The sequence below is a fragment of the Amphiura filiformis genome, unplaced genomic scaffold (genome assembly GCF_039555335.1).
Source record: "Amphiura filiformis unplaced genomic scaffold, Afil_fr2py scaffold_25, whole genome shotgun sequence".
NCBI lineage: Eukaryota > Metazoa > Echinodermata > Ophiuroidea > Amphilepidida > Amphiuridae > Amphiura > Amphiura filiformis.
Genome location: NW_027305489.1, coordinates 1,650,599 through 1,705,000, shown reverse-complemented (window position 1 = coordinate 1,705,000; position 54,402 = coordinate 1,650,599). Strand labels below are relative to the sequence as shown.

At 39.3% G+C, this 54,402-nt stretch overlaps 3 long non-coding RNA genes across 3 annotated transcripts; 1 reads left to right on the top strand and 2 right to left on the bottom strand.

Annotated features, from left to right (window-relative positions):
* Nucleotides 1-19,563: 19,563 nt before the first annotated feature.
* LOC140143697 (uncharacterized) lies at nucleotides 19,564-22,913 on the bottom strand. Its single transcript, XR_011857787.1, has 3 exons — nucleotides 22,322-22,913; nucleotides 20,930-20,992; nucleotides 19,564-20,143 (listed from the first exon to the last, which is right to left on the bottom strand). It is a non-coding gene; the product is annotated as an uncharacterized lncRNA (long non-coding RNA).
* Nucleotides 22,914-31,139: 8,226 nt separating this feature from the next.
* On the bottom strand, nucleotides 31,140-35,946 carry LOC140143687 (uncharacterized). The gene is made up of 4 exons (XR_011857784.1): nucleotides 35,492-35,946; nucleotides 33,604-33,726; nucleotides 32,674-32,801; nucleotides 31,140-31,587 (listed from the first exon to the last, which is right to left on the bottom strand). It is a non-coding gene; the product is annotated as an uncharacterized lncRNA (long non-coding RNA).
* Nucleotides 35,947-36,218: 272 nt separating this feature from the next.
* On the top strand, nucleotides 36,219-39,533 carry LOC140143695 (uncharacterized). The gene is made up of 3 exons (XR_011857786.1): nucleotides 36,219-36,638; nucleotides 38,184-38,251; nucleotides 39,043-39,533. It is a non-coding gene; the product is annotated as an uncharacterized lncRNA (long non-coding RNA).
* Nucleotides 39,534-54,402: the final 14,869 nt, after the last annotated feature.

Below are 54,402 nucleotides of genomic sequence, written 5' to 3'. Positions count from 1 at the left end.
AGGTGTGTCCACATAGGCTTAGGAACCGAGGAAGGGACTTGTGGGGGCTTAGCCCCCTCAATAATTTTGGTCTAGGGGCTCAGGGCTACAAAAAGAAGAAAAGTTATGTAAGAATAGGCCTACATATTATAAGCCTATAATATACTGCGGATGATAAGTTTTAATTTTGCATGTAGGCTAAGCATGACAATTATTGCATTTAATTACTGTACAACACATATTGTAAGTTTGATACATAAGACAATATTTTTACAATGTTGTGCACATAATATTTGACGGGTTTTTCGAATGTATAGTGCACGGTCCTTATCTGAGAGGCTGGGACAAAATTAGTGTCTGATACTGCTGATTATGTCTGATAACCTGTCTGCCGTTCTCAAACAGCGGCACTTTCATTGGGCGAAAACGTGGACAAAAATCTGGCAATTGTACTGCCCGTTGTCATGGTTGTACTGTGCAAATATTACGGCCATAATATTTCTCTGCAAGATCCGGTATGGATCAAAAGTGATTCTAGTATTTCCAATAATTATTACTTCTATCAAAAGATCACCGCGAGGTACGTGTCTAGCTTGTATGTAATGGATCGTTAATGTTATAGTGAGTAATTAGTATACAAATACTCCATCGGAACTGCATCGCACAATCGTCGTTTCAGACTTCAAAAATTGTGACGAAAGTTTCATCTCATACTAAACGCCATTAAAGGCCAAAAGTGACAATATAATGAGTGCGTACTCGCTGCGGCGAGTACGCCCAAAAAAAAAAAAAAAACGACCTCCTCCCCGCCATGCCCACTGTTAGGTGAACACAGTAAAACAAATTAAATATCTCCCCTGTAGGACTCCACATTACAACAACAAAAGAAACGAAAAGAAAACCTCCACATGTGGTTTATAAATAAGCATTAAATAAGCACGCAATATTATTGTCATCATTGTGTAAATAAAATAATGGACACTTAATAGGCTCAAGATGTGTGTCCAACAAACACCATAAAATTGAATAAACAATATTTTGATTACCTGTGAGCTACTCCTGCGTAATGATTTGAGTGTCCGGGTATCAGACAAAAAATGACGTGCAAGTAAAAAATATGGCAAGCTTATTGGAGGTGAATTAATCAACAAGGTGTTTTAAGCGCTTTTGAAACCAATAAATATAATTTATCCCTCTTAACGTAAAAAACAATTGACGTTTTATTGGAGTGCGGACGACCCTATTCTTCACATCGCAAAAAAAAGGGGAAAAAATCCCGAAATAATGTAGCCTTACAAATTCGTCACACTGCCTAATTTATAATAGATGATTGTCCATTTGAAACATCTGTCCAACGACGTGGAAATTGTATGGGGCTGCCCACTGTACTGGATGCCACATGGAGCCGGCCAACAAAATACAATATTAGTGACATAATATCTTTATGCGGACCTCTATTGTAGAGTTATTCAGGTTTTGTGCTCGCTTTTTTCTTTGCATTACAGACTGCTGATGAGACTGCTCCGCTTCTGACGCAATCATCTAGTAGCGAGTCACCAACTCCCAGAGAGCGTCACAACAATGTCATTGGCACTACGCGCTACTCTCCTCGTCACGATCACCGCGATGAACCTGAGATTGATACAGGTGAAAGTCACGAAAGTTACAATGCCTCCTTATGATCATATTCCTCCTAGGAAGCTGTGGAGCTGCCGTGTCTCTTCTCCCCTATAATGGTATCATGCACACATAACTCGCAACGGTTTGTCAACCATATCTATAACTTATCTTACGTGTTTAAGGGAATCTATGTATGTATGGCTACCGCGTTTTGTACATTTGGCTTGTTTAAAAGGAAACGTTGGATCCGAGAGGGACGCATTCGTGTTTCTTCTAATACAGCACTTATTGGTATTTCAGATAACATGAATAATTCAGATATTTCTCGGTGTTCATCCCATGAAGATGACAATTCGATTGCAGAGTCACAAGACACCATCCAAGAACTTGATAAGCGTCCACGTTCTCATCAGGCACATGTTTCCTATGCAGTCGTAGGTTTTGGCATTGGCGGGATTGTGTACCTGATTTGTAAACCAACCAGTACTCTCTATACTCATCTTAAACAAGGAGACCCATTTCTAAACAGTTCTTTTGGCATTTATGCCATAATACTTGATGTATTATACGTAGCCTCGTTTTCTGTTCAGATCGTGTTTTACGCCAGGTTTAAAGGTGTTGCGTTACAAGGTTGTGCTATGTTCCATTGTTTCATCGCTTTGATGATTACTGGAGAACTCTGGGCTTGGTTTACTCTAACACTCTTTCCGATCTATCACTTTACTGAAGACTGTTCTAACAAATCGACACCTTCGGGCTCTTCATCAAACTTAACAAACAAAAATACCACCGACGACATAGTCCTTGTATTGCTCGAAAACTTCGAAAGTCTTCTCAAGCCATTCCTTGGTGAGTTTCTAATTATCAGTTTAGGTATTCTATTCAATCTTTGGGGCACGATGGATAAGATCAATCGCGCAAATTTGAGGTGCTGCAATAGCGTTGACCAACTTGATGGAGACGTCAATGGTCAGAGCCCAGAAACCGTTGGAAAGACTGATGTTACGAAGACACGAGTTATAAATTTTGTCATAGCTGGGTCGTTACTTGTTTGTGTTGTATACATCGCCATGTTCACCATATTAAGTGGTCACTTTAAATTATTGGAGAATGCAAATGTATACATCTGGAATAGCATTCACTTAGTGCTTCATATCCCTATGGTTCTGTTCTTCATACTTACTCACAAGACCATGAAACGACTAAAAATGCGCTTGACGATATTGTCCCTCACCTGTTCCGAATTGTTTCTGATTACCACAAACATTGCCAATTATATTTATTGGTTTTTGCGTTTCTTCGCTCCCCTTGCTCTTTTGACATCTTTTGAAACGTCATCTCAGCCATTAAGGACAGAAGAGCTTTCTTTTCTGTTAGGTTTTACTCTTTTGGTTGTAGTTTACCATTGGTTTGAGGTCTATTATCTCATTGCAAGGAGTTGTCTTCAGAGAACAGGAATAGAAATGTCCAACTTTGAACGCTACGGGTTAGTATATAACGGGGTACTGAATGTGGCATCTTGGGTACTGGCAAGTTTAAGTAGCGAGTGGTTTTCCACTTCTCCTAATAATTATTTACTTCTGCCGGCGATGTCTCAAGTATTTGGAGATGTGAACACGCAGCTGTTCGCATTTGTCATGTGTCCAATGCTCGAATTTTATTTCTTCCACGCTGCAATTATCTCCTTTGAAATTGTAAAAAAGATATGATTAATCATAAACATTCAAAGCTCTTTGTTAACTACTCCCCAGCAAACACAAAACGTTTTCGACATCATTCGCAAAAGGTTATAAAAGGTTGTCAGAAAACGTTTAAATGTCGGGTTATATTAAGAGTATAAAACGTTTTCATAACCTTAAACAACATTTTTTGATAATCTACTGCTCAGCATACAAAAATGTTTTACAGGAAACGTTTAAATGTCGGGTTATATAAAGGGTATAAAAACGTTTTAATAACAAAAAAAAAACATTCTTGAAAACTTGATGCAAAACATTCTAAACAGAATGTTATTTTGGGGTTGAAAAAATATTTTACGAACAATGTTTGCCCAAAATATTTTCAATAACGTTTTAAAAACGTTTTCATGACCTTTATATAACCCGACATTTAAATGTTATTAAAAGGTTTTGAAAAAACATTTTAAGAACATTTTGTGTTTGCTGGGTTCAAATATTTTAACATAATGTTATTTAAGTATTGACACAATATTTGGCAAAAATGTTTGCAAAAATAGTTTACAATAACATTTTTGAAAACATTTAAAAATATTGTTGTAGTGTGTTTTCATACAAAACGTTTTAAAACGTTATCATGACCTTTATATAACCCGACATTTTAATGTTATTAAAACGTTTTTACCTAAACCAAAAGCCAAAATATAACTTATTTAAAACGTTTTTAAAACGTTTTTGTGTTTGCTGGGTCAGCTGAGACTATATGGTGAACGTGGTGAAAGACTAAAGATTTTTGGTATGCTAAACAAACATATAGCTTATCATTTTAGGGACATTAACCAAGATAACGTGTTATATGTTATTTAGAAACAAAGCTTCAAATATATCAAATGAAAATAACTGTATATAACAAAAAGGAGTCACATACCTATTTTTTCATCATTATTTAGTACCATAAACTGAAAACGTTTAGAGTGTTGGGTTAGGGTTGGTGTCATTTAGGATGCGGAGGGTATTATATATTATATATATTATTGATTGCATAACTTAGAGAAGTCGGATGTGTGTGTGCCCCGATTGACAACGGGGATTGACAATGCCTCATCCCCTACTATATACCCACATAAGAAATCAACTCATACATACAGCTTCTCATTAACTCGGTGCAATTTTAGGCTTCAAATACATGATGTCATTGTGGTACACATTTTTGATTCAAGATTATCAAGAATCCAAACTGCTAGAGAAATTTAGCTTTAGAATTTGGTTAAAAATGTTTGGGTGATAGGCCTCAATGTGAAGTAGAAAACATTTGTTACAATCGGACCAACCCCCTTTAAATGTTAAACTGGGATGTCCTTGAAAAAGTTGTGGCCTGACGGTAAAAAAATCATGGGACAGCAAATCTAGCAATCTGTCAATGTTACCCTCACAGTAGAAGTAGACTTTGTGGTTATAATATAGTGATTATAGAGTATTGTGGGCCAATGATAGTGTGTTATGCCCCGATTAATTTAATTTAATCATTTAAGGAATTGGATATTAACCTTTGCACAGTATTTTTGTGGGAGCTGAGAGTACACCAGACATATCGAATTGCATTCTGAATATAAGTCTGATGTGGTATCTCATGTCCCACAAAAATACTGTCCAAACGAAGCTACCAGAGCCCTTAACTTTGTTTATATTCAAAGCTTCATGAAAGATGGGAACTCCTCTCATGTAATCACAATAACAAAGTCAGTCAGACCTATTTATGGATCAGGAATTCCCAGATTACTCAATGTTGCAGTCATTCCATTGCAACATGTGAATAAATATGTTGCTTTTATATGCCATGTACATTTATGTTGGGTGTGAATTAGTAGTTAGCTAGTAATAGAATGGGGATTTTTTCTAGTGTTTAGTATATAAGAAAATGTAAACTTGATTTCGTGGCAGACTTATGAAACTTCTGTTGTTTCAATTTTTGTTGGAGTGTATGTGCCGCCAAGGAATGGTAGTTATGAGCCAGGCAATATTTGTTTTGTGTAAGCAATGTGCTATAAATGATTCAGTTTATAACGAAGAAAATCTAGACAGCGTACGGCAAGGATGAGCCTTGTGGCGTTATTTTCGCCGAGTGATTGAGGTTAATTGTTTGGGTGAAGGAAACTTTAAGGCATATGCCGTTCTCTAAAGTTGAAGTAAGTAACGAAGTTGTGGGAAAATCGCCGCCAGGGAAATTTATCAAATATTGGCTGCAAACTAAAAGTGCGTGAGCTAACATCAAATATTCAAGTATTTACATAATTTCCTAAGACCTTACACAAGTGATCATGCTAAAATATGAAACTATATAGAGTTTGGTCATTGATATGCACCATCAATTTTGAACCAGTGATCAATATTTCTAGGCAAAAATTCCTCGACCCCTTAATACAAACAGAACCAATTTAAACCATTCTTAATGATTCTGATCACTTAAAATGAAAAAGATAAATCATTCTCACTTATTACTTGGGACAATGGCCGAGGTCCAATGCCCTTTATGCCCTAACCTTTTCCCATCGCTCCAACTTGATATGGAATCAATTATATAGTTGCGACGAAAGCTCAAAGCCAATTTATTATAGGAAGAGGAACTGGAATAAGATAAAATGTAACACCTTCTTTCTAATTCTGGTCACTTCCGATCAAGTTTTATGGCCGTCATTCAATTATGGATTCGATTAATTATAGAAACGGAAAGTGTATCGTAAAACTACAGCTAGGAAGAGGAACTGAAATATAATAAAATGTAATACACTATATTTTTTATAAGATATCATATGGGACATCCAGGGCCAATAAAAAACCTCTCAGATTTGCAATTGAACTTCGTGGTACTGGGTGTCCCGGAAAAAGCAAAATGGTCGTGATATTTTATATTTATCTTTACTGTAACAAACAATTCAAAAATAAGTGAATGTTATGGCAGTAAAATATTTTCATAATAATAATACAACACGGCATTCTAATTAAGTGTCAATGCGATTTTTGTGTCATATATTGAGGATAGCTTATTCTTCGATAGTGGGTGTTTATTTGTCGGACAGGGTTATTACTGGTGAATTTAGATCTCAGATTTGGAATTGAACTTCGCGGTACAGAATGTCCCAGAAAAAGCAAAATGGTCGTGATATTTTATATTTATTGGAAAGAACAAAACAAAAATAAGTTAATTGTACACTCAGAACTTTAGTCACCAGCATCTATTGTTATGCATAGTCGCGCTAAAAGTCGATCGATGCGTGTTGAAATCGGCACAATTCAGAGATACCCCTTTTTGCAATGAAATGAATTTTCTCGGTCAAACATAAAGCAATATATTTTTTCCTTCTGAAATGTCAGTTAAAAACATAGTGCTTGGATATACATTAAAAAAACTGGTGTTAAAATTAGGCATGCAATTATGTCTTTTAGTGTAAGATTTTTAATTTTTATAGGCCTTAACTTCGCCCGCGAGCTTTTTTCGGAATTCATTTCTAGCGTTTCAAACCAATATAGTTTGCTAAAGAAAGATGTTCCCACCTCTGTAAGGCACATCGTTTGTGTCTATTGGTCAGAATATTGCAACTGCCAAAATGTCCAACCAGTACTTCATTTCTAATATAACCAGCAGAAATAATCGACATTTCTATTGTATCTTGCAAAGTCATCCATCCACGGGTACATTCGCGAGTTGATTTTGTTGGTAGTCAGAATTGAAAAATGGTGCAATCAAAACCGAAATTCTGACATAACTATGACATATGGCTTTATATGATGTGCTTTAGATTTCACACCACCAAATAGAATTATATGGTTGTGCGTCCTTAATTTCAATTCTCAGAAAAACCCATGGACAGCTAAATAAGCATTAAAATGAGCATAAATTTGCATAATTTTGGCAAAATTTGGATTGGTCATGATTAGTATTGTTAAATCCTGCAAGTGTACCACAGATGGGAGAGCTCAAATATTGTTTAGCGATTTTAAGCAGCCTTTTCTTTACAGAAACACGTGCCTCCCCCCCCCCATCGATTGCAAAATTTAGAAAATCCCATAGGAAAATTGCCAAAAAACGGCTTGTACCCCCCCATCAGACCCGGTGCGCCCCCCACCCCCCTCCCCCAACGGATAACCCACACTACGCCACTGACATTAAGGGCTCGGATATAGCAACGTTTACACTGTATTTTTATGGGACATGAAAGCACATCATACATGTCGAATTGCATTCTGAATACGAGAAATGTCCTTCTGATATCAAATAATTGTGATTTTTGGCATTCGCGATATAACATAAATTTTATGGCAAGTTATTAAGATTTGATATTTTTCCAATAAATTACATTTTTATTTTTTTGATATTTAACAATCTTCGAAATAAACTTTTTTGGGGAAATATGTATCTTCAATACCACAATACAAAAGGTCAAAACTTCTAAATGATCGTCGGCTTGTCCTCCCATCAACTACATACACTTTAAGTACATAATCATTAGATTTATAAGTTAACTTCGAGGACTGAAGGACATCCCTCGTATTCAGAATGCAATTCTATATGTCTGATGTGTTCTCATGTCCCAGAAAAAATACTGTGCAAACGTTGCTACCCGAGGCCCTAAATATAAAAACTATAAATTATTATTGATTCGGTGAAACAGCAAGTGATGCACAAAACAAGAAAATTATCAATCATCACACCCACCTGTATCTACCTACTCTCCGAAAGTCTGGTTATACCACCTTGATAGAACGAGTTGGCTCTCGCATTTCGCTTTGGTAGCAATTTCGTCGCATTTTCAATATATTTGTTTTTAAAAACCAGACAATTATATTTTCATGCGTTGAGCAATTATATTTCTATAGATCTCAGTTGTTTACAAGCTAGATAAAATTAATATAAACCCATGTAAAATAGTATCCATATTCTACCTACATTGCAATAAGTTTGACAATAATGGGGCTTTAACTTTTATAATTTTATAAGTTTAATATAATGTGACAATAAGTACAAAATAGCAAAATTGAACAGAAACAGTAATCAACATTATCAAACATCAAAGTTAACAATCCATATGACGGCATCTTTCGATTTTTAATCTTAAAAGTCGATTCTCAGAAAAACAAAATAGTGTTATGAAATGTTTTAACACATTTTCAAAAACCAATAGAATAATTTAATACTTTACTGTCTCGATACACGTCGAAAAAACGATCTCAACAAATGTTTATGTTTTTTTAGATTTTTAAAACATCTTTTACCAACACTTAATTAAACATATTGTTACGTTACAATGTTATTAACATGGTTCTTTTAACAATTCCGGGAAAAAATGTTGCTGTTTACTCACATTTTTAGTGACATTTCACCACTACACTAATGGTTTCATCAGACTGGCAACTCATCACATCTGACTGTTCTTTTTCCGTTAACATCTGTCCTTTTATAAGCGACATGCAGGGATCGCCTTTGAGGGAGTGATGAGGTTGTCAAAGATATTAACCCCTCAACCTTATTCTGAGTGTCTTTTCCTTTTTGGCGTACCCAGATGGCTTCTTTTAGCCATCCAGTGGTCTTGTCAGCTTCTCTGACTTCCCTTTGTCAATGACTGCTAAGCCCCCCTCTCCCCCAATTGATAGAATGATCAGGGATCGGGAAGCCATCTGGATATGCCGAAAATGAAAAGACAGTCTGAATAAACCTTATTCACTCAATAATATCTTTGACCAGCTCATCACACCCTCAACGGTGGTTCCTGTCGCCTATAAAAGGAAACGAGTCAGATGTGATGAGTTGCCAATCTGATGAAACCACTAGTGTAGTTGTGAAACATTACTAAAAATGCGAGTAAACAACATTTTTACCTGAATTGTTTAAAAGAACGATGTTAAGATGTTTAAAGTGCTATATATTAATAGTCATATACATACAGGAGTAGGGCAGTTTAAGAAACAATTTAGGTTCTACCCTTTTTCTAACAGTGTACAGAGAGAAATGTTAACTATATTTGACAAGTCCAAAAAATACCTTTAATCCAGTGATTGAGTTAACATTTAACTGAATGAGTTGATTTAATTTTTGAAGTAAAGTTAGGTACATCTCCCAAAGATAGTCGAACCAACATGACCAAATATATTTCAAGATTTCTTCTTTTTTTAATTAAATATTTAAAGATCCCATACCTATACGTTCAGAAGTCTGTATAATATAATGTAATACAATATACCTTTTGACTTTTACCCTTCCACTGTGGTAAAAGGTTTAATATTTCAAGGCTGGCTAAGAATTGATCTGGGACAAAATTGTAGGCAACTAAAACTGATAACTGATTCGTCTTTTGCAATCCAAAACTGATCTATTTTCACATGGTTCCCTTTACTAACCATATAACTGAAGGGTTGTGCATGTCTCCAGATTCGTTGTTAGTACCCGCATACCTAACGTTCATGTCCTCACCACGGATTACTCTTTGATTGATTGGCGCCAAATTCAAAATGTTCGTGTTACTTCCCAAAACAGGTCGATCATAAGGATACTGTAGTCCGGTATTATACTGAAGAGATTCACAACCAGAAAGTAAAGAAATATTCCCTGTATGTATATTTTGCTCATGGTTAGTCCTTCCAGTCCTTGACCTGAAGCATTTCCCGCAGAATTTACAGGAAAACGGTGTCTGATCAGTATGAGTTATTTCGTGTGATTGCATGTCTCTTCTAGTGATGAATCTCCTGCCACAAATTGAGCAGCCAAAATTCTTTTCTTGTTTATGTCTTCGTTCGTGGACATTTTTCTGAGAGCTGCTGGTGAAAGTTTTTGAACAATGCGTGCATGCGTACGGTTTTTCATTGCGATGAATACGCTCGTGGACAATCTTTTGAGTGGAAGCGGTAAACTTTTTATTGCAGTAGTCGCAACTATATGGCTTTTCTTTCGTGTGTATTCTTTCATGTTGAACTTTTGTTTGCATGGTCGAGAACTTCTTATTGCAATAAGAACATTCAAATGGCTTTTCTTTGATTAAACTATGTACTTTTTCGTGGCCATTCTTGAGGTATATTGTCCGGAATGACTTATCACAGAAGTTGCAAGTGAATGGTTTCAACTTGGAATGAGTTTTTTCATGCGCTGTTTTTTGAGTGAGTGTGGCCCACCATTTGCCGCAATAGATACAACCATACATTTTTTCTTTAATTGGCTGTCCATGTCTAGCTTGTTCATGTTTGGTCTTTTCAGACCCACCACTGAACCGATTACTACAAAATTTACACTTATAAGGTGTTTCCTTAGTGTGAAGAGCTCGTTCGTGCAATCGTTTGTTGGCTGCAACGCTGAAATCCTTGGGGCAAAAACTGCATCTGAAAGGTCTTTCTTTTGTGTGAATACGTTCATGTTGGCTCAATCGACTGGGATGTCGAAATCTCTTGTCGCAAAACCTGCAAACATGCGGCTTCGTTTTTAGATCTTCCTCTTCATGTTCCAGCAAGTCACTCAGTTTGGAGAACCTCAGGGTGCAGTAGCTGCAGTCGTATTGCTTGATATCTGGTCGAAAACGCCGAGTTCTGCTGTCTCCACCAGGGTCTTTTGGAGCAACTGGACACTTCTGAGAAGGTCTACCACTATACCAGTACGGTGTAATGAGCTTTTTGTGTCTTTGCTGATGTGACAACCATCGAGAGGTATTGTCAAACCATCGACTACAGTACTTGCAGTAATGAGAAACCAACGTCAGTGGTAGCCCTCCACCAGATATCCAATAATGGTTCTTGTTAACCATGTTCTGAAAAGAGAAATTAAGAAAGAATTGGTTACCAAAATTTCATAAAACATTTCAAGATGACTATTCTTTCATAATCAATGTTGGCACTCTTTGATCTATGGAGTGATAACCAAGTGACAGAATTCTTAGATAATTGATTATGAACTTGAACTAAGTATACATGTACATTTATCACTCAGGGTTCAGTTGTTGCCGGCAAAAATCTCTTTCTACCAGTTTCTCGTCAAGTCGTAAAAATTAAAACGTTTTGAATTTGATATGACATATTTCAGTTAAGGGACCGTTCACAAACACTTGTAAGGGGGGCTTGATGCAAAAAGGGGGGCCCTGAAATTTTTTGACCCTCCTAAGGGGGGCCCTGAAAAAAATGACCACGATTTTTCCTGGGAAAATTGAGTTTATATGCTTTTCTATGGGGTTGACCGATAATTTTCATGTCGAAAAAGGGGGGCCCTGAAATTTTCGAGGTCTGTAAAGGGGGGGGGGGGGGCGAAAAATGTTCGTGATAAAAATTTTTTGACGGTCCCTAAGTGCAGTGAGGTGAGCAATGACAACCCGTATTTTTTAAAACATTTGGTTTATTCCTGTTTTTGCCAAGTGGAAAAAGCCGTGGTTTTCCCACCTGTGGTAAAAACTTCAAAACCCTGCCATTTGTAGGTTTTGATCATGTATAGGCCCCTACAGCCTGTCTCAAAAAAATTGTGCAAGTGAAAAGCGCCCTCTGTGGCAATTAGAAAATACCGTTGTGACATGATGCTTACATCAACGTCTAGGACACAGTCTTAGCTCTCAAATGCCGTTTAGTCTGTTCAATTTGCTCTTTTTAATCTCGAGATATGTTTAGTTAAGTACAAAGAGGTAAAATCGCAATTGTGCCACTTTTACTAGGGAATAGGGCTGTACATGTAAATCAATGATAGCTGACTGTTGATGCGTCTAATGCACTCCCCCCTTCGGGGCTCGTGCATTAGACCCATCAACACGCGCGTGTGCATTATTTTGTCTAATTTCATTAATTTGTCAAATTTCATGAACTTGTCAAAGTTCATTAACCCATAAGTGTGTAATATTTGTTTGTCTTTTAACATGTCTTGAATGAGAAAAAGAACAGCATTTACCATGGTAAAATCATTGACATGCACATGTATTTAATTTTACAGCAGAATATGAAATATTTATTTATCGTTTAATTTGTCGTAAGTGGAAAGAGAGAATCATTATACCTTTATCATGATAAAACATTAAAAACAATTTTGTATTGTTGTGTAATTGATGCATTCTTTTGATTTCAGGAAGGAACTCTTGATAAACTTGATGCTATCATTGATTTACATGTACAACCCTCTTCCCTAGTAAAAGTGGCACAATTGTGATTTTACCCTTTTGTTGTTAAGTAAGCATATCTCGAGATTAAAACAAGCAAATTGAACAGACTAAACGGCATTTGAGAGCTAAGACTATGCCCTTGACGATGATGTAAGCAATATGTCACAACGGTATTTTCTAATTGCCACAGAGGGCGCTTTTCACTTGCACTATTTTTTTTGAGACAGGCTGTATGTATCATAAAATACAATTTCTGCTGTTCAGTTCCATATTGCACACTTAATTTTAAAAGCCTAGATGTTTTTCTTGCATTTAGTTTCCTGTTCTTGTTGCTTGGCTGCAATTAATAATAGTTTAATGTTCAACTTGAAATGTCAAATTTTAAGAGTGGTTTCCGTGTTTCCTTTTCTTGAGACCAGACTTTCCAATTTCTTGTTTCGTAGATTACATTTTCCGTTAACATGTGCTAGTGCTCCCCGCCACTCATGACCCCACCCCATCCCATCGGCACTGGTGGGGTCTGGGGATTGTAAATGAAAGCTGGGATTACAAAGTTTGAAATTTTGACCTTCAGAAAACAATATTATTTTGTAGGACTAGGCTTACTACTTATAAGCCTACACCACAGTAAAAAGTGAATCCTGATTTAACTTTAAACCTATGCCGTGCGACGCAAACAAAATTGCCATACCAGCCAAGCCTAGCCTAGTCTAGCATATATGCACTTGAATGGTAGGAAACCAAAAGGCAGCAGCCAGTGGAGGAAACTTAATGCAAGAAATTTGAAAAGGGGTATAATCCTTCTTGTCTTCCATGAGCAACCGCGTCACATCGGGTATAATCTTCCTTCCAGGAGCAACCACTGTACGGGACAATGCTGGATGGTGCACGCGCGCGTGCACGATGTGCAAGGCAGACTTTCGCCAAGTCTTGGCATGTGGTTGTTGGTGTAGGGGTGTGGGGGTGTGTGTGTTGGGGGAGGGGGACGTGTTGTCCGAGATGTTGGGAATTATTTAATAATAGTAATCACGTTTTAAACTTTAATTCAAGGCATCATATACGATTTTATACTATTTTAGATTTTCAATTAATAACAAAATAATAAAATAGCATTTAAAAATTATATTAATAGGCCTATTTATTATCGCACGCCATGGTAACAATTTAAAAAAATGGCACACTTTCCGATAGAAATTTGGGAAACAAATTAATTTAAAAAAAATAAAAATAAAAACAATCTTTCTTAAACCAAATTTTCATGAAATTGAGGGCCATCAATAAACCAAAATGCACCCCGAATCTATCGCACATCCCCGTAGTAGGGTGTAGGCCTACCCTCCTTTCCACCCCCGTTGCCCTAAACTAGACGTAAGACGTGTAATATAACCGCCACGAGTATTTTTTTTTACCTGTAGGCAAGCTCACCCCTACAGTCGCAATAGTTCTAGCCAATATAGCTTTTAACTCACGCCCACTAATAACGTACTTTCATCAAGTGATGGCGCTACAAGGTTTACCACGGAAGCTGTTTGGTTTACCGTGGAAGAAGATTATACCCTATATGAGAAATTTTGACCCTCAGAGTCAGAAAACGGTAATTATTTTGTAGGCCATAGGCTTAAGCATGTACGTAAGCCCCACAGTCATGACAGTAAAAACTGGGTTTTTTTTAGTTTTAAAAAAGGCATATATTGGAATGTCATCTTTCCATGGGTAAGATCTGACACCAGGCCAGCCCATGGCCAGAGGGTAATGACTTGGGCTAATGAAAGTCAATTCCCAGTTTCCCGTTACATTATTTTTCATGACTGTGTAGGTGACCATTTCATTATTCATTATTCATTATTTTATACCATTTCATTATTGCATCTGTTACAGGTGTAAACCAATAACTACCCATGTATACATGTGATAAATCACAGTTTGTAGTTTACAGATGTAGTGTACAACGACATGAAGGTGATTCTACAACTATTATCAAAAGTTTCACAATATTTTTTACGGGATGAGATCAGAGCAGATCAAAAAGTGCGGGACAGACAATTTAGTAGGTATTCATTAATAATTCATTATTAACCATATACCATGCTCCTACTGCAAAGAAAATCCCTGAAAATCAACATAAATAGATTTATGATCTATTTAAAACCACGATTATTTATTTGTATGTTAAAGTTGGTTAGAAATCAACATTTTATTCAAAATAATGAAATATTTGGCCAGCAAATTGTTTTGAGCGGAGTAGGGTACGGTAACGGGAAACTGGGAATCGACTTTCAATGACATTAGCCTTGTCATGAGTAGGTTTGTTTCACCATGAAGGCAAGGATAGTCTTGCTAATGTGGACTTTCCCTAGGCCATCCAATATACCATAAATATTGTATTAGACACGTTCTGGCTTTTGAATAGCAGATGAAAAAAGGTGTAGGCCTACGCCCACCTACCCAACTTTATGAAAACAAGTGCATGCATGCATGCATCATGATGATGCTACTAGCCTAGGCCTAGCCTGAATCCTTCCAGGCCCAGAATTGCGGCGTCTTTATATTACCCACAATCCTTCACGTTGCCTTATTCAGGGCCTGAATTCGTAACATGAAAAATTTTGGTGCACTTTTTTCGTCTGGAGCCAGAATTCTGGCTCCACGAGCGTGCGCAGTAGGAAACTTTTTCTCATAGTCTCCAACACCGCCAGTTTTGTTCCGCTCAAACCATTGTAGCCTATCTCCGTCAGGCCCTATCGCGGCGGCGCCCTACTTTACCCACAATCCTGTTCGTTTTTACCCATAATCCTGTTCGGCCGCGAATAGGGCCTGACAAAACTTGTGTGTTAAAAAGTGTAGCACTTTCTGGCAGGATTCCTGCCATTTGAGCGTGCGCAGTAGTGTCCTGTTTTGTCATAAATATCAGCGGTACAGGTTTATTGTGCCGGGATCGTGTCATCACACACGTGAAGTTGTTTACATAAACTGTGTCGTTGGTGATCGTAATTTAACCATTTAATCATGTATTTCATGATTATTTTGGCGGAATCGCTACATTTATTTGTTCAGAATAGCTTCATCATCAGGAAAAGGGCATGCAGAACCCCGGTGCAGAACCGGCCGGGTAAGGGCTTGTGTTTTCAGACACAGACATGATCATGTAGGCCCGGGCATGTAGGCCGAATGCAAGTTTTCATCTACCGTCAACTTAGTCAGGTATTAATTATGGATGATTATCCGAGAAATATCTTTGTCAAACGACCTGCATAGTTATGCATTGTATGCATGCCTGATCTGCAAGAAAGCATGCAATATTATCGGGTTTCTGATGCCTGGCCCTGAGAATACTGACTGCTGAGACTGATCATGCCGAGGCCGCAGTGCAGTGTGTAAAAATCTTTACTCACAAAACTGAGTATAAGCTTCAGCTTATAATAAATTACTTTAAAAGGGAAAGGATTAGGGCCTATGAATATGATGTCATCCCGGATGTTTAATATGTGTTTGTCCAGACCGACTTGTTTTCAACAAAAATATTATTGCCATATTGGTGTCCATAGTTCTACCATTTTGCAACCTGTGATGTGGCAGTGAGTAGATGTCAGTGACATGACTGCGCATTTCATTGCATTTGGGCGCAGCTTCAAGTTCAAATAGCTAGCGTACCATGAAATTGCTGGTGTACACCTGCACACGAGTAAGACACCACATAGATTGCTGATGTGTAAGTGAAAATAGCCTCCACAATGCGTTGACATCACTGACACATGGGTGAAAAATATAGCCTAGGAGTACAGGACTCTTTTAAATGATACTAGGCCCCTATAGTGTCTGTGACTACTATATGGCCTAGGCCTAGTAGGCCTATATACATGATTTAATGTTAAAACTATGATATGTGATGTACGACTGCACAGCTAGGCCCGACATTTAGGCCTGCGACCGAAGGCTACTGAAATTCAAATGATTTTTGGAGTTCTTGTAGTTGTACATGTATGCCCTAATATGAAAGTAAAACTTGTGTCACAATCGTTGATTGTCGGCACCACACCGCATCGCAAAGCAACACATCGCAAATGCGGTGGTGGTTCATTCATACTACGCCGCAATTGCGTTGCGATGCATTGCGATGCGGTGCGATGCCGCATCGCATTGTACTGAAAATACTGCATTGCGATATCGCAATAAAGTTAAATACATTTTAACTTGGAAATGCGACGAGTTGCGGCAAAAGTAATCGATATATCGGCGCCATAAAACAGCGCGTCGCATATGCGGTGGTAGTATGAACGAACCTTTAAGGTCCGTTCATACTACCACCGCGACGGCGATTCGTTGTTTTGCGATGCGATGCGATACCGCACTGCATCGTACTGCAAACTAAAGGTCTGTTCATACTACCACCGTATTTGCGCGCGTTGTTTTGCGATGCGGTGCATTGTCGCACTGCATCGTACTGCAAGAACTGCATTGCGATATCGCAATACAGTTAAATACATTTTGACTTTGAGTGCGACGAGTTGCGGTAAAAAGTAATCGATATATCGGCATCGCAAAGCAACGCATCTCAAATGCGATGCGGTGCGTTGTCGCAATGCATCGTACTGCAAAATACTGCATTGCGATATCGCAATGAAGTTAAATACATTTTAACTTGGAAATGTGACGAGTTACGTTGAGTTGCGGTAAAAAGTAATCGATATATCGGCATCGCAAAGCAACGCATCGCAAATGCGGTGGTGGTATGAACGGACCTTTAGTGTGTGAGTACTGTGGATCTGGTCACAAGGATTTCTTCATTTCCCTTGGAACTAATACCCAAAAAGTGAGCGCTCTAAAGGTTCGTTCATACTACCACCGCATTTGCGATGCGTTGCTTTGCGATGCCGATATATCGATTACTTTTGCCGCAACTCAACGCAACTCGTCAAAGATTTCCAAGTTAAATGTATTTAACTTTATTGCGATATCGCAATGCAGTTCTTGCAGTACGATGCAGTGCGACAACGCACCGCATCGCATCGCAAATGCGATGGTAGTATGAACGGACCTTAAGTCTAATACTAGAGCTAGCCTCAGCTAGGGCTAGGCCTATGTCACACCTTTTTATGGTACGGTACATCATGATCTTATCATGAAGGTCCGTTCATACTACCACCGCAAATTTGCGATGCGTTGCTTTTGCGATGCGGTGCGGTGTCAAGACTGCATCGTACTGCAAACGATATCGCAGTAAAGTTAAATACATTTTAATGTGATGTAGTATCAGGTAATTCATGTTTCTGATGGTATAAAAATCTCAACTTGGGGATGAGGCTGTCAATCGGGTCACAGACCTTGAATATATCAATTGCACAAGATACGGTATGTGTTTTAAGGGTTTAAAATGGAACTTCTAGCACTACACTATGCACTAGTGGTCAACTTGCATAAGTTGGTGGTGGTGCAATTCCACCCTTAGTAGCTTAGGTTCCGTCTTCTATCCTTTTACGTGCCTGATGGATGGTCATATGTCTACGGAGCCCCCGAAGTGACATGAAAGAAAATAAAAATCTCGGACCCTGGGTTACTAAGCCGGGCCCCGAGTTAGTAAGTCGGGCCCCGAGTTACTAAGTGGGGCCCTGAGTTACTATCGCGGGCCCGCGTTACTAAGTCGGGGCCCCGGGTTACTATCTCGGACCCCGGGTTAATAAGTCGGGCCCCAAGTTACTTACTCGGACCCCGAGTTACTAAGTCAGGGCCCCAAGTTACTAAGTAACTTGGGGCCCGACTTAGTAACCCAGCGTCGAGATAGTAACTCGGGCCCTGACTTACTATCTCGGACCCGAGTTACTGAGTCAAGGCCCCGAAGTTACTAAGTTGTAGCCCCGAGTGACTAAGTCGGGCCCCGAGTTACTAAGTCATGGCCCGAGTTACTAAGTTGGGGCTCATAGTAGCAGCTGCCTCTTCATAAGTATGTATTCAGGACTCATTGTGTGACTGGTTCTGTGGTGCGAGCACTGAACTAAAATCTTGGTAGGGGTGTGCAGTGCAGAGTAGTCCCATTACATAACTTTTATTTAGGAACTGAATTCAGACAAAAAAGGAGCATCTGAAGGGGTTGGAGTGTTGTTGCTTTTGTCACTTTGTATGATCAGGGAAGTGATGATGTATTGTAAGAGAAGAGTCAATCTGGTCACAACATTAATGATTTCTTGCATGTTTTTAATAATAAAATGCTACTTTTTCTTTGTTATTATTAGTGGTGCAGTTTGATCCGGTTGTGAAGTGTGCACTTTTTTTATTGTTTATTTCTTAATCATAAAACTTAGAAAAGATAAAAACAGGTGTTTTAATTCTTTTTTCCTTTTTTATTCCCTGTACTTGGGACTGGTGGGGGGAAAAGACACACGACAGAGATGTAAGCCACGAAAAAACTCCTGTGAAAGGCATGAAAATTCCACGAAAAAAAGAACCAAACCAAAACAAACCCAGGAAATTTCCAAAACTTACATCTCTGGTACAAAGAGAATAACCACCAGCCCCCTGCTCTTAATCAACTACTGCTCATACAATCAAATCACACATTATGAAAGTTATTTTAAAATTAAATACGGTACATGGAGATGATCTGAGTCCAGAAGAAAGTGAATGCACATGGCAAGAAGCACGGACAGCCAAAAAGCTGGGTATAAATGATAAACACAGATCAACCCAATAGGTGCATTGACATAATAATAAGGCTGGCATTTTTGAGCGGGCTCATGGGTACCCGCCGAGATTACACTGCCCGGTACCGAATTTTTTTTTTTTTTTTGGTTTTGCAGTGTCCCTGGACCTAGACCTAAATGCTAGGATCATTCATGGTTGACCCAAAAAAAAATTTGCACAATGTTTTGTGCATTTTTCAAATTCAATGCATTTTGATATCATTAATAGAGTATGACATGAAAACAAAGTATAAATTTTCATATTAAAAACACAAAACATCGTCAACCATGAATGATCCTAGCATTTAGGTCTAGGTCCAGGGACACTACAAAACCGAAAAAAATAAATAACTTTTTTTTTGCAATTTTGGGTACCGATTACCCGCCAAAAATTGCGCTGGGTACCGGGCAGTAAATTACCCAAAATGACACCCTACATAATAAACAACAAAATCATGAAGAGTAATCATTATTCATAAGAAAACAACACCGCCCTAAGGTGTTTTAATTCTTGTGACTCTACATGAATTGCGATTGCGATTCACAATGTATGGATGTAGAGTTACAAGAAATATAACACCTGTTTTTGTGACTGAACATCTACAATGGGATTGGTGGCAATTTTTTTGGAATCTTTAATATAAAATCTGTAACTTCCGATTATGAGCATGAAATCTGCCATAGTCTTGTTGGACTTGGATTCGAGTCTAGACTCAGACACAAATGAATTCGGAAGTGGCTGACTGACCTGGATACAAATGGAATCGCTCTGACTCAGATGACTGAGATGAGGTGGACTTGGATAAAAATTTGACCCAATCTTTTATTTCATTTATTTTTGTTGAACCCTGCAGGATACTGTTACTGTTAACATCAGTAAGGAAAACTACGGTATGAATTTCACTCCTGGAGGAATGTGAATTAAGAGTTACAAAATCGCTCTCTTAAAATGATTGTGAATGTTACAATTGGTCTTTTTATTTTTTCAGTTCAGCAAAATGCCCGCACCCATTGCTTGCTAATCATTCATCTATTGTTGCTGTAGGCAAAACTTGTTATAGTTGAAATCCATCTTCTTGATCTGCAAAATAACAACAAAAAAGAACGCTAAATCAATAAAAGTAAAGAATATTGATATGCAATCATGTACGGTATTACAGCATGTTGGCTTTCAAAATCGTAACACATTCCAATTTCAAAAGTTGTTGAAATAGGCATAAAAAATTGCTTGATTGGCGTAACCAGATGACCCATTTAGCTGAACTTTTTTTCTTAAAAAAAAATTGAATTCATTTATTTTTCATTTTGCAAAAAAAAAAAAAAAAAGTCAGGGTCGGGACTCTTTTGGGGTCGGTCTGGCTACGCCGATCAAACATTTTTTAGGCCTCATCGGAAGTGGTACGATGAGGCCTCATGAAGGCCCCTCATTTGAACAGTTAAAATGTTGTTGTTTTTCCACATGTAACAACACCATTCATGCATTTTACACTATTTTTGCCCATGATCAGGGTGAATATTGGTGGAAAGGAGCTCCTTGCCCCTTTTCTTTTTCTTTTCCTTTGCCCTCCAGATTTTCTCTTTCATTTTTTGTCAGAGGGTCAGTTTTTTCTTTCATTTTTTGTCAGAAAGGTAGTTTTTTCTTCCATTTTTAGTCAGGGGAAAAGCCTGGGGCAATCTGCCCCCCTGCGGGCATACTCGGCCTACATTGGTTATTTGGTTTACATTTTTGTCTTAATAAACACAAAATATTTTGGTCTAAATAACACAAAACTTATGACCTGTATGCATGACTTCCAGTTCAAAATTCAATATGGAAGTGATCATATCTTTCTCTCACAATGTTTTTTGTTGTTTAATTTGTACATACCTCAGATTGTCATCTGAGTTGTGAAACTTCAAGTTGCTGAACACTATACAGTCATGTTGTGTACTGAAAAAACAAACAATACAAAACATTTAGTAGTCTTGGTTTATTTACATTTAGGCCTATTTTTAGAATTCATAAACATTGACCATAGTATTTTTTTTTACTTGCTTCAAGTGTGATAGTTAACATCAGTTGGGCCTACTTTCAGTGTGCCACCTCCAACAGACCACCATTGTATGTGTACGCTCTGTGGCTGAAGGATTAGGTTGGCGTACCGTACCGTATTTGTTCCATTAACCGCCCACCTACATAATTTGTAGTGACTTTACATCAAGCAAACTGATAATATTACATTATTAGTTCTGCCCATGCAAATCTGAAACATATGACACACCACGATGATAGATGAATATTTTGGACCTTTATTTACATCTTCTTGGCCTAAGAAATGTAAAAATCAGCGCCCACCCAAAATGATTTTAAATGATTTTGTTAAGCGCCCTGGGCAATGGAACGAATCACGGTACCTGTGATTTGATAATTATCAATCACCAAAATGCGCACACTATTAAGACCCTACACCTTGAGTTTGGTGACCTGGTTTCAAAGAGTTCCAAATCAATTCAGAGTGGTGCCACTCTGACGTATGAGAACAAAATACAATTGTTGGAGTGGTGCTGTGTGGAAAGAGTGCCATTCGGAGTCATGCCATTGCCGCTCAGTGGTGTGCCGCTTGACTTGCAGACAAGTACAAACGGCACGGTGAAGCGTCATGCCGCTGAGCGGCAAAAAGTATGAAACCAGCATTAGGCGGCAAAAATAAGACTCATCTAGCTAGCATCCTGTTGGGCGCAGTGCTTACGCTAGTTGTGTAAATGCAATGCGTGACTGGCGCACGCTTAATATTAAATGTAAATTTACGCAAGCGTGAGTTGGGACTTTATTGATGCACGCAGTAACAAAACCCGAATAATTTCCGCCTTATATATAACTAGATTTCGCGGTTCTCAGGTTGGGTGGTTCTTGTGACTATCTCTCATTACCCAACACCCGTTACCCATATAGGCCTACTTGCCCTGACCTTTTAAACTACTAATAGGCTCTCTGCGTGTGCCGCTTTTGGAATCTGATGAGATGCACCTGCACGATTAACCACACTGTAATGCTTTCCGATGCTACTTTTACGCCCATGACGCCCGTGGGTATACTCGCGATAGCTTCAGACGCGACACGCACCATGAAAGCACGCGCGTCAGCAAGCCAGGGCGCGCGGACAGAGGGCCATGATTAGTATTATGATGCCAGTATTAAACAAACCAGCAGTACAACCATACAACGTACGCTCAACAGTTGAAGTTGTGACAGTTCAGACTTCTGTCCGAGTAAACTTACCACAAACGGCACAAATCTCAGACTCAGTATTCACCCATTCATCTCTGGTATGTCAGGTTACAGATGCCATTAATGTGCAGGGCGGTGGAGAAGTATTTTGACGATCAGGCTCATGTCATTTCACATTTTCAGGAGCACCTGCAGTTTCCAATACACATTATGTGCATGTGTGTATACTGTAACTGTATAGCATGCATTGCCATTGCATTGCATGCATCCCCGGTTACGATATTTGTCCTTATCAAATATACGTAAAATTGAGCACTGTATATGCCCAAGTGGAGTCCAGGTGTGCCCACTTACTCAAAGTTTCTACATGCTTCATTGAAAGTCAAGAAAGATTAGTAAAAGTTATCTTTTAAGGGAAATTACATTCGAAATTTACATCTAAGCGACAGTAAAAATAAACTGAGCCAGCGCAGCACCGACGTGAATTTCGATCTTATATGCTTGAAAAATCCATATTCATGAAGTGACGTTTCATGACGTAGGGACAAATTTAACCGCTACACTCTATGCGCTATATTTTTGTCAGTCTCCGAACCGGCACAGAGAAGCGGCCGTGCGCATAGGTTAGGAGACTGACGGATTTAGTCTAAAACCATTGAACTTTTTAAAGTTAAATTCGCCCATCGACGGATATATTTAGCTCTACGGATCACTAGGATTTATTTTCGTGATTCCTGAAGTCCACTGGAGTGATTTTTATGGACTTTAATTTTCGCGCCACTTGGATTTGGAAGCCTTGGCCCTGGATACGTGTATCAACAACAGCATTGCAACCGGACCGGAGTTAGCCAACGCCCACAGCGGTTTTTCTACCTACTGCTCTTCCAAGTGCCTACATTTTAGAAGATTTTTGATGTCACAGATAAACCGCAAGTTTTGATAGTTTTTAACGTGTGTACTTTTCTAAAAATTTTAACTGTATAAACTTTAGCTAAATTGTTGTTCGAGGAGGACGAGGCTGACCTTTTAACCTTACGTTGCCACCATGTTTTTAACCAGAGGGAAAACACGGAAGACGAAGACTTGCATGACAACAAATTTACGTATTATTATCTGCATTGCCACATGTTTTTATCAGTATACCAGCCGAGATTATTCTAATCATCACTGCATGAATGGTAGGATTATTCCATTTTTCGATGCTACTTTTGATCCGATTTCCCCAACTTCATGTAACTTCAGTTTTAACCCGTTTGCTCCAACCTTGCCAAATTTTGAAACCAATGTTGTGAACTCGCGTACGATGTATGTTATCTCAAACTCATGTGCAAGTAAACCCTATCCTGGGTGTGGCCTCAAGACAAACTCAACTCCTTTTTGGGTTACCCTAGAGGTAGCCTTCCGCTGCTGATTGTGACAAACCTTCTGGCTGGCGACATCAGCCTGAACCCAGGCCCTCCAACAACGGGTAGTAGTAGTGGTGGTACCCACCACGATAGACTTGATCAACCCACCATCGTAGACCCCATTCGACGTCGACGAAAAGGTAGGAAACCAAAATGGCCATGCGGCATCTGTAACTATGCTGTCAAGACAGATTGTATTCAGTGTTCATACTGTGAAAGTTGGTTCCATAACAACTGCTCGGAAGTTTCAGATGATACTTTGAATTTCCACACAAACCATCCTGATGCAGTGTGGATATGCCCAGCCTGTAGTGTTGTGAACATTACAAATTCCACTTTTTTCAACTCATCTGTTGAATCCATTGACTTGAGTAATCCTTTTAGTAGCCTGTCGGACCTCGGCGAGGCAAATGAGGTGAGATTACCTGATTTACGGGCCTCAAGACCAAGCCCTATTGACACTTCCAGTCCAAATAAGACATTTACTGCTCCTACATGTAAAGTACGTCCGCTTAAACTCTTGAAGCTGGACACTGAGATATGGAAATGTGTGACCAAATCTGACTGCCCAGATGTCCAGCACCCAAATCACACAATTCATTCGCCGACCAAGAACTCGGTCCCTGTAGTTACACCGACTAGAATCAGAAAGACATCTGATGGCTGGAATGTTGTGCGGAAAAATGGCAAACATGTGTCCCATAACAACCCTGTCCCTGTAGTCACTCCTACTAGGATCAGAAAGACATCCGAGGGCTGGAATGTTGTGCGTAAAAATGGAAAGCATGTGGGTCAGAACTCGCATGATGGTCGGCTGAAATCATCCATACCAGAGACTATGTGTCCTAGCCTACCACCTTTTGCAAACAAAGACCAACCTAGAAAACTTTTTGGTGAAATGAATCAAAGCAAATCTAACTCTAGTACCAAGAAATCTAGGTGTGCTAAACCGAGATCTGCAACACCTGGAAAATCACTTGGTAGCCTAAATGTGACTATTGTTAACTGCCGAAGTGTCAAAGGTAAGACTGCCGTCCTTGAAACTCTTGCCCTGAATGAGAAATCTGACATCTTAATTGGATCTGAATCCTGGTTAGAAGATAGTATTGCCTCTGCTGAGATCTTCCCGGGTCACCTTCAAGTCTTCAGAAAGGACAGAAATACACATGGAGGTGGAGTCTTTATTGCGGTCAATAAAGATATCCCTTGCTTCGAACGAAAGGACCTCTCCCATGCTGATATTGAATCTTTGTGGTGTGAAGCTTCGTTGAATGACCAAACATTCCTTATTGGTGCCTTTTATCGCCCACCGAGCGAAAAAACTGCTACCAGTATTGTGAACCTGAATGAAAGCTTGACTAAGATCAACAGCACGGTTAAGTCACCCCACATTATCCTTGGCGGTGATTTTAACGTACCTGGTCTTACCTGGGAACTTGGAGAGACCACCGAAACTGGAGGCTGCTTACAGAGATCGCTAATGCACTTCATAAATGACAACCACCTGACGCAAATGGTAACCTTCCCTACTCGACGTGATGCGAACGGTACTGAAAATACCCTGGATCTGCTGATAACGACACATCCTTCACTGATCTCTGATGTTAAACCATTGGCAGGAATCAGCGATCACAGCATCGTCCAGGCAAGAGTTGCCACTAAGACGAGACTCTCCCAAAAACCACCCCGTAATATTCTTCTGTGGAGGAATGTTGAGCCGGAGGACTTTAAATCAAAGGTGAATGAGATGCAGAATGACTACTTTGAACGCACACCTGAATCTAAGACTGTGGAGGAGAACTGGAGTTGGTTCCGTGATTCACTTTGCAGTATAGTTTCTGAGATTGTTCCCCACAAATTGGTCAAGGGAAATTCAAGGCCACCGTGGTTTTCTTCAAAGTTAAAAAGACTCTGCAGTAAGAAAGAAAAGCATTACAACAAGGCAAAGAACTCTGGTAAAAAAGGTGACTGGGCCAAGTTTAACACCACCATGAAACAAGTTGACAGGGCTATTAGAAAAGCCCATAGAGACTATGTAAATGACATTATGGAGTCGGACAACTCAAAAACTTTTTGGCGTTACATCCGAGCCCGCAGGAAAGACAACACTGGTATCCAGCCGCTGAAAGTTAATAACAAACTACTTACAGACGACCAGGATAAGGCTCAAGCATTAGCTGATCAGTTCGAGAGCGTCTTCACCAAGGAAAACTTGGACCCACACTCCATGCCTTCAATGTCTGGCGAAAGTTACCCTGAGATGCCTCCAATTGCTGTTGATCTAGAGGGCGTCACAAAGCTCCTACTGAACATTGATGTGTCCAAAGCCATCGGACCAGATATGATCCCAAACCAAGCGCTGAAAATGGCAGCAGTTGACCTGGCACCAATCCTTCAGCACTTGTTTCAGCAATCTCTGGATACAGGGATTTACCGCTAGACTGGAGGAAAGCAAATATCACACCAATTTACAAAAAGGCGCCACTACTGATCCGGCGAACTACAGACCAGTTTCGCTCACATGTACCTGCTGTAAACTACTGGAACACATTGTCGACAGTAACCTGATGAGACATCTTTCCAGGTGGAACATCTTATCCGACAACCAGCACGCATTTCGCAAGGCCAGATCATGTGAGTCTCAACTGATCTTGACAACCAACGACCTTACCAAGCACCTTGACGACGGACTTACTACAGACATGGGCATCCTAGACTTTTCAAAAGCTTTTGACGTAATCCCACATCATAGACTGCTCATCAAATTAGACTTCTACGGTATCCGCTCTGCGACCAAGAACTGGGTTTCCTCCTTCCTCACAAAAAGATTCCAAAGGGTTGTCGTAAACGGAAAATCCTCCGAATGGGTACCTGTTCTCAGCGGAACTCCACAAGGCACGGTCCTGGGACCTCACCTCTTCCTCCTTCATATTAATGACATCCAAGATGGAGTGAATAGCACAACAAGACTCTTCGCGGATGACTGCCTTATCTACAAGACCATCAGATCTCCCGAAGACGAGCGTGATTTCCAGACCGACCTGAACAAAATGGTTTCCTGGTCCACCAAGTGGGGAATGAGATTCAATCCCAGCAAATGTAAGACCATGCGTATCACTAGGAGGAGAAATCCTGACCCTACCTCATATGAAATGATGGGCGTCGACCTGGAAGAAACCAGCAGTAGCCAATACCTTGGAATCACCATCCAAAACGACCTCCGCTGGAATAAACAGACTGACCATGCCAAAACAAAGGCCTTCCGGGTTCTAAACTTCCTGAGAAGGAACTTCTACGACACTTCATCCTCCATCAAAGAAAGACTATTCAGTACCCTTGTCCGTCCACATGTCGACTATGCCACCGCCGCCTGGGATCCTTATACAACCAAAAACATCAAAAATCTTGAAAAGGTTCAAAACGCAGGGCGAGATATGTTACTAACACCTATGGCAAGGACACCAGTGTCACAGCTTTAAAAAACACCTTGAACTGGCCGCTCCTTCAAGACCGACGCCGTAAAGGGAGGCTGACTTGTTTCTACAAGATCCTCAACGGACAGATGGACATCAACCACAACAACTACATCACCCCTAAAATAAGCCGTTCCAGAAGAGGTCACAACAACCAATTCCAAATTCACCAGACCAGGACTGACGCATACGCTAACTCATTTTTCCAAAGAACTGTCAAGGATTGGAACTCTCTCCCACCTACTACAATCATCCAACCATCCATAGCTACTTTCAAGAATTCCCTGACAGATGACTGTACTGCTCGACGCCGCCTTAAAAATTAGCCCACTCTCACCACACCTCCAGTTTAAACTCCGCAGGAGTATTTAGGAGGTTATATCATCCAAGATCCAAGATTGCAGCTGAGGCCCGGGTTGAGGAGACTATGTCATGAATAAGTAATGAGCTTGCGTCATAGCTTGCATATTGTCGAAATCTGGACAATCATAACTACAGCCAGCGGTGTATAGACAGCATTAATTGATTTTTGCGGGATTTTGGAAAAGCAACAGTTTAAGTTTTTTAAGTTTAATATTTTTGTTTTTAATTTACTTTCATTGCCACAAATCATTATCATTCTTATTCTTTAATATTCTTCTTATTACCATTATTAGTAGACCTTTTTCCAAGGGGGGGTTGTGAAAAGTGGACTTTCTTCCTAAAATTTGGACCCCGGATTTGGACCTTCTTAAAAAAAAAAAAAAAAAAGTGTTTGTTTGCCCAGAAATGGGGTAGAAAGGAGTGGGTAGGTATGGTTTTTTTTTTTTTTTTTTTTTTTTTTTTTTTGTGTTAGATCTGTACATGTGTTGTAGCAAGTGGGGTAAGAGAAAATATACGACATTCAGCCTTACATTTTGTACTAATTGTGTCAAACTTTTAATGAACGTGTATTACTTGTTGGGAGAGAAATTAGACAAAAATAATACATGCGCGCTGATGTCGATGTGTAGCGCAAGTTGATTTATGGTAAAATATTGTTGGCATGGTTGGGGAGGGCTAAATGGGAAAAATGAAAGCTGTGATTGCCATGAATGTGAATTTTCAAATGTCATTTGGCTTTTTGGGGGGGAAAAAACATTGTTTTCTTTCTTTTTATATTATTGTAAAAAAAAGAAAGTGTATGATGTTTTTCGATTTTTTGGGTCGGTCGTGTCTGGGCAAACAAACACTTTTTTTTTTTTGGCCTTATTTAGACCAAAAGTTAAAAACTTGAATTTTGGCTTGTTACGCTCACAAATTGTGATATTTGGGGACTTTCTTGTTTTTGCAAAATTATTTTTTTACTTTTTGGTTAAAAAGAAAACCAATCACAAAATGCCGTTCTCTCGACTTTCAATTTAACTGATTCCCCAAAACCCAGAAAAAAATCACGCTGTAGTCCTAGTACTTTCAACCAGGGTCCAGGGATGTTGTTTCATATCAGTCTCTAAATATTTCAACAAAACTGATTGCAGAATTATGCCCTATGCCTTCATTAAGATTTCTCAAAAGCAACCGCAAAAAAGTCGGGTTTATATAAAGGGCATTCAACGTTTTAATAAATAAATTCAACTTTGAACTTAAAAAAAAAATACAAATATTTTGACAACATTTAAAAACGTTTTTCTTTTTTGGCAGAGTTTTTCATGTAAACACGTCTTCATGACCTTATGTTCTTAGGGAGTGTTCATGACTTCTTTGGTGGGGGTGTAAAATGTGGGGGGATCAAAAAATATTGGGTTCTAAAAAGGGGAATAAAACCAGTCCGGGGTAACAAAATTGAGGGTAAAAGTCCGGGGTAAGATGTACCAGAAGGCATGCACATTTTAATTCTTTTAATGAAAAATTGTGTTTCATTTTATAAATTCTAACATTTACAAGTTTGTGTTTTTTACTGGAAAACGTATCACCGAATACATCAAATATTGATTAGTCCTGAAAACACACAGATACCGCACATGTTATATTTCTTTTCATTTTATTTTTCTAACACATGACTGATACAAAAAGGATAACAACTTGATATGGTCAATATGATTTAAACAAACATCAATTTATTTTAATTGAAAAATACACTAAGAAAAGTTGAAAAAAAAAAAAATCAATAAAAAATTGGAGGAAATAAAACTGCTTTTAACATGAAGTACCTGATATCCAGATTACTCAGTTTACTTATTTTTGAAAGTTGCCACGTCCCCAACTTTTGTCCAATCTGCAACCCTAATAAACTATGACCAAAGAGGCCTAGCCAATTCTGAACACCTTTTCATGAAATTGTACATCACTCATCACTGTCAGGGCCTAGATTTCAACGAGCATCACAGAATCGATTCTCGTAATGATTCTTGTAAGATTCGGGTGCGAGAATCAAAATCTCTCATTGTATCATACAGTAAGTGCAGTGACTAGGATGGATTTTGATTCTTGCAAACCAAGGCGAAATCTAGGTTTCGACTGTGTTGATTTATACAGAGCCCGCGAAGTGACATGGAAGAAAAAAACGGGGGCTGAGATAGCCTTGAGATAGCAACTCGGGGTCCAAGATAGTAATTCGAGGCCCGACTTAGTAACTCGGGGTCTAAGATAGTAACTTGGGGCCCAACTTAGTAACTCGTGCCCAAGATAGTAACTCGTGCCCCGAAATAGTAGCTCGGGGTCCCCAAACTACTAGTCAGGGCCCCAATTTACTATCTCGGACCCGAAGTTACTCTTGGACCCGAAGTTACTATCTTGGACCCAAGTTACTAAGCCGCACCTCGATTTTTTTTCTTCCATGTCACTTTGGGGGCTCCGTAGTCAGTGCAGTTGAAATTGCTGCTTTTGGAAGTAAGGCATTTTGTGATTGTGATCCACAGCATCATACCCCCCACTTTTCTCAAAAAAAGATTTTTATACCACTGGAAACCTCTGGCAACATTATGTTTATGTACAAAGAATTTCTTGCAGATTAATTTGTTCAGCAGAAATATCATGAAATTTGAATTATGTTCTGGTACACCAGAACAAAATTACAACAAATAATCATGCATACCTCGCAAATGCAAAATCGGAATCAACTGCAATTTTAGGAATAACCTTTTTTGGGAGATATCTACCTAAAAATGATATAAAAAGAGGATGCTAGGATCACTAAAATTGAAAATTAACATTATCTAATTATTGTCCACTGTTTAGTACATACAGGTACATGTATAACCTACACCACATCCCTCTCTTCTAGGTTATTTATTATTTATTTATTACTATAATTCATAGTCTGTAAAATGGGTACATACATGTACAAAAGTCATAACGTAGCTTAACAGGGTAAGGGGACAGTTATTGGCAAGTTAAAATGGGCGAGTAAGAGCGAGAGAAAATGGCGAGTCAGATAAGTTTAATATCCCCTGGTCCCTGCAGAGGTTAAAGATTGATCCCTGCTGAGAATACGGGAAGTCTCGCCATTGAGTTAAGATTTTTTTTGGCAGACGAGTTACGCCAAGTCCCATCGATGAGTTAAAATTTACGGCAAGTCCCATCAGCAAGTTATGGCAAGTCTTATCAGCAAGTTAAGATTACAATTTGATTTAGGGTAAAATGGATTTTTTCTCATCATCATGAACCTCAACTATAGAAAAATATTAAATTTGTGTACATCGTGGAACATTCAACTACGCTTGTTACTCCGCAACTAATCATGCTAACTACACGCGCATACAATGCTACTCTACGCGTCCATATTAGCGAGGCTATCTGCGTACAACTGCTTACTACGCACAGCCACGCAAAGAGTATGTGCCACGATGTACACAAATTTGATAATTTTTCTATAGTGAAAGCCATTTTCCATTCATCATTACGGCATTCCTGTAACTCTCTTACAGGACTTGATAGCATTACTGTAGCTCGCCGATTTGATCGTGTTGTCGTAAATCGCCATTTGGACTTGATGGCTTTGCCGTAACTCATCTTTAGCTTACTTTGTGGGGTAATTGAAAAAAACACACCCTAATCTCTGGGGGGGGGGGGGTAACTTGCCTTTTCTTTAACTCGCCTTTTTTTTAACTCGCCTTTTTTTAACTCGCCTAGTTACCACTGTGTCCAGTATTTGTTGACTTAATTGTAGTCCACATTATCATAATTATATATTATGAGTTCCACTGTGTGGTAAAACATGTTCCAAATTAACAGTGATGGCTAGTGGCTACCAGCTAGCTAGTCCACTAAACCTAATTGATTGGTAGGCGTAGGCCGTAACAGCCATATGTTGACAATGTCTTTTTCTGTCGATAGTTTTCCCCTCGAAGTTAAATTCGCTTGATTTTTAGTTGAAGTGCCGACATTCTATATGGCACAGGTGATTGCTATGGAGCATTTACCTGTCTCTTGCTTAAGCTTGTTGCTGCAGGTGGTTCCTTCCAAGAAGTTCATATTTCATCTGTAAAGAAAAATAACCAAAATATCAATTAAAATATTTAGATTTTAATATTGAACAACCTACAGATCCCCAAAAGTGACATAGAAAGAAAAAATATCTTTGGGCCTGAATTAGTAGCACGGGCCTGACCAGGGTTGTCACCATGACCCAAATAGTACTGGTTAAAATATTGAAGGCAAAGCGTAGCGAGCAAAGCTCTCGCGCCTCGCACTATCTTTTTAGTTGAACGCTAGGGATCGGGGAATAGGCTTTGAGGGTACCACCCCCCTAAAAAAAAATTTTCTTCCTCTTTTTATGATGAAATATCATCATCCACTTCCGGAAATATTAAAAAAAAAAAAAATGAAAAAAAAAAACTTTAAAAAAAACCCAATTTAGTGAGTGCCAGACAGCCCAGTCCAGCGTGGTGATAACCCTGGGCCTGACTATAAATAAGGGGCCCATGCTACTAAGTCAGATACTATCTTGGGGCTTGAAGTTACTATCTTGGGGCCTGAGTTACTAAGCCAGGCCTTATGGCCTAATCCTTTCATCAACCAATATAGCAGTTACTCATGGATTGTCTTTTGGAACTTGAAGGAGAGCAATAAATAGCTCTTCATGAGCCTTCAAGGAGAGCTGTTTCACATGTCAAACATCACTCTCCTATATCAGATTTAAGGTACTACACCCTGGCCAATTTGGTGCCTAATTTTGCATTTTTCTCAAAAATTATAGCACATTTGATACAAGTAAGATATGTATATTATAGGGGCAAGGAGTACAACTACTGCACTGAAAATTCAGCAACTCAAGGCAAGTAGTTATTGATTTATTGATCAAATACTGGTTTTCCCTCATTTTTGACTGTAACTCCACAACTGTTGTTTGTGCTGAAATAAAATTTCCAGTGCAGTAGTTGTAGTCCTTGCCCCTATAATATACATATCTTACTTGTCACAAATGCACTATAATTTTTGAGAAAAATGCAAAAATATGCACAGAATTGGGCAGGGGTGTAGTACCCCCTTAAGAAGAGCAGTAGAGAGCAATGCTCTCACTCTCCTCAAAAGGCAGTCCCTGGTTAATCATAGTACATGTACATACCAGCTTTTTGTTGTACCAGTACTGTTGAGTTCATCACTATACATTCTGATTAAAAGCCACCACCTCCTGAAAACAGTTGCTGCAACGTAACTGTACAGTTCACATCAAGTTGACATCACTGGTATCACCTAGTTGGGAAAATTCAAGAAACAAAATATTAAAATGGAGAAACGTTTTACAAGAACAAGCATGTTTCACTGTGCCTCCAGGTTTCTGAAATTGGGCTGCTCCATGCTGCAAGCCCCAGAGTTACATGGGAGGCCTAAGCACGGTACCAATTCAAAATATATTTATGGAAATTGTTTTACCATTTATTTGCACACAAAAGTAAGCTGAGGAGTTACTGCGCACCTTTTAGATAAAAATTTGATCATTGCATCTGTGTGTGACTTGTATGGCATGCGAGTTGTGTTGAAAATCAATGGTGGTGCATCCGTAGTGTACGTAGCACACATATTGCAATTTGGCATTTTGCCCATTCATGCCTAAAGGCTAAACTATGATCAGCTCATCATCATGTGTGAGATGGGAGTCAGGACTAACTATAAAAAAAAGCCCAAAATTTTCCGCTTTACAAATGTCAAATTCCGCTTTTTTCCGCCTTGTAAATTTTGCGACAAAAAATTTTCACAAAAAAAGCCTTACGCCTTAACATTGGAGATTGTCAATTTCGCACAAATATCATTTGATTTAAGCATTGCTTGCGACCACCTGCATGGCAGTGCGTGCATGCCATTCTACATACACATATATATCAATACCATGTTGTTTCTTGTTACAAGTCTTATTTGTTCCACCTTATAAAAAACCGAACAAACTTAAGGTGCCCTCAAAGATCATGTTGTCCGTCCGGGGTTGTCTGCATCCCAATTTAAATGCATGAATGTCACTCTCCTCAAAAGGCAGTCCCTGGTTACTCATTGTACATACCAGCTTTTTGTTGCACCAGTAGTACTGTTGAGTTCATCACTATACATTCTCATTAAAAGCCACCATCTCCTGAAAGCAGTTGCTGCAACTGTACAGTTCACATCAAGTTGACATCAGTATCACCTAGTTGGGGAAATTAAAAAGAAATAATATCTTAAAATGGAGAAAAGTTTTACAAGAGGGCCTCTAGACTTCTCGCGTAGAATTCACATAATCATGCGCCAGTCCTGCATTACACAACGCACAACTAGCGTAAAGCATTCATACACTCCTATCAAAGCAGCCAATCAGAAAAGTATGAAACATGCATTGATTGTGTATATTGTGCATTCTGCGTAGTCTACGGCAGTGTTTCATGCGTGTTCGTGTCACATAGGATTGATTCATTTTTTGGGCGGGTTTATATTTGGTTCTAATTTCCAACATTTTGAGTGATAATTTGTTACATAAAAAAAGTTAAAATTATGTGTTTTTTTCTTGTCGTGTATGACATGCGCTTATTTTGGGGGGCTTTGGGGGTGCCAGCCCCCCAGGGTAAAATCAGGGGGCAGCGAAATTAAAGGGGCTGCAAAAACAGGGGTGGCAAAAAACAAAAACAAAGGGGTGGCAAAAAGAATTAATAAATAAAAAGGCAGAAAAATTTGATAAAGCATACAAATTTTTGAAAAATGTTGCTATACATCAAAATGTGTTGCTTTTAGTGTGCTAGCACCTGAAATCTTTTTTTTTTTTTTGCTCTTCACTTTTTCAAACAACCGGAAAAAAAATGGGTCAACCTTTTCGGGCGGTTGAGGAAGGGGCAGCAAAATTGAATTTTCTTCAGCCCCCGGGTTAGCGGCCACGGTAGGCCCTACGCCACTGTATGAAATAGATTAATAAACACATATTACTTAGGCCCTATTGCTCGAGAAATTAGGCAAAATAATGCACTTGCGCCGATGTCGATTCGTCTAATTTTGTCTTCCCCCTTTGGGGCTCATGCATTAGACGCATCAGCATCAGCGCATATGCATTATTTTTCGAGCAGTAAGTAATACGCATTCATAATTACCTATAATTATTGAACCCCAGGCCTTGCCGTTTAACTTTTTTTTGGTGAGCGGTCCCCAGCCACCGCTCGCCCCCCCAAAAAAAAAAAATTTCTAGTGAGCGATTTTCCACTCGCCATGGCAGGGGCTATTTTAACGCGTGCCTCACCGTCACGTTCGTGCAATGAGATAAAAGTGTTGATGAAGTAGAGTGCGTTTCAAAAATAAAGAAATTGACATTTTTACCTGAATGTGACCGTAAGAAAGGCTCTACCATTGACATTGTCTACTATAAAGCATATCTACACGGATGGTTAATTGTCACTGCACAAATATTTTATCTCGTCACGTACGTGACAGTGAGGCACGTTAAAATAGCCCCTGCGCATGGACACTAAATATTACTCGCTGCGAATCTCACAAAATCAGCCAGCGAATTAAGTGTTAAAACGATTTAGAAAGGTACAAATATTAGTGCCTTTGGCGTGCATTTGAACGTGAATTTTAAAACCGAAACTCTTATTTGAATATACCCCAAGTGTATTGTGAAAATTCAACCATTCGCGTACCATCATTCGCGTACCATCAACCACTCAGCTTTAAAATCTAGACAGCAATGCCTGGCGCTCAACTGCGTGCATGCCATATCAAATCGATTGTCATTGATACAGGCATTACAGGTTGTTTAATATGACTGATGTTTTTTCGTGGCCTGATCCCGGGCCTGGCCTAGCCTACATATAAGAGTGAATCAGTCATGAGTCACGACACTGCTCTTGTTTACGGTGTAAAAGATGGCCTTATAAACCATGCACACTACACGTGAAAATAATTGAAATAACTTCAGCTTTTATACTTACATTGTTTACCACCAGTGCCACTGCACCGCACCGTGAACGCCGAGGCTGTGCATAGTCAGTGCATCCATGTCACTGTGGTCTGAGCGGGGTCTGTGGCGACGAACTTTCCTTCTCAAAATCAAGTTAAATATTGCGATCTGACGGTGTGCAATGGACTCAATATGTTACAAAACCACAAAAGTTTCACCATGATGACTAAAAATCGTGCAAAGTTGATTATTTTGGTTTAAAAATGGGAAAATTGTAAAAACTACTAATGGCGGACGCATCAGAAATTTTTTTTTAAACATCAGCTACCAAATTTGCTGGCAAAGAGGTTTATTCCCTGCATCGGTACTCAGCTGTTTGTTTTCAAGCTCGCTTTATGTGTAGCGAACAAAAGCTACCCAAATCAGCCAAATGTCGGGCTTTAATCAGGGCTCCGTTTGTCTTTATATTCCCATGGTAGCTTCATGAACGAAGAATGGGGCACAATAGTAGCTGAAAGCAATGACGTAATCAAAATCTACTAAATATTCATATTTTAGCATTTTTCACCGCACCAATATTGGATTGCTGAACGTAGACTAAATCCGTCAGTCTCCTAACCTATGCGCACGGCCGCTTCTCTGTGCCGGTTCGGAGACTGACAAAAATATAGCGCATAGAGTGTAGCAGTAGAATTTGTCCCTACGTCATGAAACGTCACTTCATGAATATGGATTTTTCAAGCATATAAGATCGATGCTGCGCTGGCTCAGTTTATTTTGTCTTTCGCTTAGATGTAAATTTCGAATGTAATTTCCCTAAAAAAATAACTTTTACTAATCTTTCTTGACTTTCAATGAAGCATGTAGAAACTTTGAGTAAGTGGGCACACCTGGACTCCACTTGGGCATATACAGTGCTCAATTTTACGTATATTTGATAAGGACAAATATCGTAACCGGGGATGGCACCATGCATGCATGCAATGCATGCATGCTATACACACATGCACATAAATGTGTATTGAAAACTGCAGGTGCTCCTGAAAATGTAAAACGAGTACGACATGAGCCTGATCGTCAAAATACTTCTCCACCGCCCTGCACATTAATGGCATCTGCAACCTGACATACCAGAGATGAATGGGTGAATACTGAGTCTGAGATTTGTGCCGTTTGTGGTAAGTTTACTCGGACAGAAGTCTGAACTGTCACAACTTCAACTGTAGTGTTAAGCGTTGTATGGTTGTACTGCTGGTTTGTTTAATACTGGCATCATAATATTAATCATGGCGTGTCCGTCCGTCCGTCCCTCTGTCCGCGCTTATCGCATGCGCTGTGGTTTCGCTAACGCGTGCTTTCGCGGTGCGTGTCGCGTCTGAGCTATCACGTAGTGCGCGGAGTATACCCACGGGCGTCATGGGCGTAGTGCGAGCATCGGAAAGCATTACAGTGTGGTTAATCGTGCAGGTGCATCTCATCGGATTCCAAAACGGCACACGTGCAGAGGCCTATTAGTAGTTTAAAAGGTCAGGGCAAGTAGGCCTATGGGTAACGGGTGTTGGGTAATGAGAGATAGTCACAAGAACCACCCAACCCGAGAACCGCGAAATCTAGTTATATATAAGGCGGAAATTATTCGGGTTTTGTTACTGCGTGCGTCAATAAAGTCCCAACTCACGCTTGTGTAAATTTACATTTAATATTAAGCGTGCGCCAGTAACGCATTGCATTTACACAACAACTAGCGTAAGCACTGCGCCCAACAGGATGCTAGCTATATGAGTCTTATTTTTCCGCCTAATGCTGGTTTCATACTTTTTGCCGCTCAGCGGCACGACGCTTCACCGTGCCATTTGTACTTGTCTGCCCGAGCGGCACACCACTGGCGGCAGTGGCATGACTCTGAATGGCACTCTTTCCGTGCAGCACCACTCCAACAATTGTATTTTGTTCTCATACGTCAGAGCAACACCGCTCTGAATTGATTTGGAACTCTTTGAAACCAGGTCACCAAACTCAAGGTGTAGGGTCTTAATAGTGTGCGCATTTTGGTGATTGCAACAAATTATCAAATCACAGGTACCGTGATTCGTTCCATTGCCCAGGGCGCTTAACAAAATCATTTAAAATCATTTTGGGTGGGTGCTGATTTTTTACATTTCTTAGGCTAAGAAGATGTAAATAAAGGCCCAAAAATATTCATCGTGGTGTGTCATATGTTTCAGATTTGCATGGGCAGAACTAATAATGTAATATTATCAGTTTGCTTGATGTAAAGTCACTACAAATTATGTAGGTGGGCGGTTAATGGAACAAATACGTGCATGCACGCCAACCTAATCCTTCAGCCGCAGAGGCGTACACATACATACAATGGTGGTCTGTTGGAGGTGGCACACTGAAAGTAGGCCCAACTGATGTTATAAACTATCAAACTTGAAGCAAGTAAAAAAAAATACTATGGTCAATCAGGGCCGTAGCAAGCGGGGCGGCCGGGGATGCCATGGCCGCCCCACTTTTTGAGAAATTTGTTATGTTTTTCTTTATATCTTTATTTCAATTTGGGCATATATTTGTATTTAGGCTGCCCCACAATTGTCATGGCCGCCCCACATTTTTCAACCTTGCTACGGCCCTGTGGTCAATGTTTATGAATTCTAAAAATAGGCCTAAATGTAAATAAACCAAGACTACTAAATGTTTTGTATTGTTTGTTTTTTCAGTACACAACATGACTGTATAGTGTTCAGCAACTTGAAGTTTCACAACTCAGATGACAATCAATTATCAGGTATGTACAAATTAAACAACAAAAAACATTGTGAGAGAAAGATATGATCACTTCCATATTGAATTTTGCACTGGAAGTCATGCATACAGGTCATAAGTTTTGTGTTATTTAGACCAAAATGTTTTGTGTTTATTAAGACAAAAATGTAAACCAAATAACCAATGTAGGCCGAGTATGCCCGCAGAGGGGGCAGAGTGCCCGGGCTTTTCCCCTGACAAAAATGGAAGAAAAAACTACCTTTCTGACAAAAATGAAAGAAAAAACTGCCCCTCTGACAAAAAAAATGAAAGAGAAAATCTGGAGGGCAAAGGAAAAGAAAAAGAAATGGTGCAAGGAGCTCCTTTCCACCAATATTCACCCTGATCATGGGCAAAAATAGTGTAAAATGCATGAATGGTGTTGTTACATGTGCAAAAACAACAACATTTTAACTGTTCAAATGAGGGGCCTTCATGAGGCCTCATCGTACCACTTCCGCATGAGGCCTAAAAAAGTGTTTGATCGGCGTAGCCCGACCGACCCCAAAAGAGTCCCGACCCTGACTTTTTTTTTTTTTTTTTTGCAAAATGAAAAATAAATGAATTAAATTTTTTTAAAGAAGAAAAGTTCAGCTAAATGGGTCATCTGGTTACGCCAATCAAGCAATTTTTTATGCCTATTTCAACAACTTTTGAAATTGGAATGTGTTACGATTTTGAAAGCCAACATGCTGTAATACCGTACATGATTGCATATCAATATTCTTTACTTTTATTGATTTAGCGTTCTTTTTTTTTGTTGTTATTTTGCAGATCAAGAAGATGGATTTCAACTATAACAAGTTTTGCCTACAGCAACAATAGATGAATGATTAGCAAGCAATGAGTGCTGGCATTTTGCTGAACTGAAAATATGAAAAAGACCAATTGTAACATTCACAATCATTGTTTAAGAGAGCGATTTTGTAACTCTTAATTCACATTCCTCCAGGAGTGAAATTCATACCGTAGTTTTCCTTACTGATGTTAACAGTAACAGTATCCTGCAGGGTTCATCAAAAATAAATGAAATAAAAGATTGGGTCAGATTTTTATCCAAGTCCACCTCATCTCAGTCATCTGAGTCAGAGCGATTCCATTTGTATCCAGGTCAGTCAGCCACTTCCGAATTCATTTGTGTCTGAGTCTAGACTCGAATCCAAGTCCAACAAGACTATGGCAGATTTCATGCTCATAATCGGAAGTTACAGATTTTATATTAAAGATTCCAAAAAATTGCCACCAATCCCATTGTAGATGTTCAGTCACAAAAACAGGTGTTATATTTCTTGTAACTCTACATCCATACATTGTGAATCGTAATGACTTAATCATAATGCATGTAGAGTCACAAGAATTAAAACACCTTGGCGCGTGTTGTTTTCTTATGAATAATGATTACTCTTCATGATTTTGTTGTTTATTATGTAGGGTGTCATTTTGGGTAATTTACTGCCGGGTACCCAGCGCATTTTTAGGCGGGTAACTGGTACCCAAAATTGCAAAAAAAGTAATTTATTTTTTCGGTTTTGTAGTGTCCCTGGACCTAGACCTAAATGCTAGGATCATTCATGGTTGACCTAAAAAAAAAATTTTTGCACGGTGTTTTGTGTTTTTAATATGAAAATTTATACTTTGTTTTCATGTCATACTCTATTAATGATATCAAAATGCATTGAATTTGAAAAATGCCCAAAACATTGTGCAAATTTTTTTGGGTCAACCATGAATGATCCCAGCATTTAGGTCTAGGTCCAGGGACACTGCAAAACCAAAAAAAATTAAATTTCGGTACCGGGCAGTGTAATCTCGGCGGGTACCCTTGAGCCCAAATCAAAAATGCCAGCCTTATTATTATGTCAATGCAACTATTGGGTTGATCTGTGTTTGTCATTACCCAGCTTTTTGGCTGTCCGTGCTTCTTGCCATGTGCATTCACTTTCTTCTGGACACAGATCATCTCCATGTACCGTATTTAATTTTAAAATAACTTTCATAATGTGTGATTTGATTGTATGAGCAGTAGTTGATTAAGAGCAGGGGCTGGTGGTTATTCTCTTTGTACCAGAGATGTAAGTTTTCGGAAATTTCCTGGGTTTGTTTTGGTTTGGTTCTTTTTCGTGGAATTTTCATGCCTTTCACAGGAGTTTTATCGTGGCTTACATCTCTGTCGTGTGTCTTTTCCCCCCACCAGTCCCAAGTACAGGGAAATAAAAAAAAAAAAAAGAATTAAAACACCTGTTTTTATCTTTTTCTAAGTTTTATGATTAAGAAATAAACAATAAAAAAGTGCACACTTCACAACCGGATCAAACTGCACCACTAATAATAACAAAGAAAAAGTAGCCTTTTATGCAAGAAATCATTAATGTTGTGACCAGATTGACTCTTCTCTTACAATATATCATCACTTCCCTGATCATACAAAGTGACAAAAACAACAACACTCCAACCCCTTCAGATGCTCCTTTTTGTCTGAATTCAGTTCCTAAAGTTATGTAATGGGACTACTCTGCACTGCACACCCCTACCAAGATTTTAGTTCAGTGCTCGCACCACAGAACCAGTCACACAATGAGTCTTGAATACATACTTATGAAGAGGCAGCTGTTACTATGAGCCCCAACTTAGTAACTCGGGCCATGACTTAGTAACTCGGGGCCCTGAGTTACTAAATCGGGCCCCGACTTAGTAACTCAGGGCAACGCTTTAGTAACTCGGGCCCGACTTAGTCACTCGGGGCCACAACTTAGTAACACCGGGCCTTGACTCAGTCACTCGGGGTCCGAGATAGTAAGTCAGGGCCCGAGTTACTATCTCAAACGCCGGGTTACTAAGTCGGGCCCCAAGTTACTTAGTAACTTGGGGCCCTGACTTAGTAACTTGGAGACCGAGTAAGTAACTTGGGGCCCGACTTAGTAACCCGGGGTCCGAGATAGTAACTCGGGGCCCCCACTTAGTAACTCGGGTCCGCGATACTAACTCAGGGCCCCGGCTTAGTAACCCAGGGTCGGAGATTTTTATTTTCTTTCATGTCACTTTGGGGGCTCCGTAGACATATGACCATCCATCAGGCACGTAAAAAGGATAGAAGACGGAACCTAAGCTACTAAGGGTGGAATTGCACCACCACCAACTTATGCAAGTTGACCACTAGTGCATAGTGTAGTGCTAGAAGTTCCATTTTAAACCCTTAAAACACATACCGTATCTTGTGCAATTGACATATTCAAGGTCTGTGACCCGATTGACAGCCTCATCCCCAAGTTGAGATTGTTATACCATCATAAACCTGAATTACCTGATACTACATCACATTAAAATGTATTTAACTTTACTGCGATATCGTTTGCAGTACGATGCAGTCTTGACACCGCACCGCATCATAAAGCAACGCATCGCAAATTTGCGGTGGTAGTATGAACGGACCTTCATGATAAGATCATGATGTACCGTACCATAAAAAGGTGTGACATAGGCCTAGCCCTAGCTGAGGCTAGCTCTAGTATTTAGACTTAGGCGCTCACTTTTTGGGTATTAGTTCAAGGGAAATGAAGAAATCCTTGTGACCAGATCCACAGTACCCACACATTAAAGGTCCGTTCATACCACCAACGCATAATTTGCGATGCGTTGCTTTGCGATGCCGATATATCAATTACTTTTTACCGCACCTCAACGCAACTCGTCACATTTCCAAGTTAAAATGTATTTAACTTCATTGCGATATCGCAATGCAGTAAGGTTCGTTCATACTACCACCGCATTTGCGATGGCGCGTTGCTTTGCGATGCCTATATATCGATTACTTTTGCCGCAACTCAACGCAACTCGTCGCATTTCCAAGTTAAAATGTATTTAACTTCATTGCGATATCGCAATGCAGTAAGGTTCGTTCATACTACCATCGCATTTGCGATGCATTGCTTTGCGATGCCTATATATCGATTACTTTTGCCGCAACTCAACGCAACTCGTCGGATTTCCAAGTTAAAATGTATTTAACTTCATTGCGATATCGCAATGCAGTATTTTGCAGTACGATGCAGTGCGACAACGCACCGCATCGCATTTGCGATGCGTTGCTTTGCGATGCCGATATATCGATTACTTTTTACCGCAACTCAACGCAACTCGTCGCACTCAAAGTTAAAATGTATTTAACTTCACTGCGATATCGCAATGCAGTATTTTGCAGTACGATGCAGTGCGACAACGCACCGCATCGCATTTGCGATGCGTTGCTTTGCGATGCCGATATATCGATTACTTTTTACCGCAACTCAACGCAACTCGCCGCGCACTCAAAGTTAAAATGTATTTAACTTCACTGCGATATCGCAATGCAGTTCTTGCAGTACGATGCAGTGCGACAACGCACCGCATCGCAAAGCAACGCATCGCAAATGCGGTGGTAGTATGAACGGACCTTTATTTTACGATGTAGTGCGGCAACGCACCGCATCGCAAAAGCAACGAATCGCCAGCGTGGTGCCGACGATCAACGATTGTGACACAAGTTTTACTTTCATATTAGGGCATACATGTACTACTACAAGAACTCCAAAAATCATTTGAATTTCAGTAGCCTTCGGTCGCAGGCCTAAATGTCAGGCCTAGCTGTGCAGTCGTACATATCATAGTTTTAACATTAAATCATGTATATAGGCCTAGGCCATACATGCCATATAGTAGTCACAGACACTATAGGGGCCTAGTATAATTTAAAAGAGTCCTGTACTCCTAGGCTATATTTTTCACCCATGTGTCAGTGATGTCAACGCATTGTGGAGGCTATTTTCACTTACACATCAGCAATCTATGTGGTGTCCTTACTCGTGTGCAGGTGTACACCAGCAATTTCATGGTACGCTAGCTATTTGAACTTGAAGCTGCGCCCAAATGCAATGAAATGCGCAGTCATGTCACTGACATCTAGTACTACTCACTGCCACATCACAGGTTGCTAAATCATGTAAATGGTAGAACTATGGACACCAATATGGCAATAATATTTTTGTTGAAAACAAGTCGGTCTGGACTAGGCCTGGCATTTTCGGGTAATTTTGTACCGGGTACCCGCCGCAATTTTCGGGCGGGTAACCGGGTACCTGAAAAAAAAAAAAAAAAAGTTTTTATTTTTTCGGTTTTGTAGTGTCTCTGGACCTAAATGCCAGGATCATTCATGGTTGACCTAAAAAAAAAAAAAAAAAAAATTTCAAGATATTTTGTTATTTTTAATATGAAAATTGATAATTTGTATTCATGTCATAGTCTATTAATGATTTCAAAATGTATTGAATTTGAATGCATTTTGAAATCATTAATAGACTATGACATGAATACAAATTATCAATTTTCATATTAAAAATAACAAAATATCTTGAATTTTTTTTTTTTTTTTTTTTTTTTAGGTCAACCATGAATGATCCTAGCATTTAGGTCTAGGTCCAGGGACACTACAAAACAGAAAAAAAAAAAAAAAAAAAAAAAAAAAAAAAAAATTTTTTTTTTTTTTTTTTTAATTCAGGTACCCGGGGAGGGTATTTCCTACCCGGGTAATGTAATCTCGGGCGGGTACCCGTTTACCCGACCGAAAATGCCAGCCAAACACATATTAAACATCCGAGATGACATCATATTCATAGGCCCTAATCCTTTCCCTTTTAAAGTAATTTATTATAAGCTGAAGCCTATACTCAGTTTTGTGAGTAAAGATTTTTACACACTGCACTGCGGCCTCGGCCATGTCGGCATGATCAGTCTCAGCAGTCAGTATTCTCAGGGCCAGGCATCAGAAACCCGATAATATTGCATGCTTGTGCATAAGCTTTCTTGCAGATCAGGCATGCATACAATGCATAACTATGCAGGTCGTTTGACAAAGATATTTCTCGGATAATCATCCATAATTAATACCTGACTAAGTTGACGGTAGATGAAAACTTGCATTCGGCCTACATGCCCGGGCCTACAATCCTACATGATCATGTCTGTGTCTGAAAACACAAGCCCTTACCCGGCCGGTTCTGCACCGGGGTTCTGCATGCCCTTACCAAAATTTAAGCCATATTTAAGCAATATACCTAGCAATATAAGAAGGCTTCAAAGCCTTAAAATCCATATGCCTTATAAGCAATATTTAAGGCATATTTTTAAGGCATACCTTAGGCATACCTTAGGCATACCTTAGGCATATATTAAGGCTTCGTTTCTGATATTTAGGCATATATTGCTTACACAAAAAGCAATATATTGCTTACACAAATAAGCAATATATTGCTTATGATAACTGTATATTGCTTATATTTTACTGTATGCCTTATAAGCAATAATTAAGGCATACTTTTACAGCATACCTTAAGCATACCTTAGGCATACCTAAGGCATACTCAAGCAATATTTTTAGGCTTCGTGTAAGCAATATTTACTGTAAGCAATATTTGTCAAAACTATTGTTAAAGGTTACCGAAGGCAGTATGCACAATGAAACTGCATGTAATGCACGGACTGTACTGTATTGATTGGCTTGAAGGAATGTTCCTCAGCAGCAGAATGATCAATGTGTTCCAAAACATACTTAAATTTATAGTGTCCTACCTTATTTTTCTTGAATATAGCATCAAATTAAGACAATATACTTTCTACATCGATCTGCATCAATGACAAATGACAACTAGGCCCTAAAGATTGGAATATATGAAACAGTGGAGCATGAGCCCGTCACGCAGGATTTTTTTGGGGCGGGTGCTGATTTTGAAAAAGTGGACTTTTTTTCCAAAGGGGGCGATTTTGTAAAAGTGGACTCTTCCCCAAAATTTGGACCTTTTGACCAAAAAACGTAAAAAACCTCGCTACCTTCGCAAATTTTTAAATTTGGGGACTTTTTGTATACTTTTGCAAATTTGGGGAGGTGCGATCACCCCCCGCACCCCCCCCCCCCTGCGTAATGTTTAGTTAAAGTTGAAATATATTTGGTATAAAAGCCACATGTAAAATACAAAAGTTACATATATTGTTATACAGGCCTCAAAATAAGCCAGAATTTTAAATCTTAAATGTTTGAGGGCCCTCACAAATTTTTGGGCCATTGATTTTAACCTATGTGACCCCACAAAAAAGTGAGTAACTGTAGGAGCCTAAGGAAAATAAAGAAACAAATAACCCATATGTTAACATTCAAATGAATAGATCATTTAACAAGAAGGAGTAATTAAGTAATTAGGAATTAATTAATATACATAAAGAAGTACTAGAAAGAATAGAAAGAGAGAAGCCCAAAGGAAAAAGAAATAGGGCAAGCAACCTTTTTAGATGATGCTGTTTTGTTTTTGTTTTTTTCCAAAAAAGTTTTTATTTTATTTTGAATTGATTTGTTTTTAAACATTGTCATTAGTATCAGTCCCGGTTAATCAGTCTTTTTTCATTTCCTTTATATCTCCAATTTTATCAAAATCAAAAGTGATTTAATATGCAAAAGTCATGCAGTGCTGTTATAAACCCGCCACAGTGACAGAACCTCATTAATATTCATGACCTGCTGTATTATAGTGGTGTATTGTGCTATCCCGGAAGTATCAAAATACACAATATCGGCCGATTTTATGTGAAAAAACAGAGTTATTACACCTACTTTGACATCATAACTATCTTATATTATTAAAGATCTAAGTAAATAACAATGTTTTTGGCCTTGAATTTACTTCAATTCTCCCGAAATGTGAATTTAGAATGCAATATAGTCGGGCGATGTGTTGGTGTTGCATGACTGTTGAATTCTGCAGTAAGCTCAAGTCCGTAAGTGATAAAAATTGCCACAAATTTTGCGGGCCCTTTGGGCCCGCCGGATGTATCTTTTGCGGGCCCTCGCTGATTTTCGGGGCCCGAGGGCCCGCCTTATTTCGAGGCCTGTTGTTATATGGTTTCAAAGATAAAATATAAAATGTTACGTTAAAATATAATTTAATTTGGTATGAAAGCTGAGTATGTGCATGTTAAACTAAAAACATGATAGAAGATAATAAAAAAGCTTTGCTCAAAGCGTCAAATCGCAAGTTGTTATTTTCTACACTATTAAATAAAATAATGTCAATACCTAACACACATGGCACAAAAGAAACTGATTAAAACAGGAAGCAACTTTCCTCAGTTGTCCAAATTTAACATGATCTGCATTTCATAGTACATGGACATTTAACCAATATAATTTAACATAAAGACACTATAGACATTAAGTTATGATGTACTGAATATGCCCCAATATACTCCTCCCTCACTTGTACTTGGTCATTCCATGTTTCAAGAAATGCATGCATGCCTATAGCTTTCACAGCACCCGAATACCAAATCAATCATGTATATTTTTAAGCTTACCTATACTGTCCATGCTAATAACACTTGCACACTTCCAAGCAGTAATAATTACTGTATATATAGCTATATGGATCACATATACATTGATTGTCAAATAACATCACAATGTTAATGAAATGAAGGCATTTCATAGCTGAAAACATCAAAAAAAAACAAGAAGCTACATCATCTCTGCAGTCCTCACAATTCAAAATGACAGTTGGAAATATATTCCCATAATGCACCATTTGACACTGAGGTCATATTGCTAAATATTTTATATTGCTAATTTTATATTGCTTACTACTAGTTGTTAACAATATATTGCTTGAAATGTTTATATTGTTTGTTTAGTTTTATACTGCTAAATGGATATTGATTCAGTTAACAATATATTGCCTAAAATATTTATATTGCTAGCTAGTTGATTTAATATAAGCAATATGCTTCAACACTGCTTGTGGTATTGCTAAAATAAAGCATATTTTGTTTATTGCTTGTGATATTGCTTAAATATTGCTTAATAAGGCTTCAACATTGGTAAGGGTGCCCTTTTACTGATGATGAAGCTATTCTGAACAAATAAATGTAGTGATTTCTCCAAAATAATCATGAAATACATGATTAAATGGTTAAATTACGATCACCAACGACACAGTTTATGTAAACAACTTCACGTGTGTGATGACACGATCCCGGCACAATAAACCTGTACCAGTACCGCTGATATTTATGACAAAAGCGCACGCTCAAATGGCAGGAATCCTGCCAGAAAGTGCTACACTTTTTAACACACACAGTCAGTCGTGAGCACGCTCAAACGCTGCTCTGTGTGAAAGTAAATATGCATAACAACCAGTGCGCGTAATGCTCCGTGGCCAATTATGCATACTAATTAGCTCATGACATTCCCCTGTTTGAAGAGCTCTCATTTCTTTGTTTTAACACGAAAAATTACGAAACTTTCAAATTATCATCCCAACCCAATGAACTTGCACGTTGCAAAAAAAAAAGTAGATCCAAGTTTATTTGGATGAATAAATAGCGTGTGTTTTGAACTAGCACATTTCAATACAAAAGTCGGAAAAAACATAGTATTAAATTCCATTTTTCTGCGGTAATTGAAATAACACATTCGAATAATTCAAAAATATGACCGATACAAAGGTTTTGAATACAAATACCTCGAAAAATCCGTACGAATTGGCGTAAATCGACCAGGAGGTAGACACTTTTTGGGAAGGTAAAATGAGGTTCGAGAACAATCAGCCCATGACATTTCCCTGTTTGAAGAGCTCTAATTTCTTTATTTTAACACGAAAATTTATCATTCTCTCAAATTGCCATTACAAACTGGTGAACTTGCATCTCACAGAAAAAGAAAGAAATCAAAGATTATTTAGATGAAAAATAAACGTGTGTTTTGAACTAAACAATTTCAATAGAAAGTTGGGAAAAAAAGCACCATACTTAAACTTAATTTTGTATTTGTAATTAAAATAACACAATCGTAAAAATCACAAATATGAAAGATAAAACGGTTTTGTACACAAATGCCACGAAAATGTTGTACAAATTGACGTAAATCACACGGGAGGTAGACAGTTATCGGCGAAGATGAAATGAGCTTTGAAAATATTCAGGTTTTTTAAAACTTTTTGTTTACTTATTTATGCTGTGGCGAACTTAAACGCGTATCACACTGTACACCACTTGCATAGCGCGAGCGTCAGGCAAAGTTAACCGCGCGCCGGCGCGGTATTTGTGTTAGGGCGCGTACAACCCGAATGTTGATTGATAGGTGACGCAAAAAATACCACGAGAAAGGCCTACAATTCGGTAAAATTTGCATTTTTCCATCATTTTTGAAGAACAATTTAGACACTTAATCTAAATAACACATATCTATAAATATACCAAACGAAGCGGAATTATGTGAAATACGTGAAAATAAAGTCAAAAAAGTTCATGATTAGGTAAATCGGAGGGGAGGTAGACGAATGTCGCCTGAGGTTTTCAATTTGGAAAAATTGAACAAAAAGTTAGTGTCATTTAAATGATCAAAAACAACAAAAATAAAGCAAACTTGGTCTCGTTTTTTCTCACACAATTAAATGTACATGCCTCCTTAGCAATTTGGAAGCAATTTTGAAATGTTTTTCAGAAAACAGATGACAGTATATACTTTATCTTTCAGGTCAGCCAGTGCTGAGCGTATTTTTGTCTAAATTATTGTACACGGATTGCGAGCGAGAAACCATGAGATTCTTCGAGATCCTCATTTCACAACTAGCCGATTCAGCTCATTAGCGACCGTGCTCACGACTGACTGCACAAGTTTTGTCAGGCCCTATTCGCGGCCGAACAGGATTATGGGTAAAAACGAACAGGATTGTGGGTAAAGTAGGACGCCGCCGCGATAGGGCCTGACGGAGATAGGCTATGCTGAACGATTCAGTCCTCACCATCAGCACAACCCGATGACCGTGCGTAGATGTTGATAGGACTGGAGGATTCAGTCTAGCCTAGGCCTAGCATGCCTACATGACCTAGGCTAGCATGCCTACATGGCCTAGTTTTAAAAAAAGGTTTAGGGACTTTAGGGCTACGCCCACCTACCCACCATTTTGAAAACAAGTGTATAGGGTATATTGCTGATCCATTAATTATCCTTTTCTGGTGCTTGAAAAGGGGCAAATCGATCGCTAATTTGCTCCCTTTTCTATCCCACAATGCACCAGAAAAGGATAATTAATGGATCAGCAATATACCCTATGCATGCATGCATGATGATGATGCTAGCCTAGGCCTGGCATGCCTACATGGTCTAGTCTAGCAAGTAGCATGCTAAGCTTAACTATACTTCAGCTGACTTACCTTCAAATTCAATCATGAACTGCGTCAATTTGGTTTTCTGAAATAACTTGAAAAGTCTCACTCAGTATCCTTTACAGTTTACATGGAAAGGAGCCTTTTAAATCATATAATACATGAATTTGACAAAAATTACACAGCTCGAAATACAGCAGCGTGACGAAAAATTTATTATGATGAAGGACGGATTTCATGAAATTGGATTTCCTGTCTGCGCATGCGCAAAATTGTAAAGCTTAATTTATACTTCATCGCTGAACAATGAGTCCGAACTCGAGTCCTTTTTTCAAGGACTCGGACTCGGACTCGGAAGCTAAGGACTTGGGACTCGGACCCCAAGGACTCGGGGACTCGGCTTCGAGTCCTCCTCGAGTCCGGCAAAAAAGGGTCTTTTTAGGTCTTTTATTTTCGTTCAGTGTAAACTTCTTCTTATGCTTGATCAATGATCACATCATGTGATTAATCTAACTAAGTAGTTTTAGGCCTACATGCAAATAAATTCAGTTTGTAGGCCTAAATAAAAGTATAAGGGCCTAGGCCTACAACCAAAAAGCAAGATTGCTTTCAGTTAGGCCTATATTTTTAATTGGTTAAGGGGGTACTACACCCCTGCCCAATTCTGTGCCTATTTTTGCATTTTTCTCCAAAATTATAGCGCATTGGTGACAAGTAAGATATGTATATTAGGCCTATTATAGGGGCAAGGACTACACCGGTAGGCCCTACTGCACTGGAAATTTTATATCAGCACAGACAGCAGTTGTGGAGTTAGTCAAAAACGAGGGAAACCAATATTTGATCAATAAATCAATAACTAGGCCTACTTGCCTTGAGTTGCTGAATTTTCAATGCAGTAGTTGTAGTCCTTGCCCCTACCCTAATATAGGCCCTAAATATCTTACTTGTCACCAATGCGCTATAATTTTGGAGAAAAATGCAAAAATAGGCCTAGGCTCAAAATTGGCCAGGGGTGTGGTAGTGGTACCCCCTTAAATCATGGAAATAGTAGATAAGATATTTACTATTTCCATGTAATAAACAGGTTTTTAATTTGTCAAAACCAGTGAAGAAACTTACTATTTCTTGCTGACAGTTTCGTCAGTGCACCACTGACTTTATCGAAGCTTGTTGATGTTGTGATCCAACAGCTGATGACTGGCGGGAAGTAACTGTTACGTCACTTCCGGTAGTGATCTTAGTCCTACTCGCAGTCTCCAAAAGAGGATCGTAAACATGACTCAGATTGTAGACCCCCTCGTCTCTGTTCATTACTACTCGCCCCTCCTCCTGAACTATTTCCATGGTTAAATGGATTCTAATCATATTCGTTTGTTTTGACATGACTGCTTTGTTAGACGCAAGTCTAGATTGTATCATGAATAACTATAGGCCTATAATAGGGCCTACTCTGGGGCACTCAAGTTAAATTTTGGTAGGCCTACCGGTAGGGGTGTGCAGCGCCGAACTTTGGGAACTATAAGAACTGATTTGGGGGCTTGATGAACAGAAATTTCAACATTTTTGTGGAGGTCTGTGAACTAAAATTGGGCCAAATTATAGGCTTTGGTGCTAACAAATTCAAAATGTTTCTAAATTTGAGCTAAATTTGAGTGTTTGGCTCAACAAACTGGAGCATGATGTAAATGTGTTAAGGAACTGCCGGAGAGCCTGAAAAAGGACCCCTGACCGCCGGACATAGGCCTACCCGTACCACCTTTACATGTGAGTGACCCCCCGTCCCCGTTGATAAAGTATTGGTGAAAACCTCGGGGCTTGAATTTGATACATAAGGACTCGGACTCGAACATTGAGGACTCGGACTCGGACATCAGAAATTGGCAGGACTCGGACTCGGACTTGGACTCGGACACCAAGGACTCGGACTCGGATGACGAGGACTCGACTACAACACTGAAAAACCAATTGCTGCCGCTCGGCGATCGAGTATGAATTCAACTTAATATTTACGATTGCTGAGTGAGTGCCGAGCGATTGAAGGCGATGTATGGCAATCGCTCTCTTTGCGATGCATCGCCCCGGTACATACTTTTGCATACGCCTATTATTAAGCTGAATTTTATACTTCATCACTGAGCGACAAGCGATTGGTAATTGACCAATAGGCCTATATACATGCGCGTTTTTTTATGGGGGGGGGGGGGGCTTTTGGGACACCCCCCGGGTAACTAAAAGCAGGAGTCAGCAAAAAAGAAGGGACGACGGAAGAAGAAGGGGCGGCAAGAAGAATTATTAAAGAAAAGGGGCGTCAAGAAGAATTATTAATGAAAGAGGGCAGAAAATTTAAAAATGTTTAGGCCTACAAAAGATGCAAAGAATGAAAATATACCTTTATGGTTGCCAGCAGGGCCACCGCTCGAGGGGCGAGGGTTATGGGGGTGGTAGGGGGTAGGCCTAACACCAATATAAAAAAAATGTTGAGAGAACACTTTTGATCCTCATAGGCCTACCAGCAAAGTTTGTTTGTAAGAAGACTGGTGACATGTTTGATGACCACCAAGCTTAACGCCCGGGCTACACTGTAAAAAAACAGCAACCAAGAAGCGCCGCTTATTCAGGAAGCTAAAAAAAGAACAACACCAAGGATAAGTTTAGGAACCGATCGTAATGTACGGTAGGGGGAATTTTGGAAAAAATATCGCCAAAAAAAATCTCTCCCTCTTGTTTGCTCCTGGTTCAACGAAAAAAATCGTATAGGCCCTATAATAATTTAAAAAAAAACATTAACTGTGTATTATCTTCAGTAGATAGCACACTTGCCCCACGAATCTGTATAATATCTTCTGCATCTAGCCCACCCCCACCCGCCCCTCAGTAGACAGCACACATATCACATGGCTTTACATTTGTTGTGTGTTATCTTCAGTAGATAGCGTGTACCGTACCTGCCCCTGTGGCTTTACGTTTGATGTGTGTTATCTTCAGTAGATAGCACACCTGCCCCATTGCTTGACATTTACTGTGTGCTATCTTCAGTAGATAGCACGCCTGCCCCAATGGCTTTACGTTTGATGTGTGTTATCTTCAGTAGATAACACACCTGCCCTATGGTTTTTACGTTTGATGTGTGTTATCTTCAGTAGATATCACACCTGCCCTATGGCTTTACGTTTGATGTGTGTTATCTTCAGTAGATATCACACCTGCCCCAATGGCTTTACGTTTGATGTGTGTTATCTTCAGTAGATATCACACCTGCCCCAATGGCTTTACGTTTGATGTGTGTTATCTTCAGTAGATAGCACACCTGCCCTATGGCTTTACGTTTGATGTGTGTTATCTTCAGTAGATATCACACCTGCCCCAATGGCTTTACGTTTGATGTGTGTTATCTTCAGTAGATAGCACGCCTGCCCCAATGGCTTTACGTTTGATGTGTGTTATCTTCAGTAGATAACACACCTGCCCCAATGGCTTTACGTTTGATGTGTGTTATCTTCAGTAGATATCACACCTGCCCTATGGCTTTACGTTTGATGTGTGTTATCTTCAGTAGATATCACACCTGCCCTATGGCTTTACGTTTGATGTGTGTTATCTTCAGTAGATATCACACCTGCCCCAATGGCTTTACGTTTGATGTGTGTTATCTTCAGTAGATATCACACCTGCCCTATGGCTTTACGTTTGATGTGTGTTATCTTCAGTAGATATCACACCTGCCCTATGGCTTTACGTTTGATGTGGGTTATCTTCAGTAGATATCACACCTGCCCCAATGGCTTTACGTTTGATGTGTGTTATCTTCAGTAGATATCACACCTGCCCTATGGCTTTACGTTTGATGTGTGTTATCTTCAGTAGATAGCACACCTGCCCTATGGCTTTACGTTTGATGTGTGTTATCTTCAGTAGATAACACACCTGCCCTATGGCTTTACGTTTGATGTGTGTTATCTTCAGTAGATATCACACCTGCCCTATGGCTTTACGTTTGATGTGTGTTATCTTCAGTAGATATCACACCTGCCCTATGGCTTTACGTTTGATGTGTGTTATCTTCAGTAGATATCACACCTGCCCTATGGCTTTACGTTTGATGTGTGTTATCTTCAGTAGATATCACACCTGCCCCAATGGTTTTACGTTTGATGTGTGTTATCATCAGTAGATATCACACCTGCCCTATGGCTTTACGTTTGATGTGTGTTATCTTCAGTAGATAGCACACCTGCCCTATGGCTTTACGTTTGATGTGTGTTATCTTCAGTAGATAACACACCTGCCCTATGGCTTTACGTTTGATGTGTGTTATCTTCAGTAGATATCACACCTGCCCTATGGCTTTACGTTTGATGTGTGTTATCTTCAGTAGATATCACACCTGCCCTATGGCTTTACGTTTGATGTGTGTTATCTTCAGTAGATATCACACCTGCCCCAATGGCTTTACGTTTGATGTGTGTTATCTTCAGTAGATAGCACGCCTGCCCCAATGGCTTTACGTTTGATGTGTGTTATCTTCAGTAGATAACACACCTGCCCCAGTGGCTTTACGTTTGATGTGTGTTATCTTCAGTAGATATCACACCTGCCCTATGGCTTTACGTTTGATGTGTGTTATCTTCAGTAGATATCACACCTGCCCAATGGCTTTACGTTTGATGTGTGTTATCTTCAGTAGATAGCACACCTGCCCTATGGCTTTACGTTTGATGTATGTTATCTTCAGTAGATATCACACCTGCCCCAATGGCTTTACGTTTGATGTGTGTTATCTTCAGTAGATAGCACACCTGCCCTATGGCTTTACGTTTGATGTGTGTTATCTTCAGTAGATATCACACCTGTCCTATGGCTTTACGTTTGATGTGTGTTATCTTCAGTAGATAGCACACCTGCCCTATGGCTTTACGTTTGATGTGTGTTATCTTCAGTAGATATCACACC